This window comes from Martes martes (genome assembly GCF_963455335.1).
Source record: "Martes martes genome assembly, chromosome: 1".
NCBI lineage: Eukaryota > Metazoa > Chordata > Mammalia > Carnivora > Mustelidae > Martes > Martes martes.
Genome location: NC_137888.1, coordinates 210,549,077 through 210,608,344, shown reverse-complemented (window position 1 = coordinate 210,608,344; position 59,268 = coordinate 210,549,077). Strand labels below are relative to the sequence as shown.

The following is a 59,268-nucleotide window of genomic DNA, read 5'->3' as shown; positions in this document are numbered from 1 at the left end:
GAGAAGAAAGCATGGTGACAAAGTGGAATCCTAATGAGGTGGTTACTAGTGAAAGGAAAGATCTCTCCTTTGCTGAGGACATGGTCCTTCACTATTCTTGAGTAATGGAAATGAAGATAAGAGTTAAATTTATCCATAAAGACTTAGGTGACTTAATCTACAGGCGCAATTAGAACCACACAGCCACGGGAACTATCACCACTACTTGAAACCTCAACTGTGTACCCTTGACCAAGAGATATCATTACAATCACCTTTTTATCCTGAGCTCACTCTGCAATCTCCCCATTGCATCTCACTCACAATGTAGATTTATTCCCAATGTTATGGTCTGTCAGTCAGAGTTCAATCAAGAAAGGAGAAACCACACTTGTTTTTTTTATTATTATTAATTTCTTTTCAGCGTAACAGAATTCATTGTTTATGCACCACACCCAGTGCTCCATGCTATACATGCCCTCCATAATACCTAATGAAGGTAATTTTAGTATAGATATGATTAAATGTCTTTGTGAAAGGCACAAAAGAAAAAATATGGAAACAGAGCCATAACTCTCCAATATAGTGACAACATCACAGGCAAAGAGGCATGGGGAAAAGATTGGGCATTAGCGCATGTGACCTTTGTTACCATTATTAGAATAATTTTAAGCAGAAGTCAGATGGAAAATCAGAGCAGTGGTTTAAAGATTCCCAGCCCCTACCACAGCATCACAACTTAAATTATAGAAGGGAAAGTTTGGGACAGAAAACAATAGCTCTACTATCCAGCCCAATGAACCAGTTGCAGAGTGTGGCACATAAAGATAGGTTAAAAAATATTACCAAGAATATGAGGGGGGGGGGCGCCTGGGTGGCTCAGTGGGTTAGGGCCTCTGCCTTCAGCTCAGTCATGGTCCCGGGGTCCTGGGATCGAGCCCTGTGTCGGGCTCTTTGCTCCGTGGAGAGCGTGCTTTCTCCTCTCTCTCTGCCTGCCTCTCTGCCTGCTTGTGATCTCTGTCTGTCAAATAAATAAATAAAAATCTTTTTAAAAAAAAAGAATATGAAGGGAAAAGCCACATTGGCTATTGCTATAAAAAACTCTTTCATATCTCCTCCTTTCTGATCTTTGATCACTTTGAGATGGTCAAGTTTGACCATGAAGAACAAACATGTGCAAGTTATTTTCGAATGAAATGTCTGATGAAATTCAAGTGTCCTCCCCTTTGGCTGCACATTAGACTGACTTGGGGTGCTGTTAAAAAACTGATCAAGTTCTTTTTACTCTCCAGTCCAATTAAATCTTAATTGGTGGCGGTGGGACTCAGGCATGAGGATTTTTAAAGTGTATCAGATATTTCAAACAAGAAGCCAAGATTGAGAACCAGTGACATACATTCTCTCATACAACCTGCATCAATAGATTTGATCAAAGCCAAAGTTTTACAGGAAATAGGACAGAAAGGGAAAGATCACAACTAACACCAAGGAAGTAGAAACAATCATCAGAAGTTATTATCAACAGCTATATGCCAATAAGCTAAGCAACCTAGATGAAATGGATGCATTCCTGGAAAACTATAAACTCCCAAAATTGAACCAGGAAGAAATTGACAACCTAAATAGACCGATATCTAGTAACGAGATTGAAGCAGTGATCAAAAACCTCCCAAAAAACAAGAGCCCAGGACATGACCAATTCCCTGGGGAATTCTACCAAACTTTCAAAGAAGAAATAACACCTATTCTCCTGAAGCTGTTTCAAAAAATTGAAGCAGAAGGAAAACTTCCAGACTCTTTTTATGAAGCCAGCATTACCCTGATCCCCAAACCAGGCAAAGACCCCACCAAAAAGGAGAATTTCAGACCAATACCCCTGATGAATATGGATGCTAAGATTCTTAACAAGATCCTAGCAAACAGGATCCAACAGCACATTAAAAAGATTATCCACCATGACCAGGTGGGATTCATCCCTGGGTTACAAGGATGGTTCAACATTTGCAAATCAATCAATGTGATAGAACAAATCAATAAGAGAAGAGAGAAGAACCACACGGTCCTCTCAATTGATGCAGAAAAAGCATTTGACAAAATCCAGCATCCGTTCCTGATTAAAATATTTCAAAGTATAGGGATAGAGGGAAATTTCCTGGGCTTCATAAAATCTATCTATGAAAGACCCACAGCAAATATCATCCTCAATGGGAAAAAGCTTGCAGCCTTCCCATTGAGATCAGGAACACGACAAGGATGCCCACTCTCACCACTCTTGTTCAACATAGTATTAGAAGTCCTAGCAACAGCAATCAGACAACAAAGAGAAATAAAAGGTATCCAGATTGGCAAGGAAGAAGTCAAACTCTCTCTCTTCGCAGATGACATGATTCTTTATATGGAAAACCCGAAAGACTCCACCCCCAAACTACTAGAACTCATACAGCAATTCAGTAACGTGGCAGGATACAAAGTCAATGTACAGAAATCAGTGGCTTTTTTATACACTAACAATGAAAATACAGAAAGGCAAATTAGAGAATCGATTCCATTTACTATAGCACCAAGAACCATAAGATACCTGGGAATAAACCTAACCAAAGAGGTAAAGGATCTGTACTCGAGGAACTACAGAACACTCATGAAAGAAATTGAAGAAGACACAAAAAGATGGAAGACCATTCCATGCTCTATGATCAGAAGAATAAACATTGTCAAAATGTCTATACTGCCTAGAGCAATCTATACTTTTAATGCCATTCTGATCCAAATTCCACCGGTATTTTTCAAAGAGCTGGAGCAAATAATCCTAAAATTTGTATGGAATCAGAAAAGACACCGAATCACTAAGGAAATATTGAAAAACAAAAATAAAACTGGTGGCATCACATTACCTGATTTCAAGCTTTACTACAAAGCTGTGATCACCAAGACAGCATGGTACTGGCATAAAAACAGACACATAGACGAGTGGAACAGAGTAGAGAGCCCAGATATGGACCCTCAACTCTATGGTCAAATAATCTTTGACAAAACAGGAAAAAATATCCAGTGGAAAAAAGACAGTCTCTTCAATAAATGGCGCTGGGAAAACTGGACAGCTATATGTAGAAGAATGAAACTCGACCATTCTCTTACACCGTACACAAAGATAAACTCGAAATGGATTAAAGACCTCAACGTGAGACAGGAATCCATCAGAATCCTAGAGGAGAACATAGGCAATAACCTCTTTGATATCAGCCACAGCAACTTCTTTCAAGAAATGTCTCTAAAGGCAAGGAAACAAAAGTGAAAATGAACTTTTGGGACTTCATCAAGATCAAAAGCTTCTGCACAGCAAAGGAAACAGTCAACAAAACAAAGAGGCAACCCACGGAATGGGAGAAGATATTTGCAAATGACAGTACAGACAAAAAGTTGATATCCAGGATCTATAAAAAACTCCTCAAACTCGACACACACAAAACAGACAATCACATTAAAAAATGGGCAGAAGACATGAACAGACACTTCTCCAATGAAGACATACAAATGGCTATCAGACACATAAAAAATGTTCATCATCATTAGCCATCAGGGAGATTCAAATCAAAACCACATTGAGATACCACCTTACACCAGTTAGAATGGCCAAAATTAGCAAGACAGGAAACAACGTGTGTTGGAGAGGATGTGGAGAAAGGGGAACCCTCTTCCACTGTTGGTGGGAATGCAAGTTGATGCAGCCACTTTGGAGAACGGTGTGGAGATTCCTTAAGAAATTAAAAATAGAGCTTCCCTATGACCCTGCAATTGCACTCCTGGGTATTTACCCCAAAGATACAGATGTAGTGAAAAGAAGGGCCATCTGTACCCCAATGTTTATAGCAGCAATGGCCACGGTCGCCAAACTGTGGCAAGAACCAAGATGCCCTTCAATGGACGAATGGATAAGGAAGATGTGGTCCATATACACTATGGAGTATTATGCCTCCATCAGAAAGGATGAATACCCAACTTTTGTAGCAACATGGACAGGACTGGAAGAGATTATGCTGAGTGAAATAAGTCAAGCAGAGAGAGTCAAGTATCATATGGTTTCACGTATTTGTGGAGCATAACAAATAACATGGAGGACAAAGGTAGATGGAGAGGAGAAGGGAGTTGAGGGAAATTGGAAGGGGAGGTGAACCATGAGAGACTGTGGACTCTTAAAAACAACCTGAGGGTTTTGAAGGGACGGGGAGTGGGAGGTCGGAGGAACCAGATGGTAGATATTAGGGAGGGCACGGATTGCATGGAGCACTGGGTGTGGTGCAAAAACAATGAATACTGTTACGCTGAAAAGAAATAAAAAATTTAAAAAAATAGACGTGACAGTGAGAATGGGTGAGAATATATTTTATTTTTTATTTAAATTCAATTAATTAACATTTAATGTTTAATTGATTTTGGAAAAGAGATCAGTGAGTTATCAGCCTTATATAATTCTCAGAGCTCATTACATCATGTGCCATCCTGAATGTCCATCACCCAGTTACCCTATACCCCAATCCCTCCCCTCTAGCAATCCTCAGGTTGTTTCTTTTTTTTTAAGATTTTATTTATTTGACAGATAGAGATCAAAAGTAGGCAGAGAAGCAGACATGTTGAGAGAGAGGAGGAAGCAGGCTACCTGCTGCGCAGAGCACCTGATGTGGCGCTCCATCCCAGGAACTTGGGATCATGACCTGAGCCGAAGGCAGAGGCTTTTTAACCCACTGAGCCACCCAGGCGCCCCAACCCTCAGTTTGTTTCTTATCATTAAGAGTCTCTTATGGTTTGTCTCCCTCTTTGATTTCATCTGGTTTGATTTTTTTCCCCTCTTCTATGATTTTGTGTTTTGTTTCTTAAATTCCACATATCAGTGAGATCATATGATAATTGTCTTTCTCTGACTGACTTATTTCACTTACCATAACACCCTCTAGATCCACCCATATATTTTCAAGTGACAAGATTTCATTTTTTTGATGGCTGAGGAGTACGCCAGAGAATATATTTTAAAAGACAGTTTGAATTTCTACAGGACAACTGCATCATAGGTTACGAATACAGAAGATTCCACAGGTTTAGTAAGATTCAATTGTGCAGTGATTTTGCCATACATAGAGTCCCAGAATATTCCCTTAATTCCATCAAAGATGTGCCAAGATAAGCAATACTCAGATATGACAAATCAGGAGGAATAGGAACCCTGAGCTACCAAAATTATATGACCAAAGAGGCAGATTGACAATTTCATGTTTGGTTCTGCAATCATTTACAATTGACAGACAAAAAAAAAGTCAAAGACTAAACTGTTCTGTTGGGGAGCCTCTGCAAAGCCCTCTTGACATCCCCATTCCGCAGGCTGTAGATGAAGGGGTTCAGCATAGGGGTGACAACAGTGTACATCACCGAGGCCACTGCACCCTTTCTGAGGGAGGAGGAGATGGATGAACTGAGGTACACTCCAATGGCTGTTCCATAAAATAAGCAAACAACCAAAAGGTGGGAGCTACAGGTAGAAAATGCTTTGTACTTCCCACCTGTGGATGGGACTCTCAGAATGGAGGAAACAATTCGTGTATAGGAACAAAGAATCCCTGAGAGGGGAACACCACCAAAGATGGCACCAATAAAATACATTATTATGGTGTTGATGGAGGTATCAGAGCAGGCAAGGTGGAAGAGTTGAGGTGCATCACAGAAGAAATGATGAATTTCCACATTTGTGCAGAAGGTAAGTTGGGACACCATCAAACAATGAAGCTGAGATTCCAAAAGGCTGCCAAAAAATGACATCAGGACCAACAAGCTACAGAGGCGTGGGTTCATGATGACTGAATAGTTCAGAGGGTGACAAATGGCCACAAACCGGTCATAGGCCATGACAGCCAGGAGCAGATCGTCCAAACACCCAAACAGGAAAAAAAAGGACACCTGAGTTAGGCAGCCTGCATAGGTGATAGACTTGCTGTGTGTTTGAATGTTCACCAGCATCTTGGGGATGGTCGTGGTGCTGAAACCAATATCAGCCAAGGACAGGCTGGAGAGGAAGAAATACATGGGTGTGTGGAGGTGGGAGTCAGAGCTGACAGCCAGGATGATGAGCAGGTTCCCAAGCAAGGTGACCAGGTACATGGACAGGAACAGCCCAAAGAGAATGGGCTCCAGTTCTGGATCATCTGAGAAGCCCAGGAGAAGGAATTCTGAGACAGCTGTTAGATTCTGTGGTTCCAGGCAGGTGGGACACCTCTCAAAAGAGAAGAGAGTATTGATAAAACAAAACAAGTGTAGAGACACCCAGCTACATGCGCCTATTTTGAGTCAAGCAATTCGCACTTGCCCAGCGTACATCCCATTACCTTCAGCAACATTTCTCAATTGTAAACTCTTCTTAGAACTCTTTCCTTACTGGTGTCTGAGCTATTCACCTGTTTCTATATATACCCACTATGAAGGCATCGAGCCAAAGAATGTTAGAGAAACATACAAATATACAAACATAGAAATACCTAGTCATACTTGGCTTCAGAACTCATATTTATTACCAGAAAAAATTGAGTTTTCTTGCTTTCCCTACATGATCCCATTCCCCTGCATTTCAGCTGCCCAAAGACAAACACTGTCGTGAATGTGGTAGATATATTTTCCTTTCAATGTTTCCATAATATTAGTACTGACTTATGCATCCATAAACAGTTTTCTTAAAAACTTACTTAATACTATAATAATACACATATTGTTTCTGGAGATCTCACTTACCACAATAATGTGTTTTAAGTGTCTGTGAAGTATATCCATCTATTTCAAGCACTTCAAAAGTGGCATAGTATTACGTGAAAGATGAATTTATTATCTCTTAATTTCTTATTACAATATTCCCTTTTTAAAAAAAATTATTTATTTATTCTGAGAGACACACAGAGAGAGTACAAGCAGGAGGAGGTAGAGGGAGAGAGAGAACCTGAAGCTGGCTTCACACTCAGCACAGAGCCCAATGTGGGGCTCCATCTCAGGACTCTGAGATCATGATCTGAGCTGAAATCAAGAGTTGGACACTTAACTGACTGAGCCACCTGGGTGTCCCTTATTAGAATATTCCTAATAAAATTCTTGTTCCCACCTCCGTATTACACAAATGAGAATTTCTGTAATATATAGGCATAAAAGATGATAACATTGTGAAAAATCAATGTATGTACAATTTCACTATTAATTATCCTTTTGTTTTCCTAATAGAAAGTATAGACAAAATCAACTTCATGCTTTTATTATCAAGGTATAGAATCAGAAAGATCCCCGAAGTCTGTGTTCCAATGGTCTTTCCATGATAAATACACAGGAAAGTGCCTACCTTGGATAAGGAATAATATTTTTATATCACAGATTTCCAAAATAGGCTGCAAAACCCATTATTATTCATAGAAAATCTTATGATCTGTAATATTCATATAGTAAAGGGCCCTGCAAACCACTTATCCCAATGCCATAATTCACAGATGAACTCACAGAATTCCAAGACAAGGAATTGTTGGTCCTGTTTCTGTTTGCTCATCTGGAACTAAAGCATGTTTGAAAAGAAAGCAACCATTCTACACTGGTGGAGTGCACATAGCCCTGGGATGGGAATCAGACTAAACATGGGGTATATGTCAGCATCCCAACCTCTCTGTGCTGTTACCCTTCACCTAGAAGTGGGGAGAACATCATCCATATCAAGATACATGTGGCATCTAAAAGAAGTTTGCACCCAATAAGTACTCACTCATGGTTTGTAAATCAGAATTGCATTGTTACTGGAATGGTGGGTTTATTGGTGAAACCCAATCCTGAGAAATGCTTAATGACTTTTATTTTATATCAGAAAGGTAGAATCCTATTATATCCCAGGAAACTCATTCAAGAATGCATGGAAATTGGGGTGCCTGGGTGACTCCATTAGTTAAGTGTCCAGCTCTTGATTTTGGCTCTGGTTATGATCTCAGGTTTGAGGGATCAAGTCTGGCCCCCACCACCTCTCCCTCTCTAAAAGAGTATAAAGAAAAAGGAAGAAAGAAAGAAAGAAAGAAAGAGAGAAAGAAGAAAAAGAGAGGGTGGAATTGGTAAAATGTGTCTCAGTTAAGTGCAGTAAGATTTGTCTCCCTTTCTCTTTTTCTCTCTTTTAATTTTCATCTTTATGGAAATCTCCAGTAATGCTTAAATGTAGATTCTATTAAATGGAAAATGATAGGTCTCTTAGAAAATCTGTGGCATAGATACAGAAAAGCACTGTTTTATTTTTCATCCAGATCTATGAAACATCATTGAAAGGAAGCAAACCACCCAATGCATGGAATCCACACTGTCTATGCACCGTTTCTGAGAACCAAAGAAGGGTCCATTCGATATTTCACAGAGATCGCTGGTGTTCTTGTAGCCTACACTGTGCCAAGCAAAGTATAAGCTCTGGGAAATCAGATATGACAGTGATTCAGTTGCTTCCCTCCAAACACTCAGTATCTACCTGCATAAGGACCAAAAAAAAAGTTCTCTCAGGATCTAGGGAAAACTGAACCTTCTGATCACAGGATATTTTAGTTGGATAGATGGTGCTTAGCCTTGATAATGACAATAACAACCACAACAACACCTAAAATTTACCTTATCCTTACTCTATGCATCTAACATATTTAGTCACAAGTCCAGTGCTCATCTTAATTCTTGCTCAGTACAGTTGTATAAACTGGCTCAAAGACATTAAGAACTCACCCGGTGTCATATAGATGAAAGTAGAGCAGATAAGATTCCAAATTAAGTGGTGGGTCTCTGAGGTGCACGAACTGACTCGTTTGTTCTGTTCCCCTGCACTTCAGAGAGTTTCAGCAGAAGTCCAGAGGTCTTCTCCAAAATTGCTAAGATAATCTTGCAACAGTTTTTTATCTCCTGACTAAGAATGGAATCTAACATCCTGACCCCATATCTCCCTTAGAGATCAAGAGGGCCTAAATTATAGGAATCGGGGAGGACGTGGAATATGAAGCAAAATCTGAGAGCTGAGGCAAGAAAGAGAGCTACCCTGAATTGTCATGAGCTGACTCTTTATGATCTCTACCTTCATCTCAGCCATCTTTTCTACAGTTGATGCAGCAGGTGACACTAACGGCTCTCTGGTGTCTTCTAGCATGAACAGCCAAACGGGAAGAGCACAGCGAGGGGAGGTCGTTGCCTGGAGTAACAGGAAAGAGAGGTGTGAATTGGATAGGCAGGAGAGAATACTGTCTGGGTAGCCTGTGAACAGTCTCACTGTCTGCATTCAAACCTGAATTCATCCCCTGTCTACCCCAGGATCTGGAAAAACTTAAAAAGCTTCTGCAGAGCAAAGGAAGCAATCAACAACACTAAAAGCAACTATGGAATGGGAGACGATATTTGCAAATGCCATATCTGATAAAGGGTTAGTATCCAAAATATATAAAGAACTTATGACACTCAACAGCCCAAAAACAAATAATCCAATTAAAACATGATCAGAAGACATGAATAGATAATTTTCCAAAGAAGACATACAGATGGCCAACATTGCTCATCGTCAGGGAAATGCAAATCAAAACCACAATTAAGATATTACTTCACACCTGTCAGAGTGGCTAAAATCAACAGTACAAGAAACAAGAGTTGGTGAGGATGTGGAGAAAAAGGAACACTCGTGTTCTGTTGGTGGGAATGCAAACTGGTGCAGCCACTCTGGAAAACAGTATGGAGGTTCCTCAGAAAGTTAAAAATAGAACTACCCTATGATCCAGTAACTGCACTACTGGGTATTTACAAGACACAAAAATATTGATCCATGGGGCAACTGGGTAGTTCAATAATTAAGCATTTGCCTTCTGCTCAGGTCATGATCTCTGAGTCCTAGATCAAGTTCTGATCTCTCTCTCCCATTCCCCCTGCTTGTGTTCCCTCTCTTGCTGTCTCTCTCTCTCTCTCTCTCTCTCTCTGTCAAATAAATAAATAAAATCTAAAAAAATATATATTGATTCAAAGGGAAACATGCACCCTGATGTTCATAGCAGCATTATCAACTACAGTGTTTTTGGGAAACAGCCCAAGTGTCCATCGATTGATGAATGCAAAAGGAAGATGTGCTGTATGTATACAATAGAATACTACTCAGCCACCAAAGGAATGAGATTTGCAATGGAGCTAGAGAGTATTATACTAAGCAAAATAAGTCAGTCAGAAAAAGACTACTACCATATGATTTCACTCATATGTGGAATTTAAGAAACAAAACAAACTAGCAAAGGAGGGGAAAAAAGAGAGAGAGAGAGGAAAACCAAGAAACAGACTCCTAATAAACTGTTGGTTACCAGAGGGGAGGTGGGTGGAGAGATGGGTGAAATGGGTGAAGGGATTAAGGAGGGACTTATCCTGATGAGCGCTGGGTGATATATGGAAGTGTTGACTCAATATATGGTACAACTGAAACTAATAGTACCCTGTATGTTAACTACCTGGAATTACTTTTTTTTATTATGTTGGTCACCATGCAGTACATCACTAGTTTTTGATGTAGTGTTCCATGATTCATAGTTTGAATATAACACCCAGTGCTCCATGCCATACATCCCTTCCTTAATACCCATCACCAGGCTATCCCATTCCCTCATCCCCCTCCCCTCTAAAACTCTCTGGTTGTTTCCTGGAGTCCACAGTCTCTCATGGTTTGTCTCCCCTTCTGATTCCCACCCCCCCTTCATTTTTCTCTTCCTTCTCCTAACTGGAATTTAAATAAAAACTTTTTTAAAAGTTTAAATAAATAAAAATTTAAATAAATAAAATCAGGAAGTGGAAAAAAATATTATGCTTCTATCCTTAACTCTGAAATGATGATAATACATGTTGCTGTCTTTCCAGGGGGTAATGCAGATAAAAGTTTGCAAACTATGTTGAAAATTCATCTCAGTGTCTGGCACATGGAGTCCCAAGCTAAAAGTTTGCAACATTCTGTTTACTGACATCATTTCATCCTCACCATCATCATCAACTTCATGATCATTTGGAGGACTTAGGGAACAGTTAAAAAGGACCTCTTTCCTGTTCTGATGGGAAGATGCCCAGGAGAAATAGAACTAGCATGAGAAAAAAATATAAATCTAAATAGGAGTGCTAGGGTCCCTGCCAGAACCAACACCACTAGGTCTTCATAGGGCTTTGCGCTGAATCTTTGCATTTTGGTCCCCTCCTGTCTGGCTATCCCAACTGCCCCAGTGGTCTGCTGAGGAGGGAACAATGCTCTCCCTGTCGCTGCTGCATTCAGTCACTCCCACTGTACTTCCTACTCACTGGTCTGTACTGTGCCTCTGCTGGAGGAGGATGGAGGATCGCAGAGCTGGCTGCCTCTCCCCTGTCTGGAGCTGGGTGAGGACTGAGGCTTTGTTTCCAGGACTGGCAGGAAGACAGATGCCGGTATGGGTGTCCTCAAGCAGACGGCCCCGGGAGGAGGAGACACATGTATGGAGCCCACTGACCTGGGACTGACAACTAAAAGGCTGGGAAGCACAGGCTGATTGTTTACAGTTGAGGGCTCAAAGCGCTTGGCACATAATTAGCCAGATTGGCCCATGTTCTCCCAATCTCTAAGGACCTGCTATTATTAACTGATGGAGAAAAGTGAATGTACTGGGTTGGCGGTAGTATCTAGACCCCCTCCTCTTCTCAGGAAGAAGCTGACTTCTATTCCTCATTTCTGAATTCCAAGTTACTTATCTCATCATAAAATTCAGATGCATTCTTTTCAACTACAGAGAGCAACATATGACTTTTATATCTGAACAGCCACTGATTTAATCAAGTATTTCAGAGATAATTAGGTCTTCTATACCAAGAATCTTATTGAGGGTGCCTGGGTGGCTCAGTGAGCTAAGCCTCTGCCTTTGGCTCGGGTCATGATCCCAGGGTCCTGGGAACGAGCCCCACAGGGGTTCTCTGCTCAGTGGGGAGCCTGCTTCCTCCTCTCTCTCTGCCGGCCTCTCTGCCTACTTGTGATCTCTGTTTGTCAAATAAATAAATTAAATCTTTTTAAAAAATCTTATGGAATTTCAATTTTCTCAGTTAAAATTTATGTCTCTAAGGAGAACTTTCTATTTTTCTTTCTACAGTCCTGGTTTGGGGTTTGGAATTTATACATTGGAAATGTATGGTTTTTGCTGTTTTGAGAGGCAGCTCAGGTTTTAATTTTTCTGTTCAGTGATATATGTTATTATATTAGACAATTGTTTATTTTTACATACTTCTCTGGTGATTTGATCCCTTGCTTAAATACTTCAGGGGTTCTCAGAGATCTCTACATTCAAAATGTGGATGATCTCAAGGCTTGGCTGGAAGACAAACTCAGAGTTTGATTTCTCATTAACTGATGTGAAGAAAACTTCAGTATTTACCCAATTAAATTGGGTGTGTAAGAAACTGTGCTTATGTATGTGTGCATCAATGGCAGAGGAAATTTTTAGAGAGCCCAAATGACCAAATGACAGGAGTATAGAGGATTGGAGAAGGAGGTGTGAGTGTTGAGATGTCTTAGAATTCTTGAACAGGAGGAAAATCATATTCAACTGAAGTCACTTGATAGCAGGAAGAGCCCATCCAATACTGTCATCGTCAGTGAGGTTGGCAGCCTATTTGCTTAGTGTAAAGACAGAGCAAATTAAACCAGTTATTAGACAGCATTTCAAAAAGCCCAGATTGCTACCTCAGAAACTATGTGCAGCATCTGTAAAGGAAAGACTGGTATGTACATGGGTTCCTGGATGTGTAGCAGAAGACGGAAGGACCCAAAGATGACTGATCAGGAGAGAAGAAAGCATGGTGACAAAGTGGAATCCTAATGAGGTGGTTACTAGTGAAAGGAAAGATCTCTCCTTTGCTGAGGACATGGTCCTTCACTATTCTTGAGTAATGGAAATGAAGATAAGAGTTAAATTTATCCATAAAGACTTAGGTGACTTAATCTACAGGCGCAATTAGAACCACACAGCCACGGGAACTATCACCACTACTTGAAACCTCAACTGTGTACCCTTGACCAAGAGATATCATTACAATCACCTTTTTATCCTGAGCTCACTCTGCAATCTCCCCATTGCATCTCACTCACAATGTAGATTTATTCCCGATGTTATGGTTTGTCAGTCAGAGTTCAATCAAGAAAAGAGAAACCACACTTGTTTATTTTTTTTAATTTCTTTTCAGCGTAACAGAATTCATTGTTTATGCACCACACCCAGTGCTCCATGCCATACGTGCCCTCTGTAACACCTAATGAAGGTAATTTTAGTATAGATATGATTAAATGTCTTTGTGAAAGGCACAAAAGAAAAAATATGGTAACAGAGCCATAACTCTCCAATATAGTGACAACATCACAGGCAAAGAGGCATGGGGAAAAGATTGGGCATTAGCGCTTGTGATCTTTATTACCATTATTAGAAGAATTTAAGGAGAAGCCAGATGGAAAATCAGAGCAGTGGTTTAAAGATTCCCAGCCCCTACCACAGCATCACAACTTAAAGTATAGAAAGGAAAGTTTGAGGCAGAAAGCAATAGCTTAATTATCCAGCCCAATGAACCAGTTGTAGAGTGTGGCCAGTAAAGATAAGTAAAAAAATATTATCAAGAATATGAGGGGGAAAACCACATTGGCTATTGCTATAGAAAACTCTTTCATATCTCCTCCTTTCTGATCTTTGATCACTTTGAGATGTTCAGGGTTTGACCATGAAGAACAAACACATGTAAGTTATTTTTGGATGAAAGTTCTGACAAAATTCAAGACTCCCCCACCTTGACTGCACATTAGATTGGCCTGGGGTGCTGTTAAAAAATCGATCAAGTGCGGAGAAAAGGGAACCCTCCTGCATTGTTGATGGGAATGCAAGCTGGTGCAACCACTCTGGAAAACAGCATGGAGGTTCCTCAAAAAGTTGAAAATAGAGCTACCTTATGACCCAGCATTTGCACTACTGGGTATTTAACCTAAAGATACATAGTGATCTGAAGGGGCACGTGCACCCGAATGTTTATAGAAGCAATGTCCACAATAGCCAAGCTATGGAAAGAACCTAGATGTCCATCAACAGATGAATGGATAAAGAAGAAGTGGTATATATATATACAATGGAATACTATGCAGCCATCAAAAGAAATGAAATCTTGCCATTTGCGATGACGTGGATGGAACTAGAGGGTATTATGCTTAGCAAATAAGTCAATCGGAGAAAGACAACTATCATATGATCTCCCTGATATGAGGAAGTGAAGATGCAATGGTGGGGGGGTGGGTGTTGGGGGGTAGGAAAAGAAAAAATGAAAGAAGATGGGATCAGGAGGGAGACAAACCATAAGAGAATCTTAATCTCGCAAAACAAACTGAGGGTTGCTGGTGGGAGGGGGGTAGGGAGAGGGTGGTGGGGATATGGACATTGGGGAGGGTATGTGCTATGGTGAGTGCTGTGAAGTGTGTAAATGTGGCGATTCACAGACCTGTACCCCTGGGGCTAATAATACATTATATGTTTATAAAAAAATAAAGAAAAATTTTTTTAGAAACCGATCAAGTTCTTTTTACTCTCCAGTCCAATTAAATCTTAATTGGTTGTGGTGGGACTCAGGCATGAGGATTTTTAAAGTGTACCAGATGTTTCAAACATGAAGCCAAGATTGAGAACCAGTGACATACATTCTCTCATACAACCTGCATCAATAGATTTGATCAAAGCCAAAGTTTTATGGGAAATAGACATGACGGGTGAGAGAATATTTTATTTTTTATTTAAATTCAATTAGTTAACATATAATGTATAATTGATTTCAGAGACAGAGGTCAGTGAGTTATCAGTCTTATGTAATTCTCAGTGCTCATTACATCACATACCCTCCTGAATGTCCATCACCCAGTTACCCCATATCCCAACCCCTCCCCTCCAACAACCCTCAGTTTGTTTATTATCATTAAGAGTCTCTTATGGTTTGTCTCCTTCCCTGATTTCATCTTGTTTAATTTTTTCCTCTTTTCTATGATACTGTTTTGTTTCTTAAATTCCACATATTAATGAGATCATATGATAATTCTTTCTCTGAATGAATTATTTTGCTTAACATAATACGCTCTAGTTTCACCCATATTGTTGCAAGTGGCAAGATTTCATTTTTTTGATGGCTGAGTAGTATTCCAGAGAATATATTTTAAAAGGCAGTTTGAATTTCTACAGGATACCTGGGTCATAGGTTACAAATACAGAAGATTCCACAGGTTAATAAGATTCAATTGTGCAGTGATTTTGCCATACATAGAGTCCCAGAATATTCCCTTAATTCCATCAAAGATGTGCCAAGATAAGCAATATTTAGATATGACAAATCAGGAGGAATGGGAACCATGAGCTACCAAAATTATATGACCAAAGAGGCATGCTTGCCAATTCCATATGTTTGGTTTTGCAATCATTTATAATTAACAGACAAAAAAAAAAGTCAAAGACTAGACTGTTCTGTTGAGGAGCCTCTGCAAAGCCCTCTTGACATCCCCATTCCGCAGGCTGTAGATGAAGGGATTCAGCATGGGAACAACCAAAGCATACATTACTGAGGCCACTGCATCCTTCCTGGAAGAATGTGAGACAGCTGAACTGAGGTACACCCCAAGACCTGTTCCATAAAATAAGCAAACAACTGACAGGTGAGAGCCACAGGTGGAGAAGGCTTTGTACTTCCCACCTGGGGATGGGACTCTCAGAATGGAAGAAACAATTCGTGTATAAGAGAAAAGGATTCCTGAGACTGGGATACCACCAAAGATGGCACCAATAAAATACAGGAATAATTTATTGTTGGAAGTACCATTACAGGAAAGTCTGAGGAGCTGAGGAATGTCGCAGAAGAAATGAGGAATTTCCACATTTATGCAAAAGGTAAGTTGTGACATCATGAGGCAGTGAAGCTGAGAGTCCAGAAGGCTGATCAAAAAAGACACCAGAATGAGCAGGCTACAGAGGCGGGAGTTCATGATGACTGGGTAGTGTAAAGGATAACAAATAGCTACAAACCGATCATAGGCCATCATGGTTAAGAGTGCACTGTCCAAACATCCAAAAAGAATAAAAAAAGACAACTGAATCAGGCAGCCCATATGAGAGATGACTCCGTTATGAGTTTTAATGTCCAAAATCACCTTTGGGACCGTGGTAGAAGTGAAACCGATGTCAGCCAGGGACAGGATGGAGAGGAACAAGTACATGGGGGTGTGAAGACGGGAGTCAGAGCTGACAGCCAGGATGATCAGTAGATTCCCTAGCATGGTGACCAGATACATGGACAGGAACAGGCTGAAGATTACAGGCTGCAGTTCTGGGTCATCTGAGAACCCCAGGAGGAGGAATTCCAAGACACCTGTTAGATTCTGGGGTTCCACGGAGCAGAGACAGCTTTTGGGAAATAAATGAGAGTTTATTTTTGTTTAAGATTTTATTTATTTATTCGAGAGAAGAGAGAGAAAGCACAAGAGGCAGGAGGGTCAGAGGGAGAAGTAGAGTCCACCCTGAGCAGGGAATCCAAAGAGGGACTCGATCCTGGGACTCCAGGATCATGACCTGAGCCAAAGGTAGTCGCTTAAACAGCTGAGCCACCCAGGCACCCAAAATGAGAATTTAAGTAAAGGAAACAAGTATACAGATACCCATCAGTGTGTCTATACTTTGGATTCAAGCAATTCATAAATAAAGTATCCACACTTGAGGAAGATCTAGCAAAATTTCTCAGTGGTGGCAACACATTCTTCCTAGAACTCTTTTCTCATTGTCTTTGCTCCATTCACCTGTTTCAATGTGCATCCACCATGGAAAGACTGGGCTAAAGAAATAAGAAGGGCAAAGATACTTAGAGATCTAAAAATCCATAAACACATTAACATGTGAGTCCCCTCCTTTAAAGGAAATAAAAGTAATAAAAAATATATTTCTCATGATCTCCCTGATGTGAGGAAGTGGAGATGCAACATGGGGGGCTTGGGGGGTAGGAAAAGAATAAGTGAAACAAGATGGGACCAGAAGGGAGACAAACCATAAGAGACTCTTAATCTCACAAAACAAACTGAGGGTTGCGGGGGGTGGGGATAGGGAGAGGGTGGTGGGGTGATGGACATTGGGAAGGGTATGTGCTATGGTGAGTGCTGTGAAGTGTGTAAACCTGGTGATTCACAGACCTGCACCACTGGGGCTAGTAATACATTATATGTTAATTTAAAAATTAAAAAATTAAAAAAAGAAATATATTTCTTCCTTAAAAGGTGTTCTATTAAAGGACATTATTAAGCAGCCAAAGGTATTTTATTTTATTTAAATGCAGAGAAATTAATTATCTTGATTTGAACAATTTAAAATCCTATAAGATCTATGTAATAAAGTGTTTGACCCACTTTTTGTGTGTGATATTTGATTGCTAACAGAGTTTAAGGCATAATGCTCTCTTAACCCCATCTGCTCAACATCTGGGCTAGATGATAAGAAAGCCTGGGTCCTCCAGCTGTAAGACAAGCAAGTTCTGGGGATGTGATGTACAGCATGGTAACTATAGTTAATAATGCTGTCTTTCATATTTGAAAGCTGCTAAGAGTAGATCTTAAAAGATCTCATTACAAGAAAAAAAATTTTGCAGCTATGTACGGTGATGGGTGTTAACTGGATTTGTGATGATCATTTTGCCATATGTATAAATTTTGAATCATTATGTTGTACACTGAAACTAATATAATTATATGTCGATTATATCTCAATTCAAAGAAAATAGCAAGGAAGCAAACAAGTCTGGATTCTTCCTCCTTCGGTGACATTGAGACATTAAACCTCACAAGTATTTCAGACCAGTGTAGAAGGCCTGCAATGCTCTCTCTAGACAGGGGGGGGGTCTTCATACAAGGAATAAAACTTTTTATACCCTCTAGTATGTGTGGCATTATCAGCCCCAGTATCCAAGCCAAATTTTGAATAGAAACCCATCATATTTCTGCAGAGTGTTCTATTTGATGCAGTGAGTGGGGCATGAGACAATGACCACCACCACATGAGGTGTTTCTTCTCTTGCTCTGGCTTACTCACTGGCTCTCCCGCCTGATGGCAAGCATGAAGCCTGCACTCTCGACTGGGCTGCACTGTGATGAATTCTTAAGCCCTTCCAATCCTTTCTTATAGATCTAAATGACCTAATTTGGGAATTTCAATAATTACTTGGCTGTTAAGAGACAAGAAATGGGATTGGGTCTTTTCTTAAGGTGGCCCTGGGTCTTGTGTCTTGGCCCAAACCTATCCATATGTCTTCAAATGAAGCTGTTACGGACACTGGAGTCAGGGAAAGGCTTTTACCCTAATTGGTTGTGTGTTTCAACCAAGCACTGTCCTCTAAGGGTGTTCAGGGGAAACACTGTGCAAGATCTAGGTCCATTAGGTGGTTGTTCATGAAACAATGTCATTGGAAGGGAAAGAGAGGGAAAAGTGGAGTGAGAAAAAGAGGGAGGAAAGGAGGAGGAGAAAAGCAGTCATTGTGGGTCTTGCTGAGGTCTGCATTCCTAAAAATAGGCTGGGACCTTTCAATACCTCTGCTGCTCCTGTCGCCCACAGTTTTGCTGCAACAAAGATCCAGATCCCCAGGCTTATAGGGAGAAACATACATAGTACCTCAGTATTACAGTAAAGGGGTTAATTCAAACCTGATTTAAGCACAGGGTATATAAACCCTAAAAAACAATCACCATCATGGAAGACGTCCCTCACCCTGAAGATCTGGCTTGAGGCTCTCTGGAGAAAGAAATTCACAAATATGAGCAGGATAGAGAGGACCTCCCTTGAAATATATCCAGTGGTAAAAAATAAAGAAATGGGAAAAAATTTAAGAGAAAGAACGACATTTGCATATGAGTAAGGAAACAAAAACTGAAACAGAGGTAGACAATTTGACCCAGCTGAAAGTCTGAAATGTATTAGAATTTAAAGAACAAAAAATATAAAGTGCTTTCACATCTCTTCAACATCGGTTCTGAATTAACTTTAATATCTACTGAAATGCACCAATTGGCAAACCTCCATGTTCTCAACCACTACTGGGGGCTGAATTGCAGTAATAGGTGGGGATCCCACTAAACTTAAACAAGATGTCCTGTAGAATCTTGGGGAGGTTCTTGAACATAAAAACAGAGAACAAATATGTCCTCATCTTCACCACTGAAACTATTACCTTGCCCTCAAAGACCATACACAGTGGGCATGAATACTGACCTAATGAGTAATAAATTAAAATTGAATTAAGTCTTTGGCACTGTATATGTAAAACCCACCCAGTTTTTCACCTCTTGTGTTTCTCCTTTACTTTTACACAGAATACTTCATTTCTGAAACTCCTGGTCAGCAAATGTGTGGGGCTTTCCCCCACACTAAGCACTTGTCTACATTAGCTGAATGTCCCACAATTTAACTCAATTCTGACACTACCTGCCTGAAGCAACAAATCCCACAGGATATCTCACAAGACTGCTCCCACCCCACTCAGATGCCAATCACAAGTATTAGGTCCTTCGTGCTCTAGCCAACTTCTGTCCAATTTGGCTACAAAACTGAGGGTTCCTGTGGCCCCTTCTTCAGGGTTTGATTAATTTGATTTGTCAATCTGGAAGAGTGCCTGGAGGGAAGCCACTGAATCTCATTCATCAGTCAAACTGGACATCCTTGGAAGAAACAAAAACTCAGACGGGAAAGCCCCTAGTGTATAGAAGCCATATGGACTACACTGGGTTCCTGTGAACTAACAAAGGGTAATCAATGTGGGGTGTGTGTGTATGTGTGTGTGTGCGTGTGTGTGTATACATAAAGATGTATATATATGCATGCATATATATGCAAAGCTGAAACTTGATATATATTTATATATAATTTATATATAAGTATGTAAAGTTTTAGCTCAGAATATATAATATATAATTAATATATATAAACAGATACATATTAGTTGCTTACACTGTGCCAACCACAGTGCAGGTACTGAGAAATCAGAAATGAATGAGGCTCAGTTATTTCCCTGCTGACATTCTGTCTGGAGTGACCTAGAAAGATAAAGGAAATGTAGGTTGCATGTTGGTTGCTTTTGGGGTTTTTTTTGTTTTAATATTTTATTTAAATAAATAAAATATTTTTTATTTAAAATAAAAAATTTTACTATACCAAATTTTACTACACTACCCCCCAAACATTATAATTTCACTAATACACAAATTTGAGATATTTTACATTTTTTTCTCTACATCTTCAAAATCTGGCATTTTCTACTGACAGAACATCAATTTGGACCTCCCACATTTCAGGGGCTCATTAGCTGCATGAAACTAAATTGTATGGAAAGACAGTGCCTGCACCCTGTGCCTTGTGAATAGAGTCTTGCTACTCAAATCCAAACCTGACTTCACCTCTTTTTACTCCCGGACCTGGTAAAAATTAAATAAGGATGCTGTCATCTTTTCCTCAACAGTGCACCTCTATCTTGGGGGTGATTATGCAAATGAAAATTAAAAAGCTACATAGCACAAAGCTCAGAGCCCAGCTGAGGAAACCCTTAATAAAGTCATATATTATGGTTTACTCTCCTCATCACCATCATGATCACCATTTCCTCATATTCACCATCATTTTGGAGTGCTTAGGGCACAGTTTAGAGAGGTCCATCTCCTGCTCTCATGTGAGTGATGCATATGGAAACTAGAAATGGTGTTGTTGAAGGAGAGCAGGATTCTGAATTAGAGTTCTGAAATCCCCAGCAGGAAAAAGAACGTAAACCTCATGGTCTCTGAGCTGAAACTTTGCATATTGCTGCCCTCCATCTGGCCAGCCCCAACTTGTCTAGCTGATGAGGAAGCAGTTCCCGGCTGTCCCTCTTCCATCCACCATCTCCCTGAGAACTCACTGGTCTGTGCTGTACCTCTGCTGAGTCATGACTAGGAATTCGGATCCACCCCCCTTTCCTGCCTGGTGAATGATGATGGCTGAAGCTTTGTCTTCAGGAGTGGCAAGAAGACAGGCTCAGGCATGAATCCTGTTATGCAGATGATGACTCTGGGAAGAGAAGACAGTATGCAGCCTAACAGTGCTTATAACCAGGAAGGCTGGAGGCACTGTTATTTATTTATTCCTGTATGACCTTGAGAGCTCAATGCACAGAGCTCATAATTAGCAAAATCGGTGCATGTTATCCCAATCTCTAAGGACTTCCTAATAACAGAAGAAAAGAGAAAAGTGAATGTATTTAAAGGGGTCTGGGCCCTTTCTCTTCTCAGGAGAAAGCTCATCTGTACACTTGCTTCTGACTTCCAACTTCGAGGATCTTAACACAAAGTACAGAGTCCCTTTTTGTTTTCAGTTTAATATGAGACTTTTTGACTTTGACATCTGCAAATCCATATAAATAAGGGAGAATTCAGTCTTCTATAACAAGAATCAGAAACTATTTCCATCTTCTGAGTTAAGATTTAAGTTTCTAGAAGGAACTTCCTATTTCCTTTTTTAAATTTTTTCCCCTTATAAATGACAGCCCAAGTCCTAGTTTTTCTTTCATTGATATATGTATGTATTTAGAATATTATTAATTTTTATATGTTTATTTATAACTTGCTACTTCTCTTTTTTTGTAATTTTGGTTTTTTTTTTCAGTGTTCCAAGAGTCATTGTTTATGCACCACACCCAGTGCTCCCTGAAATACATGCCCTCCTTAATATCCACTACCAGACTTATCTATCTCCCCACCCCCCTCCCCTCGAAAACCCTCAGTTTGTTTCTCAGAGTCCGCAGTCTCTCATGGTTCATCTCCCACTCCAATTTCCCCCAACTCACTCCTCTCCATCTCCCAATGTCCTCCGTGTTATTCCTTATGCTCCACAAATAAGTGAAACCATATGATAACTGACTCTGCTTGACTTATTTCACTCAGCATAATCTCTTCCAGTCCTGTCCATGTTGATACAAAACTTGGGTATTTATCCTTTCAGATGGAGGCATAATACTCCATTGTATGTATGGACCATATCTTTTTTATCTATTCTTCGGTTGAAGGGCACCTTGGTTCTTTCCACAGTTTGGCGACTGTGGCCATTGCTGCTATGAACACTGTGATACAGATGGCCCTTCTTTTCATTGCATCTGTATCTTTGGGGTAAATATCCAGTAGTGCAATTGCAGGGTCATAGAGTAGTTCTATTTTTAATTTCTTAAGGAATCTCCACACTGTTCTCCAAAGTGGCTGCACCAACTTGCATTCCCACCAACAGTGTAAGAGGGTTGCCCTTTCTCTACATCCTCTCCAACACGTGTTGTTTACTGTCTTGTTAGTTTTGGCCATTCTAACTGTATCTCAATGTGATTTTGATTTGAATCTCCCTGATGGCTAATGATGGTGAACATTTTTTCGTGTGTCTGTTAGTCATTTGTATGTCTTCATTGGAGAAGTGTCTGTTCATGTCTTCTGCCCATTTTTTAATATGATTATCAGTTTTTTGAGTGTTGAGTTTGAGGAGTTCTTTATAGATCTTGGATATCAGCCCTTTGTCTGTAGTGTCATTTGCGAATATCTTCTCCCATTCCGTGGGTTGCCTCTTTGTTTTGTTGACTGTTTCCTTTGCTGTGCAGAAGCTTTTGATCTTGATGATGTCCCAAAAGTTCATTTTTGCTTTTGTTACCTTTGCCTTCAGAGACATGTCCCGAAAGAAGTTGCTGTGGCCAGTGTTGAAGAGGTTATTGCCTACGTTCTCCTCTAGGACTTTGATGGATTCCTGCCTCACATTGAGATCTTTTATCCCTTTTGAGCTTATCTTTGTGTATGGTGTAAGAGAATGGCCAAGTTTCATTCTTCTATACATACCTGCCCAATTTTCCCAGCATGATTTATTGACGAGACTGTCTATTTTTCCTGCTTTGTCGAAGATTATTTGACTACACAGTTGCTACTTCTCTTAAATAAACAAGAGTATCTAACAAGATTGCAATCAATGTGTCAGCCAGAACTACAGTCCTCTCAAAGTTTGACTGAGAGAAGACCTGTTTCCGAGCCCACTCACATAGCTGTTGGAAGGATGGAGCCCCTTGAGGGCTGTTGGCCAGAGGCATTCCTTAATTCTCAGCCACATGGGTCTTTCATGGGAAGCTCTCACATCGCAGTTGGCTTCCATCAGAATAAGTAGATAGGTGACAGAGAAACAACAGACAGAAAGATAAAAGCCAGAGTCTTTTTGTACCCTAATCTCAGAAGTAACATCCCATCAGTTTTGCCATGCTGTGTTAGTTGGAAGCAAGTGACTAGCCCAGAACACACTTAAGGGGATGAGTCTCCACAATGGCATAAATATAGGAAGTGGAAGTCATTGGGAGCATTAAAATTTGCCCACCATGCCGCCTTCGCCCTTTATCAGGACATTGATCTCTAAATAGCACAAGACTCTGGAGGTGTCTCTCTGCTTCCCAACATGGTCTACAACGCATCATACTAAAAGGCTCTCAACAAAATTCCCCTACAGAAGATCTGACATGTAGGCAGAAATTGCCTCTGAATTGGCATTTCTACAGATCCCACGATGTTGATTTAGGACATGTAGTCGGAAGAAGCATATGCAATGTCTCTTTTACCACCAAGGTCTCTCCCTTGACATTACACCAAGTTATAGCCATTCTATGCTGAAATTCAACAAATGTCCCTAGTGGTTTATGATTTCTGTAAATTGAGAAGAATTCATTTTCCCCAGAATGTGTTTTCTTTATATTACTTTGTGTTCACAAATCCTAATGTTTAGATAAATGTGATTTGGGCCTGTGAATTTTTTTCTGGTTGACAAAATAAATTGTATGCAAATGATGTTCCCTTGCAACCTGCCACATCCTACCTATGTGGTTCTCCTGGCTCAGAGGACTCTTTTTTTTTTTTAATTTTTAAAATTAACATATAATGTATTATTTGCCCCAGGGGTACAGGTCTGTGAATCATCAGGCTTACACACTTCACAGCACTCACCATAGCACATACCCTTCCCAATGTCCATCACCCAATCACCCTCTCCCTACCTCCCTCCCCCTGGCAACCCTCAGTTTGTTTTGTGAGATTAAGAGTCTCTTATGGTTTGTTTCCCTCCCGATCCCATCTTGTGTCATTTTTTCCTTCCCTACCCCCCAAATCCCCCACTTTGCCTTTCAAATTCCACATATCAGGATCAGAAGACTCTTAATGAGTAATTCAGGATCGATCTGTCATTGATGCAAAGAAAGATCAATTAAACCAAGAAGGTGAAGAAGGCAACCCCAGCTTCTGTCCCCTCTACAGAAATCAAAAATTAACTATCCATACACAAAAACAGTTCTGGAAGAGCTCAAAAGTCTACTTAAGAAACTTTCAGCAAATAAAATACCTGAAAATAACCACATAAAAGGGAAGGAAGAACAGCTTCATTTTGCCTGCCTCATTCCATCCCCCCAGTGACCACTGCTCAGCACCAAGAGGGAACTCCCCAGCTAGAAGAATTCCCCCTCAACAGGAAAGGGAGAGTGGGGCGAATGACCAGCTTGTCCAACCTTTCGGTGCACTGCACAGGGGAATTGTGTGCACATATAATCACAGCTAGAAGCAAGGAAGAAGTGTAAGGACTACCAATATCAGCCACAAGTGGGTATAGTACCAACATAAAAATAGAGAAACCAATGGTACAGAGTCAAGGGCCCAGAAATAAACCCTTGCATATACAGTCAACTAATATCTGACAAGAGAGCCAAGAATACTCAATGGGGAAAGGATATTCTTTTCAAAAAATAGTGTTGGGAAAACTAGATTACCACATGTAGAAGAATGAAATTAGACCCTTATCTTACACAAAAATGAACTTGAAATGGGTTAAAGACTTAAACATAAAACCTGAAAACATAAAACTCCTAGAAGAAAACATAGGGGGGAACTCCTTCACATTGGTCTGGCAGCAATTTCCTGGATAGGACACTAAAAGCAAAAGCAACAGAAGCAAAAATAAAGAAGTGAGATTACATCAAACTAAAAATCTTCTGTATAGCAAAAGAAACAACAGAATGAAGAAGCAACCACAGAATGGGAGAACGGGAGGACATATTTGGAAATAATATACCTGATAAGAACTTAATATGCAAAATATATAAAGAGCACACTACTCAATGGCAAAAAAAAAAAAAAGAAAAATTAAAAATGGGCGGAGGAGCTAAGTAAGCAGTATATTTCCCAACGTGGACTAACAAATGACCGATAGATACCTGAAATGTGTTTGACATCATTCATCATCAGGGAAATGCAAAACAAAATCACAATGAGATATCAATTCATACATTCATACTTGTTAAAATTACTATCTTCAAAGACACGTATAACAAATGTTGACAAGGATGTGGAGAAAAGGGAACCCTTGTGCACTGTTGTGGGAATGTACATCAGTATGAACATGATGGAAAACAGCATATAGCTGTCTCAAAATATTAAAAATAGAACTACAATATGATCCAGCAATCTCACTTCTTGGCATATATCCAAAGGAAAGAAAACAGGATGTCCAAGAGTTATCTGTGCTCCCTTGTTCATTGCAGCATTATTCACATTATCCAAAATATAAAAATAACCTTTGTTCGTCAACAAAGGAATGAATGAAGATGTGACATATATACCTACACACACAATGGAATATTATTCAGCTATAAGAAAGAAGCAAATTCTGCCATTTGCAACAGAGATGGATGTTAAGGGCATTGTGCTAAGTGAAATAAGTCAGAGAAAGACAAATATTGCATGATGACTCTTATATGTGGAATCTGAAGCAGCCAAACTCATAGAAACAAAAAGTTAAAAAGTGGTTCCCTTGGCAGGGGGAGGGGAGTAGGGATATGTTGGTTAAAGGGTACAAACTTCCAGATATAAGATAGATAAGTTCTGGGGATCTAATGTACAGCATGATGATTGTAGTTAACAATACTGTGTTATATATTTAAAAGTTGCTAAGAAAGTAGATCTTTGGGGTGCCTGGGTGGCTCAGTGGGTTAAAGCCTCTGCCTTCGGCTCAGGTCATGACCCCAGGGTCCTGGGATCGAGCCCTGTGTCAGGGTCTCTGCTCGGCAGGGAGCCTGCTTCCTCCCTCTCTCTCTGCCTGCCTCTCTGCCTACTTGTGATCTCTGTCTGTCAAATAAATAAATAAAATATTTTTAAAAATGAAAGAAAGAAACTAGATCTTTAATGTTCTCACCACAAAAAAGAAATGGTAATTATGTGGCATAATGGAAGTGTTAGCTAACTCTATGGTAGTAATCACCTTGCAATATATTAGGGTACCAAATTGACACATTGTACATCTTAAGCTTACAGAATGTTGCCTATCAAATATTCTCAATAAAGTTGAAATATAAATATATCAACCACAGGGTATATGATGATGATGATGGTATTTATATTTACTTGGTTCTTACCATGTGCACATTGTCTCCTTTTTAAGATGTTATTTACTTATTTGACAGAGAGAGAGATCACAAGTAGGTAGAGAGGCAGGCAGAGAGAGAGGAGGAAGCAGGCTCCCCACTGAGGGGCTCCATCCAGGACCCTGAGATCACGACCTGAGCCGAAGGCAGAGGCTTTAACCCACTGAACCACCCAGGCGCCCCTGCACATTGTCTTTTTAATCTTAGAATGCTTTCAGCTAAATATCATTTAAAATGAAGGATTAGAGGCCAAAAAATTATTAAAAATATATCCCAGAACACTCAGGTAATGAGTTAGAAGAGCTGATTTTGCAAATCAAATTTTGGCCTACAAAGCCTGTATGTTCAAACCATACACTGGCCTGTTAATATATTGATTATGACAGTTTTCCCTTATTGATCTGCTACTACATGCTAAATCATGTTATGTTCAGCACATTTAATATATCTTCTCAACCAGCCTTTCATTTAAGAGCTCTTGTTGTTATAACTCTATAGATGAGAAATCTAAATAGAAAAATGTTATGTATCTTACTCAAAGCCACACGTCAGGTTACTTATAAACTACTGGAATGCTTATTTAAATTAACTTCCTTAATGTTATAATTAGATTTAATTTTAGAGTAGAAAGACATTTGCTGGCCATTTGATGGGAAATTACCATCTGATTGAACCATGGCACAATTATTTACAATTACTGCATTGCCTTGGAAGATAAGCTCTATTGCACCTAATTTGCTGCTGAGAATTCTGAGGCTCAGAAATGAACTTTGAGTTGCTAAAATTTTCAAATTTTTGAGCCCATATTTGGCAGTGGAGTGTTTTCCTATCTCACATTTTTTTCTACTATCTCTGTTTCCTATTCTAAACAAGAATTCTGACACCACATCCAGGGGGCTGTGTGAATCTTCCAGTCTTTTCCTAGGCACTCTCCCAAATCTAAATCTGGAAACAAACAAATAAAAACCAAAGTGCTATCTCTGGATAGAGTCTACCATTTGACATCAAATGGCAACATTACTTTCCCACTTAACAAGGTTCTTTGGCTATCACTTAGGTTTGCATAAATGGATACACAAATATAGAAATGTAGTAATTTTTTATTGGATGGTAACTTCCCCTAAATGTTTGGCTTCATCATCTGTCAATTTCATGCTTTTCTCCAATATTGAAGCTCCATACCAATGTAGTTGGTAGGTGATTTACCTCAGAAGTAAAAGGCAGGGTAAATTAAACTAGTTGTTGAACAGGTTTTCAGAGAACCAAGATTACAACCAAAAACTATATATGACATTTCTTTTTTTTTTATGTTTTTTTTATTAAATTTTTTATTTATTTTCAGCGTAACAGTATTCATTGTTTTTTCACCACACCCAGTGCTCCATGCAATCTGTGCCCTCCCTAATACCCACCACCTGGTTCCCCCACCCTCCCACCCCACCCCTTCAAAACCCTCAGGTTGTTTTTCAGAGTCCATAGTCTCTCATGGTTCACCTCCCCTTCCAATTTCCCTCAACTCCCTTCTCCTCTCCATCTACCCTTGTCCTCTATATTATTTGTTATGCTCCACCAATAAGTGAAACCATATGATACTTGACTTTCTCTGTTTGACTTATTTCACTCAGCATAATCTCTTCCAGTCCTGTCCATGTTGCTACAAAAGTTGGGTATTCGTCCTTTCTGATGGAGGCATAATACTCCATAGTGTATATGGACCACATCTTCCTTATCCATTCATCCGTTGAAGGGCATCTTGGTTCTTTCCACAGTTTGGCGACCGTGGCCATTGCTGCTATAAACATTGGGGTACAGATGGCCCTTCTTTTCACTACATCTGTATCTTTGGGGTAAATACCCAGCAGTGCAATTGCAGGGTCATAGGGAAGATCTATTTTTAATTTCCTGAGGAATCTCCACACTGTTCTCCAAAGTGGCTACACCAGTTTGCATTCCCACCAACAGTGGAAGAGGGTTCCCCTTTCTCCACATCCTCTCCAACACACGTTGTTTCCTGTCTTGCTAATTTTGGCCATTCTAACTGGTGTAAGGTGGTATCTCAATGTGGTTTTGATTTGAATCTCCCTGATGGCTAGTGATGATGAACATTTTTTCATGTGTCTGGTAGCCATTTGTATGTCTTCCTTGGAGAAGTGTCTGTTCATATCTTCTGCCCATTTTTTAATATGATTATCTGTTTTGTGTGTGTTGAGTTTGAGGAGTTCTTTATAGATCCTGGATATCAACCTTTTATCTGTACTGTCATTTGCAAATATCTTCTCCCATTCCGTGGGTTGCCTCTTTGTTTTGATGACTGTTTCTTTTGCTGTGCAGAAGCTTTTTATCTTGATGAAGTCCCAGAAGTTCATCTTTGCCTTTGTTTCCTTCGCCTTTGGAGACATATCTTGAAAGAAGTTGCTGTGGCTGATATCAAAGAGGTTACTCCCTATGTTCTCCTCGAGGATTCTGATGGATTCCTGTCTCACGTTGAGGTCTTTTATCCATTTCGAGTTTATCTTTGTGTACGGTGTAAGAGAATGGTCAAGTTTCATTCTTCTACATATAGCTGTCCAGTTTTCCCAGCACCATTTATTGAAGAGACTGTCTAAAGAACGATGGATACTCTTATTGAAGAACCAAATGGAGGTGCCTGGGTGCCTCAGTCAGTTAAGCAACTGTCTTCAGTTCAGGCCATGGGATCGAGCCCCATGTCAGGATCCCTCCCTGAGTGGGGAGCCTGCTTCTCCCTCTCCCTCTGTCTAACCCCTTGCTTATGCTCTCTCTCTCTCTCAAATAAATAAAATTGAAGAAGGAGGAGGAGGAGGAGGAAGAGGAAAAGGAGGAAGAGGAGGTGGAAGAAGGGGAGGAGGAGTTGGAGGGGGAGGAAGAAGAAGAAGAACCAAATGGAGCCCAAAGACTGGTTTATCAATGACAGAAGACAAGGAAGCATGGTAACAAAGTGAAGTCCTAAACAGGCCATTACTACAGAAAGAAAAGAACTCATCTTTGTTGACAATATAAAACTTTGTTGCTGAGGATTTTTTTTAAATGAAGACAAAGCACTATTTATTTATGATGAAATTTGTGACTTAGTAATCCTCAGATATCATTGGAGTCACCCACTTACTGGAAATACATACTTAGATCTAGTACTTAGATCTCAGTTGTACACTCCTAACAAAGATATATCTTTAAAACCACCTTTATTTTATGAGCTTATTTTGTAATGTTCCAACTGCACACAACTCATAACACACCTTTCTCCTCATGTTATAATTTAACATTCAGGGCTAGGTCAAGAAAAAAGATATGAGGGGCACCTGGATGGCTCTGTTGTTTAAATGTCTGACTCTTGTTTTCAGCTCAGGTCATGATCTCAAGATCATGGGATCGAGCCCCCATTTGGGCTCCATTCTCGACATGGAGTCTGCTTAAGATTCTCTCCCTCTCCCTCTACCCCTTCCCCCACTCACATTCTTCCTCTTTCTCTCTCAAATAAATAAATAGAAAAAAGAATTCAAGCTAATTATTTTAATAAAGAGAATTGAGTGTAGGTAGTTGGTTAAATAGCTTCTGTAGGACAAAGCAAAAAGTGGAACAATGTGGTGAAAAACAAGAAGCCAGGAAATACCAAGGGCCTAGGGGTTCAAAGGGAGTAGTGACCTTTACTTAATTTTAGAGTAGAAAGACATTTGCTGGTCATTATTAAAAATATGTAACATCTCTTAACTACAGAAAATGAACTGAGGGTTACTGGAGGGGAGGTGAGCAGGGGGATGGGTTAAATGGGTATTGGGTATTAAGAAGGGTACTTATGGGGGTACCTGGATGGCTCAGTGGGTTAAGCCTCTGCCTTCTGCTCAGGTCATGATCTCAGGGTCCTGGGATTGAGCCCCGCATTGGGCTCTCTGCTCAGTGGGGAGCCTGCCTCTCCCTCTCTCTCTCTGTCTGCCTCTCTGACTATTTGTGATCTCTGTCTGTCAAATAAATAAATTTAAAAAAATCTTTAAAAAAAAAAAAGAAGGGTACTTATGATGAGCATGGGGTGTTGTATGTAAGTGATGAATCACTAAATTCTACACATGAAACTAATGTTATACTGTAGGTTAACTAACTGGGATTTAAGTAAAAAATTGAAGAAAGAAAAAATGTACATATATATATACATGTATATATATATGTACATTTTTTTCTTCAATTATATATATACATATATGTATATATATTATATATAATACATATATTTTATATATAATATATATTATATATTTATATATAATGTAACAAGAAAGCCAAAGGGAAAATAAAGCAGTGATTTCAAGAGACTCACCTTAGTATTACAAGATAAGTATAGAAAGATGAGTTTGAAGCAGAGAGACTTAACCAGCACAAAAAAAAAGTTTATAGTATTGGAGGTCAATTATTTGAAGAAAACATTTGGAGAAAAAAAAAAAACATTGCCTGGAACTACAGTAATTTTTTTCACAACTTACCCTTTTGAGCTTGATCTCTTTAGGAACTCACATCTAAACCATCTTGGGTGTTTTTTTTTAAATCCTCATACCTAGACACACACCTGTCCAACTAAGTCAGAATCTCTGGTGATAAGACTCAGTCATCATTATTTATAAGACTCCTCAGGAGAGTCTAACAAAATCCATGGTTGAGGACCAGTAAACAGCATCCTTAGACATTACCCACATAAACAGCTTTGAGAGATGCAAGATTGGTATGGAAAATACACAGGAACCATGGAAAAGAATATAAATTTTAAGTATATGAAGAGACTTGTAGGGGCACCTAGGTGGCTCAGTTGGTTGAGCATCCAGTTCTTGGTTTTGGCTCAGGTCATGGTCTCAGGATCATGGGACAGAGCCCTGTGACAGGCTCCAAACTCCAAACTCCAAAGTGGGGAGTCCGCTTGATGTTCTCTCTCTCTCCCTCTACCTAAGCCCCTCCTCCCCCTCTCAAATGAACAAATAAATCTTTTAAAAGAGAGAGAGAGTTCTACATTTCACCTGGATACCAGGGTCATGGAGAAGAACCTCTCATGCATTTGTTCTGCTGTACAAGGCATCCCAGAATACTCCTGAAACCCAATTAAAAACAAATTTTAAAAAGTAATGTTCATATATGAAACATGAAGAGGAATGGGAACTATAAGACAAAAAATAGCGTGACCAAGAAAGCAGTATTTGCTGGTCTACATGTTTGGTTTTGCTGATTTTTTTTCAATCCACACTTCAACAAGGATTGTGCACATACTGAGATTAGCCTGTTCTTCTGAGGAACCTCCATAGGGCACTCTTGATATCCCTGTTCCTCAGGCTGTAAATGAAGGGGTTCAGCATGGGAGTGACTACGGTGTACACAACAGAGGCCACCATATCCTTCCTGGGGGAAGGGAACAATGCTGATCCAAGGTACACTCCAATAGCAGTTCCATAAAATAAGCAAACAACTGACAGGTGAGAGCCACAGGTGGAGAAGGCTTTGTACTTCCCACCTATGGATGGGACTCTCAGAATGGAGGAAACAATTTTATAGTAAGAGAAAAAGATCCCTGAAATAGGGAGAAAACCAGAGATGGCACCAACAAAATACATGATTATGTTATTGGTGAAAGTGTCAGAACAGGCAAGGTTCAGGAGTTGAGAAGGGTCACAGAAAAAATTAGAAATTTTCATATCCTTGAAGCAGGTAAGTTGTAACACAATCAAATTGTGCAACTGGGAGTCCAAAAGGCTAACAAAAAAAGACAACAAAACTAAAAAGCCACAGAGGCGGGGGTTCATTATGACTGAGTAGTGTAGAGGGTGACAGATGGCCACAAACCGGTCATATGCCATCGCAGTCAGAAGCATACCATCCATACATCCAAATAGGATCAAAAAAGACATCTGAGTCAGGCAACCCATATAGGAGATGGCTGTGCTCTGAGTTTGGATGTCCACGATCATCTTGGGGATTGTGGTAGAAGTGAAGCCAATGTCAGCCAAGGACAGGTTGGAGAGGAAGAAGTACATGGGGGTGTGGAGGTGGGGGTCAGAGTGGACGGCCAGGATGATAAGCAGGTTCCCAAGTATGGTGACCAGGTACATGGACAGAAACAGCCCAAAGAGAAGGGGCTGCAGTTCTGGATCGTCTGAGAGTCCCATGAGGAAGAACTCTGAGACACGTGTTAGATTTTGTGGTTCTATGTAGCTTGAACACCTTCTGAAAAAGAAAAGAGGGTTGGAAAAATGAAACAAATGCGCATCCAGCACTGTGTCCCTATTGTGTATTCAAGCAATTCACAAATAAATTATTATACTTGTGGTCATACACCCTAGTGCCTTCAGCATTATTTCTCAGTGTGACATATCCTATTTCTTAGAACCCATTTCCTCATTGGTTTCTTCATTATTCACCTCTCTCCATACACATTTACCCTAGAGAAACTCTCCTGAAGGGTATCAGAGAACCAAGAACTGAGATTTTTAAAATTTTGATGCCTCTTCTGTGCCAAAGTATAGGCTCTGGGGATTCAGAAATAAATGAGACTCAGTTGTTTCCCTCCATATGCTAGAGATGTACTTGTATAAACAAAGGTGAAAAGTCCTGCTAACACTGTAGGGAAATCATAATTTCGGGTCACCAGATATTTATGTCTAATGACATGAGAATTGGTTTTATCATTCTTAGTAATAAAATATCTAAAATTTAATTTGCCCTTGGGGGCACCTGAGTGGCTCAGTTGATTAAGTATCTGCCTTTGGCTCAGGTCATGATCTCAAGATCCAGCCCCGCCTGGGTCTCCCTGCTCAGCAGGGAGTTTGCTTCTCCATCTCCCTCTGCCCCTCCCCCTGCTTGTGCTCTCTCTCTCTCTCTCTCTCTCTGTCTCAAATAAATAAAATCTTTAAAATTTTTAATATGCTCTACTTTATTCATTCATCACATATTTATTGCATGGAAGGCATCCATTTTAATCCTTATTCAGTTGAGGTGTGCCTGAGTGGCTCCATGGGTTAAAGCCTCTGTCTTCAGCTCAGGTCATGATCCCAGGGTCCTGGGATGCAGCCCAGAGTCCTGGCATTGAGCGTTGCATCGGACTCTCTGCTCAGCTCAGGGAGCCTACTTCCCTCTCTCTCTCCCTGCCTGCCCCTCTGCCTACTTGTGATCTATGCCTGTCAAGTAAATAAAATCTTTTTTAAAAAATCTTTATTCAGTTGAGCTGAATCAACTAGGAACCAACTTAGATGATAGCCCTAATTCTCAGAGATACCAGGAACTTGCCCCATAGCACACTAATAATAAGTGGAGCAGACAAGTTTCAAAATTAAATTGTCATTCTCTGAGTCCCATGAACTTCCTTGCTTCCAGAATTTCTGAAAGTTTTAAGCAAAGGTACAGAGGTTTTAACTACAGGCACATTTGAGATACATTTTTAACCCTATTTGGTTTCCTGAGTAAAAATGGACCTTTTGTGTCTCCTTTTGTGATTGAGTAGGCTGATTATAAGAATGGAGGAGGGGGGCACCTGGGTGGCTCAGTCAGTTTAGCATCTGCCTTCAGCTGAGGATAATCCTGAGTCCTGGGACAGAGCCCCACGTTGGGCTCCCTATTCAATGAGGAGCCTGCTTCTCCCTCTCCCTTTGCTCCCCTGATTCTGCTCTCTTTCTCTTACTAGCTCTCTATCTCAAATAAATAAACAAAATATTTTAAAGAAATGATAGAGGAGGAGGTGAATAGTTGAAGCAAAAATCCAGGAACAGGGATGAGAGAGAGAGAGAGAGATCTCCCTAAATAATCATGTGCCTGTATGATCACTGCCTATGATTTCAGCCATTCTTCCTATAGTTGATGCAGGAAGTACTATCTACTGCTCTCCAACAGTGGTCTTCCAGAAACCCCTAGAGGGAGTGACATAACCATTTTGGGTTGGCAGGGGAGAAGACTAGTCTGACGCCGAGATTCAAACATGGCAGATTCAAACATTCAACCCTTTCTAAGTCATGACCTGGCACAAGTTACATAAAATGCTACACTCTTTTCATTTTATGTAAAATAATAATAATGTGTGCACTTACAATTTGGGATAGATTATGCAGATGAAATCAAACAAGATAAGTAAAACACATACCTCAGAGCCTGACATCTAGGAAACCCTCAATAAAAGTACATTGTGTTGTAGGTAATGGTTAATGTCATCCTCCTCCTTCCAGTTATCATGATCTTGCTTCACGATCATTTTGGAGTAGCTTAGGGAAAAGGTTAAAGAGATCCATGTGTGGTTGTGGTCGGGGAGATGCCAACCAGACCAGAAGCAGTGAGAGTGGAAGCATAACCCTTCATGAGAGTTCTCACAACCCCACCAGAACCGAGAAAACAAATTTCACAGGGTTCTCATCTGGAAATTTGAAACTGATGCCCTCCCCTCTGTCTACCTGGTATCAACATGTTTGTGTTGTTGAAGAGGAAAAAAATGCTCCTGACAGTCCCTCTTCCAATCACTGTCTCCTTCGGAACTTACCGGGCCGGGATGCATCTCTGTTGGAACATGACCAAGGAGTACTGATCGCCTGTCTGATATATGATGAAGGCTCAGAATCCCTCCTCAGGACTGGCAGGAAGGCTAGACGTGGCTGAGACCTTCCGATGCAGATGCCCACAAAGGGAGGAGACACAGGTATGGAGCTACTGTATTAGAACCTTCAAACTAAAACCTGGAGGCAACTGCCAATTATTTACAATTGTATGACTTGGGAGGCTCAATGCACAAAGCACATAATTAGCCAGTTGGTCCATGTTGTCCCAACTGCTGAGAACTTGATAATGGTTGTGTGTGTGTGTGTGTGTGTGTGTGCGTTTTTAAGGATTTTATCTGTTTATTGAGAGAGAGAGCGCGGTGGGAGGGGCTGAGGGAGGGAGAATCCCAAGCAGACTCCACACTGAGCATGGAGCCTGACATGGGGCTCCATCCCATGACCCTGAGATCACAACCTGAGCCGAAGGCAGGAATCAGACACCCAATCGACTCAGCCACCCGGATGCCCAGGACTTACTAATGTTAATAAAAGAGGAAAGGGAAACAAGTGAATGTTTTGGGAAGGGTCTGGGTTCTTCCTCTCCTCAGGAAGAAATTCAGCCATATTCCTTGCTTCTTTCTTCCAAGTTGTTGAATCGTAACATAAAATGCAAACTTTCTTTTTTCTTTTTTCTTTTTCTTTTCTTTTTATGTGTTTTTTTAAGATTTTATTTACTTTATTTGACACACAGAGGGAGAAATTACAAGTAGGCAGAGAGGCAGGCAGAGAGAGAGGGGGAAGCAGGCTCTCCGCTGAGCAGAGAGCCTGATGCGGGACTCGATCTGAGGACCCTGAGATCATAACCTGAGCCAAAGGCAGAGGCTTAACCCACTGAGCCACCCAGGCACCCTTTTTTGGGTGCTTAGTAGAAATTTATTAATTGCTTTATATAAGCACTAATGCTATATACAATCATACAGTTTTAAAAATAGTTAGCAAGAAATGTTACATCATACATTTATGACATCATTGGGAAGCAAGGATTAATTGTTCATATTTTTTAATGAAAGTCTCATTCTCAAACCTTTCATTAAAAAAGTTTGTTAAATTTATCATTTAAAAAGTATCAAATATTTGACATACTTGATATGTCAAATGTCAACTTTCTCCTTTTTCCCCCCCTGTACTCCCATGATTAAACTCCACTATTTAAAGTCTACAAGTATATATATCAAAACTAAGAAATTTATTTAGTTATTTCACACATTTATGTCAAGAAGGTCTACCTTTAGTTTGCCTTGTATGTGTTTTATAAAGCCTAGATAATAAACAGTCTGAAATATTTTTTTTCAGCTAATATAAATGAGTGTACTTCGGGTTCCAATTTTATATTATGAACTGCACATGAGAGGGAGGAAGATGATCTGTAAAGACAATTCTCATCCAAAAGTTTATTATTCTAGAGAGAGTTATCACTATATTGGGTTGCCATTTATAGAGAATATTAAAGAAATAGAGAATATTAAATAGAGAAATAGAGAATATTAAAGAACAAATTATTTAGAAATAGAGTATTTTAGAACAAATTATTGCTCTAATAAAATAATGCTTGTATATTTCAGACTTCTTTTTTCATTTGAATCATTTGGTGTGTGATTTTGATCTGTAAAACGATTGTATGAATCATGAAGTTGGACAGACTTGGTCTTCTATACAAAGGATGTAATACTGTTTCCATTTTCTCAGTTAAAATTTGCTCTAAGGATAACTTTCTATTTTCATTTCTTTAGTTCTTGCTTGGGTTGGCATTTTATATGTGGGATATTCACAGGTTATTTTTATTTTCAAGATTTTATTTAAATTCAAGTTAGTTAATTTATAGTATAGTATTAGTTGCAGAGATAGAGTTTAGTGATTCATCAACTGCATCTAACACCCAGTGCTCATTACAAGTGTCCTTCTTGTAATCCACCACTCAATTACCCCATTCCCCACCACCCCTCCAGCAACCCTCCAGTTTGTTCCCTATAGTTAAGAGTCTCTTATGGCTTGCCCCACTCTCTGTTTTTATCTTATTTTATCTTTCCTTCCCTTCCCTTATGTTCATCTGTTTTATTTTTTGGCTAATTTGAATCAGACTTCAGTTCTGTTTTTTCTCTAATTGAATTACACTGGTATAGGAAAACTATTGATTTTCCCATATTTTTGGTAACTTTGATACTTTACTTAAATACTTCAGAGAGCCTCTCAGAACAATACAATCAAGTGTTGGCCAGGGCTGTAATCATCCCAAGGCTCAACTGGCAGAAGTCCACTTACAATCTCACTCATGGGGCTGTTGGTAGAATTCACATGTTTGCAGGTTATTAGCCAGAGAATTTCCTCAGTTTCTTGATATGTGGACCCTTAATGGGGAAGCTTATAACATGGCAATTGAGTTCCATCAACCTGAGCAATGAAGAGAGCAAGAGAGAGGCGGCAGCAGGAAAAAGCTGCCTCCCCCCCGCCCCACTCTATTTCTGGAAGTGATTTCGCAGCATTTCTTCTGCATGCTCATTGCTGGAAACAAGTCACTGTGTCTATTTCACTTTCAATTAGAGGGACATACACAAGAGCAAGAAAACCAGGAGTTGGGGAACACTGGGAGCCTCTCAGGTACTGCCCACCACACAAGTCTCATCCTCTGTGAGAACTTTGTGCTCCAAGCACTTCAAGACTCATGTCATATCTGTCTGCTTTCCAACATAGTCCCGAATTTGTCACACAGCAAAAATTCCTAGACAAATTGGAAAATGGGTAGAACTTTCTCTCCATTGGGTATTTCAGCAGATCCCAATTTTCTGCTTCTGGTGACACAGGCTCAAGTAGACTCCCTGGTTTCTGTTATACCAGGAGAGCCCCTCCACCACTGGTAAGCCAATTCATAGCCATTCCATTCCCAAATTTAACAAATGTCCCCAGTGGTTGTGATTTCTGCCAACTAGAAAGGAATCAACTCGCTCCAGAGTATATTTTCTTAGATTTCTGTGGGGTTCTCAGCCCTTGAAAACAAACAAACGATGGTTTTGGTTTATCTGTTTTTTCTAGTAGATAAACAGAGATGTGGCTAGTTGTACATCGTAACTTTCTAAGTCCTATCTATGCATCTTTCCTGGACCTATGGGCTGTGACGTTAAGTGAAATGTGTCAGTCAGAAAAAAACAAATACATATGATTTCACGCATATGTCGAATTTAAGAAACAAAACAGATGAACAAAGAAAAGAAGAGACAAACAAAAAAACAGACTTTTAAAAACAGAGAACAAATTGGTGATTGCCAGAGCAGAGAGATGGGTGGAGGGATAGGTGAAATAGTTAAAGGGGATTAAGAGTACACTTCTCTTGGGGTGCCTGGGTGGCTCAGTCAGTTAAGTGTCTGCCTTTGGCTCAGGTCATAATCTTGGGGTCCTGGGATCACCTCAAGTTGGGCTCCCCACTGAATGGGTAGTCTGATTCTCCCTCTACCTCTGCCCCTCCCCTCTCCATGTGTGTTTCTCTCTCTCTCTCTCTCTCTCTCTCTCTCTCTCAAATAAATAAATAAATAAATAAAATATTTTAAAAGAGTACACCTATCTTGATGAGCACTGAGAAATGGATAGAACTGTTGAATCATATTGTACCCCCGAAACTAATAAAACACTATATTTAATTGTACTTGAAATAAACAAATACATAAATACCAAGTTTGAGAACCAGTGACATACCTCCATCCACATAACCTGCACAAACCAATTGGATAAATAAGTGATTTGTATGGAAAATACACAAGGACTGTGGGAAATATGTGAAATTTGAAATATATAGAAGGAAAATTGCTCATCTTTCTGGGATGCTTGGGTAGCCAATGATAAAGCACAGTCTCTGTGGATACAATAAGATTTAGTCATGCAGTGATTATGATATGCAAGGAACCCCAGAATACTCCCTCAGTCCCATTTAAGACATAGGGAAGAAAGCAATTCTCAGATGTTAAGCGAGGAGAGAGATGAAAGCCATGACAACTACAAAAATGATGTGGTGAGAGAGGTAGGATTTCCAGGTCTAGGTGCTTAGTTTTGCTGCACTTTCCAACCTACACTCCAAATGGATGGCACGGGTGCTGCAATCAGATGGTTTTGCTGAAGAGCCTCCACATGGCCCTTTTGATGTCCCTGTTCCTCAGGCTGTAGATGAAAGGGTTCAGCATGGGGGTCACCACAGTATACACCACTGAGGCCACTGCACCCTTCCTGGGAGAACGTGAGACAGCTGAACTGAGGTACACCCCAAGGCCTGTTCCATAAAACAAGCAAACAACTGACAGGTGGGAGCCACAGGTGGAGAAGGCTTTGTGCTGCCCACCTGTGGATGGAACTCTCAGAATGGAGGAGACAATTTTATAGTAAGAAAAAAGGATCCCTGAGATAGGGAGAAAGCCAGAGATGGCACCAACGAAATACATGACTATGTTGTTGGTAAACGTGTCAGAACAGGCAAGGTTCAGGAGCTGAGAAGGGTCACAGAAGAAATGAGAAATTTCCACATCCTTGAAATAGGTGAGTTGTAACACAACTGAATTGTGCATCTGAGAGACCAACAGGCTGATGAAAAAAGATGTCAAAACCAGCAGGCCACAGAGGCGGGGGTTCATGGTGACCAAGTAGTGCAGGGGGTGACAGATGGCCACGAACCGGTCATACGCCATCACAGCCAGGAGGAGACTATCCAAACATCCAAAAAGCATAAAAAAAGACATCTGAGTCAGGCAACCCATATAGGAGATGGCTGTGCTCTGAGTTTTGTTGTCCACGATCATCTTAGGGATTGTGGTAGAAGTGAAACCAATGTCAGCCAAGGACAGATTGGAGAGGAAGAAGTACATGGGGGTGTGGAGGTGGGAGTCAGAGCGGACGGCCAGGATGATGAGCAGGTTCCCAAGTATGGTGACCAGGTACATGGACAGAAACAGCCCAAAGAGAAGGGGCTGCAGTTCTGGATCGTCTGAGAGTCCCATGAGGAAGAATTCTGAGACACGTGTTAGATTTCGTGGTTCTATGTAGCTTGGACACCTTCTGAAAAAGAAAAGAGGGTTGGAAAAGTGGATCAAGTGAATGGGCATCCAGTACCGTGTCCCCATTGTGTATGCGAGCAATTCACAAGTAAAATATTCACACATGGGGCCATACATTCCAGTGTCTTCAGCAATCTTTCTGTGTCTCAGATCTAATTTTCTTAGAACTGTTTCCTCATTGATTTCTGTGTTATTCACAACTCTCTATACATGCTTTAAAAACACCCAACTGAAGAACGTTAGAGGAACATGAACATTCAGAGATAATTGATAAATCCATCATTACCATAAAATACTCTTAAAGAAGCATACCGAATAGGAAACATTCTTCTCCCTTTAAGGAAAAAAAAAATCATTCTAATTAAAGGACACTTAGAAACAGCCTTATTTTATTCAAATAAGTGGAAAAATTCCCTTTAGAATATTGATAAGCTGTATAATTGCTAGAACTACATTATTGACACTCTAAATTAAAATCAAATGTTTATAATCAGAAATTTTTTTTAGGGATGCCTGGGTGGCTCAGTTGGTTAAGAGGCTGCCTTCGGCTCAGGTCATTATCCCAGCGTCCTGGGATCGAGGCCCGCATCAGGCTCCTTGCTCCACAGGGAGCCTGCTTCTCCCTCTGCCACTGTGTCTGCCTGTGCTCGCTCGCTCTCTCTCTCTCTCTCTCTCTCTGACAAATAAATAAATAAAATCTTTTTTAAAAAAAAAAGAAATATTTTTTTGATGTGTTCATTTTCTTCAGGGGTTTTCCTCAGTCTCTGGTTTTTGCCATCTCTCCATGGAAATACATGCTCACTCAAATATGTGGGTTGTCTTTTTAAAGTCTTTTTAAATATAACTCTTAACCGTGGCCTGATAGACTTCAAATTTTGATGAGTATGTTTGGGTTAAATGCACAAAATCATGCGGTATCACTGACCCCATAGATGACATTAGTGTACAATGAAGCTCTGAGTCATTAAACAATAATTAATTTGTAAAAAATACTTTCTTCCTATCTCTCATCTTATGCAGGATTAAATATCAACCTTACACAATCTCAAGGAAATTGACACTGGTGTTTGACACCGCTCCTTGGGGGTTTTTTTGGTCTCTATTTTGCAGTAGTTTGGTATTGGTAAAAGGGCTTATATGTATTTCTAAACCCAAACATTTGGAAGTGCTCTGCCCTCATGAAATCCAACTCTCTTATTTATAATCAAGGAATTTAGGACCATACAAGGCCCCCAGAACCAGGTCTGAAATCTAGCCTTCTTATGCTTCCTTAACTTCAATCTTTACTGAAACAAGGAGAATTCTCCTTAATTCATTCTTTTAAAAATTAATTCCACTTAAGAGTCTGGGATTTTTTTTTTGTTTGTCTTTTTTTGTTTGTTCATTTCTTAAATTCTACATATGAGTGAAATCATATGGTATTTGTCTTTCTCTGACTTATTTCACTTAGCATGATACCCTCTAGGTCCATCCATGTTGATGAACATAAAAAAATAAGTAAATACAGAAATAAACAATAAAATTAAGTCTCCTTAAATACAATAATTTTTTTTAATATTTTCTTTTGAAGCTATCTCCACACCCAACCAAACCTACGACCCTGAGATCAAGAGTCGCACACTCCACTGACTAAACCAGCCAGCCAACCCTAAATACAATTATTTTTAAATAAATTCCCTGAAGGCAACTCTGATATTCATTTCTCTTGACAGGTTACACTATGGTTTAATTTAGAGAAAAAATCCAAAGAGAAAAGTACAAAGACTAATATAACAAACACCTGGGGAGTTTCCACATTGGTAAAATGGTAACAACAACTGAACTTACCTTGTTGGGTTGTTTGAAGAAATTAAATAAAACATAAAGTGCTCAGACCTGTGGTTCTCAATCCTAGTTGATTATTATGCTTACCCATTCATATTGTAAACTGTACTGATGTCCTGTCCACTGCCTAGAGCCAATTAAATAATAATCTCTACATGCACGATTCTTGGTGGTGCTAATGTACAGCAGGGTCAAGAACAATGCTTTAAGATATTGCCGAGCACCTAGAATATGGTCAGTGAATATTACCTATTATTACTATAATGAATACCCAATAGCTATATTAAAATATAAGCATTTACTAATATTTGCTTCCAAACTCGTATTTTATAGAGATTTGAAGTATTACTGATAAAATTTTAGCTTTCTTTAAATCCCTGCATGATCTCATTGCCCTGCACATCTGTCCCCCAAAGCAATCACTGTCGTTAATTAGGTGGGTATATTTTCTTTGGGTGTTTCCATGATGTTATTATTTATGTATTTACAAAGGGTTTTCTTGAAAATTTACCTAAATAGTATGTTACCAGGTACACTGCATATAAAGTGTCCTTATTTACTACAACATTGTGTTTAAATCTAGATAATAACACTTTAAGTGATACACAGTATTAACTGAGGAATTAACTTCATTTTTTTATTGATTCCTTATTTCAACAACCCTATGAAAATCCTTTTGCCTTTCTGCATATCATGCAAGTAAGAATTTCTATGACAGCTGCATGGAGGATATTGTGTTATAAAAATCAATGCAAGTTCAATTTCACTACTTATTGCCTATATTTGTTTTCCCAGAAAAATTAGTTGCTATCAACTACATGCTATTATTAAAGTATACAATCAGAAATATTTCTCAAGTATTTAGTTACAGTCATTCTGTGATAGCTCCATATAAAAATTCACATCTTACATAGGGAATAATATTTCCATATCTCGGATTTTCAAACTCAGCTGTAAAGTGCATTACTGTTGCTAAGAAATCCTATAATCCACCATTTCACTGCCATAAGTGCTCCTGAAAATCACTGGTCCAGTATCCTAATTCACAGGAAGATGTGTAAATCCCTCGACCTGGGTGTGCTAGCCTCGAGTCTCTAGAAATCAAAAGATAAGTCATCTCCAGAGATGCGTGGCATCTAAGGGAAGTGGAACTTAATAAATATTTGGTCATTGTTTTGTAACCAGAATTAATTTTTTTTTTGCTTTTTTTAAGATTTTATTTATTTATTTGAGGGAGAGAGCGCACGTGCAAACACTCACACGCAAGGAGGAGAAGGGGCAGAGGAGAAGGGGAAAAGCAGACTCATCCATCCCTGGACGCTGGGATCAGGACCTGAGCCCAAGGCAGATGCTTAACCGACTGAGCCCCCCACACACCCATGTAACCAGAATTTGAATCATTATTGTAACTATGGGCTTACTGATGAAATGCAATTCTAAGAAGTCTTAATAACCTTTTATTGTGTTATATGGCAGAGAATCTGGAGGCTCTCTTGTCTCAGGTCACTAGAAATCCTAAAAAGTGTTTAAACCTACACAGTTAACTTTATCTTCCCTTCTCATTCTGCCTTTTCTTTTTCATACTTAACGAAAAGCACTGTGATGATTTTTGAACAACTGAATGTTGCAGATGCTATTAAATAGAAAATAATAGAGAGGTGCCTGGTGGCTCAATTGGTTAAGCATCCAATTTTTGATCCCAGGCTCAGATCTTGATTTCAGGGTCATGAGTTCAAGCCCGTGTTGGGTAACATGCTGGGCGTGGAGACTGCTTAAAAAAAAAAAAAAAGAAAAAAGATCCTAATGAATGTTTATGACATAGATACAAACAAGCCCTATTTTATCTTTTTTTTAAGATTTTATTTATTTATTTTACAGAGACAGACAGCAAGAGAGGGAACACAAGCAGGGGGTGGGAGCAGTGGGAGAGGAGAAAGCTGGCTTCCCACTGAGCAGGGAGCCAGAAGCTGGCCTCGATCCCAGGGCCCTGGGATCATGACCTGAGCCAAAGGCAGCTGCTTCATGACTGAGCCACCCAGGTTCCCCCAAGTGCTATTTTATCTTATCTCTTAACCCTAAAATGAATGAAGGCACAGGCAGGATAAGACCAGTGTGTGCAAGCCATATTGACTATCCTTTGTTCCTGTGAATCAGATAAAGTCCTACTCAATATTTAATATATTTGGGTATTTTGTTGTTGTTGTTGTCTACTCTGTACCAAAGATGATACAAGATCTGGGGAAACAGAAATGAATGTGATTCAGTCATTTCCTTCCAAGCACTCAATACTTAACTTGTATGGGGGTAAAAATTAAATTTTTTGTCAGGAAGCCATTGAAAACCAAGCAGAACACAGGATATTTTGGTTGAAGGACGTAGAGGTTGGTATTAACAATATTAATCAATATTATCAATAATAATATCTAAAATTTTTGCCCTTACTGTATGCATCCATCCTGCTTTTAACCACATAGGTAGTATTCATATCTACTCAGTCCTTACTTAGTGGAGTGGTGTCAACTAGGAATCAAGTTAGATGACAGTTTTGAGGCTCAGAGATACTAAGAACTTGCTCCAGCTTATTCCATAATAAGAAGATAGGACTTAAAATTATATCATGGATCTGAGGCACATGCAGTTAACTTCTTTACTCTGTTAAAATTCAGAAATTTTAAAGCAGAGATCTATCAGTCTTTTTTTTTTTTTTTTTTTTTTTTTTTTAGATTTTATTTGACAGAGAGAGATCAGAAGTAGGCAGAGCAGCAGGGAGAGAGAGAAGGGGGGAAGCAGGCTCCCCGCGGAGCAGAGAGCCCAATGCGGGACTTGATCTCAGGACCCTGAGATCATGACCTGAGCCGAAGGCAGAGGCTTTAACCCACTGAGCCACCCAGGCGCCCCCAGAGATCTATCAGTCTTAACCCATAGCACATCTATTGTACATCTTTTAATAGTTTCTGGTTTCCTGAGTGTGGGTGGAACCGGAGACACTGACGTTGTGTCTCCCTTTGAAATGGAGAAGCACTAACTTGTAAGAATGGAGGAGGAAGCGGACAGCTGAGGCAAAATCCAGGAGCAGGGGCACTCATCAGAAATCTACCCTAAACTGTCATGAGCCAGGTCTTTCTATGACCCTGTGCCAGCAATCTTCAGCCATCCTTCCTATAGTTGATGCACCAACAGCTCACCACTGTGGTTTACCAGTAACCTCCACAGAGAAGAGCACAGTGAGCAGAGAGTGCATGGATGGAATGACCAGAGAAGTGAAATGGTTGTTTGCATTGGAAAGGGAGAATACTGGTCAGGTGCATTGTGCCTGGAGTCAGACTCTTTGATTCAAACCTGGCTTCATCCCATTCTATCCCATAACCTGGGACAAGTTATATTAAAAGGCTACAATCCTCTCCTCCTCTGTAAAAGAACAATAATGTGTTCCTGTGTATTTTAGGGGTGACTAGGCAGATGAAAAGAAACAGTCTACTATATAAAGCACTTATTTCAGAGCTTAGGATTGGAATCCTTAGTAAAGGTTCATGATGTCATATATCTGGTCATCTGGTATCATTCCCCTGCTCGTCTTCATCATCACTTCCATGGTCATTTTGGAATGCTTGAGGGACAGTTTAGAGGGAGTTATTTTATGCTCTGGTGAGGGATATTCCTACAGGAGCTAGAACCAGTGTGGGAGGAAAGCTGAACTCTGAATGACAAATCTCAGATTCCCACCAGAACCAAGAATACAAACTTCACAGGCCTCTGAGCTCAACCTGCATATCGGTGCCCTTCCATACAGCTACACCAACTCTCCTGCTTATCCTGATGATGAAGAGACAACGCTCCCCCAGTTTTTTCTGTATCCAGTATCTCCAACATCACTCACTGGACTGTGGGTCCTCTACGATGGGGCATGACAAAGGAATGACGGTCCATCACTCTTCTTATGCCTGTGAGTAGTGAAGACTTGGGCTCTGTTCTCAGGATGGGTAGGAAGACAGAGTCAGGTATGGAACCCTTGGTGTATAAGCGACTCAGGGAAGAGAAGACACACATACAGAGCCAACTGTGCTCACACTGGCCACTGAAAGTTTGCAGGGCATAAGCCGATTATTTATAGTTGTGTGGGCTTGAAAGCTCAATGCACAGAGCTCATAATTAACCAAATTGATCTGTGGTCTCTCCCAATCTCTGAGGGCTTGTTAATATTAATGGACTAGGATCAGAAGAAAAGTAAATGTCCTTTGTAGGGTCTGAGGCCTTCCACTTCTCAGGAAGAGTAGCACCTGTGCTTCTTCTGACTTTCAAGCTTCATATATCTTAATAAAAAAACCCAGACTTAAATTTTAAGTTAACGTATATAAACACGTGAGTTTATCAGTCATCAAATGACTAAGCAATTTAGGGAGAATTAGGACTTCTATATCAAGAATCTGGTAGTATTTTCAAGTATTTTGGGGCTGAGATTAACATTTAGATCAATGGATTTGGAGTAAAGCACATTACCCTCTATAATGTAGGTGGGCCTTAACCAATCAGTTGAAGGTCTTAATAGAACAAAGACTGACCTCCCAAAGAAAGCAGGAATCTTGACATCAGACTGTCTTTGGACGTGAATTGCAATTCTTCCTGTGTTTCCTGCCTGCTTAGCCTACCTTGCAACATTTGGACTTAGCAAGCCACCATAATCATGTGAACCAATTTCTTAAATCTCTATATAAATATACACATATCCTGTTAGGTCTGTTTCTCTAGAGAACCCTAATACATTAATATTGCTATTGCTATCTCATTTAACATTCTTTGACCAGATGTCACTTTCGTTTTCCTCATCAAACTCCAAAATTTAGAATGAGTGCTACTAATTGAGGGGAAAGCCTCAATGGAAATATGCCAGGAAAGTCCACAGTAGCTAAGAGTGGTGCTAATGTCCTTGATATAAGAGTGGCATCACAGATAATAGAAAGGGTATGGGATTTAAAGACACAATTCCGGGGCGCCTTGGTGGCTCAGTGGGTTAAGCCTCTGCTTTCAGCTCAGGTCATGATTCCAGGATCCTGGGATCGAGCCCCACATCGGGCTCTCTGCTCAGCGGGGAGCCTGCTTCCTCCTCTCTCTGTGCCTGCCTCTCTGCCTACTTGTGATCTCTCTGTGTCCAATAAATAAAATCTTAAAAAAAAAAAGAAAGAAAGAAAGACACAATTCCACCTGATCTCAGCAACAAGTGAAGAGCTGTGGCACATCAGGGCACTTCAGTTCCTCATCAGCGAAAAAACAACCTGTGGAATGGGAGAAAACATTTGCAAACCACATGTCCAATAATTGGCTAAATCTCAAAAATGTGAAAGAAACTCCAATAACCCAATGGTAAACAAACAAACAGCTAATAACCTGATTTTTTAAAATGGGTTAAGGACTTAGACATTTTTGCAAAGGAGATACACAAATAACTAACAAGTATATGAAAAGGCACTCAGTATCACTATTCATCATAGAAATGTAAATCATATATATACAAAAGTGTATGTATACTATTATTGTGTATATATACTACACTTGCATAGTATATTCTATGTATCTAGTATATGACATATCTATTCAGCCTGAAAAGAGAAGAAAATTCTGTCATTTGAAACAACATATGGTTTGCAAATGTTTTCTCCCATTTCATAACCTTAAGGATATTATGCTAAGTGAAATAAGCCAATCACAGAATGACAAATAATGCATGATTCCAGTTATGTTCAGAGTCAGAGTAGAATGGTGGCAGGAGGGGGATATGGAGAGTTCCTAATCAAAGGGCATGAAGTTTCAGTCAAGCAAAACGAGTAAGTTCTAGAGATGTACAACATTATACCTAAAGTCAATGGTAATATATGAACACTTCAAAACTTGTTAGAAGAGGGGCGCCTGGGTGGCTCAGTGGGTAAAGGCCTCTGCCTTCGGCTCGGGTCATGATCCCAGGGTCCTGGGATCAAGCCCCACATCAAGCTCTCTGCTCAGTGGGTAGCCTGCTTCCTCCTCCCACCCTCTGCCTGCCTCTCTTCCTTCTTGTGATCTGTCTGTTGGATAAATAAATTTTTAAAAAAAGAAGAAGAGTAGAGCTCATGTTAAATGTTCTGAGACCCACAATATTAACTGAGAAAGTGGGAATACTCCCAGATTCTTGATATAGAAGTCCTGATTCTCCCTAAAATGCTCAATCATTTGAATGCATTTGATGACTGATTAAACTCACATGTTTGTTAAATTAAAAATTAAGGGACTATTTAACGTTTAACAAAGATGTTTTTATTTTTGTTTGTGTTGCCTGTTCTGTGCCAAAGATAGTGTAGGCTCTAGGAAATCAGAAATGAGTGAGATTCAGTATTTCCCTCCACTCAGTATTCATGTAAGGACAAAATAAAATGTCCTGTTCAAAGATCTAGGGAAATTGTGTCTTCAGATCACAGGATAGTTTAATCAAATAGTATGAGACAAGCCTATTAATAATACATGAAATCTATTTTGTACTTTCTATGTACATTCATCACATATACAGTTTCCACTATACTGTTTAATCTTTGCAATTAGAATGAAGGAGAAGGAAGACAGTGTGAGGAAAATGTAGGAGCAGGGACAAGAGAGACCTATAACTGGCTGAGCCTTCTATGATCCGTATTTTGATCTCATCTGTCGTCCTATTAGTCTATTACTATAGTCTAGCTGGTGCAAGGGGTACCCATTACTCCTCACTGAGGGCTACTGGAAACCTCTAAAGTGACCTGGCAGGTAAAATGACAGACTGGATTGGTAGGAGGTAGATGGCTAGATGACCTGTGTCTGGAGTCTGGATGTGAGGATTCAAATCCATTTTACCCCATGACTTAATACAAGTTATATTTAAATGCTGTGCTTCCTTATTCATCTGTAAAATGATGATCATGTACAGTCCTCTTCCTAGGGGGTGGGGGGGTATGCAGATGAAATGAAGTAAGCTACACAGAACGCTTAGCTCTGAGCCTGTCATGAAGGAAGCCAATGAAATTTAATGATCTCATGCTTATTGTCTTCATCGGTAACTCTGGGACAGTTCAGAGACTGGTCTTCCGCCATTGTAGAACCAGAACCAGTGTGGGAGGAAAGCAGAGCTCTCAATGAGTCCTTAGACTCTCACTAGAATCAAGAACGTAAACTTCACAGTGCCTGGAGTGAAAACTTTGCGCACCCTACCATGTGTGTAACCCGAAGGTCCTGCTTGCCTGACAATAAGGAAACAATGCGGGGTGCCTGGGTGGCTCAGTGGGTTAAGCCTCTGCCTTCGGCTCAGGTCATGATCTCAGGGTCCTGGGATCAAGTCCCGCATCGGGCTCTCTGCTTGGCAGGCAGCCTGCTTCCTCCTCTCTCTCTCTCCCTCTGCCTTCTCCCTGCCTCTCTGCCTACTTGTGATCTCTCTCTCTGTCAAATAAATAAATAAATAAATAATAAAAATAAAGTAAAAATTAAAAAAAGAAAATAAGGAAACAATGCCCCCCCAGACCCTCCTCCTTCCACTGTCTCCCATGGCCCTCACTGGTTGCCCTTGCGTGAGCAAGGAGGAAGGGGGCTGCCCCTCCCCTGCTTGGTGAGCAACAATGGCTGAGGCTCTGTCCCCAGGACCGGCAGAAAGACAGACTCAGGCCAGGCTTCCTGGTGGAGATCACTACTCTGGGGGGAGAGACAGGTATGAAACCCACTTGACAGGGACTGGCAGCCTGAAAGGCTGGAGACGTAGGCTGATTATGGAATTGTGGCCTGGAGACATGAAAGCAGAGTTGGTAATTAGCTGAACTGGCCCATGAACTCCACTCCCTGAAGACTTCACCATCTTGGAGAACCATAGGAGGAAAAAGTGTCCTTGGTCTTAGCTCAATGACTTCTGAGTGTCCCCTCCTCCCAAAAGGAAGTTCATTTGGCCTCCTCTAGGCACATACCCACAAGAGAGGCTCTTTCTGTAAAGATCATTTCCACTTATAAATTCTATTGCAATTCTGACTTATTGAAATAACATTGATGATGAAATAATATCAGGAATATTGGCATCCTTATCATTCCCCATGCTAGAACCTGAAAATGCCTCCGTATTTGTACATTTATATGTCTACAAGGAGAGCTTCATACTTTTTTTTTTTTTTTGGTAAGATTTTATTATTTGAGAGAGACAGCACAAGTAGGGTGAGGGGCAAGGGGAGAAGCAGTCTCTCTGCTGAGCAGGGAACCTGGATACAGAGCTCAATCCCAGGACTCCGGGATCATGACCCAAGCTGAAGGCAGACATTTAACTCACTGAGCCAACCAGGCACCCCATACTTTTCTTAATACAAATATTCCTAATTCCTTACAGAGTTTATTCCTTGGTAACTTTTTTCTTTGCTAATTTGAGTGACATCATTGGTATCATTTGTTAATTTATATTGTCATATTAGAAAACAAGGAAATTGTGTATTTCCATTATCTAGCACTCCTCTTTATTGTTTCTAGTTGTTTTTCTTGAGTAGAATTATTTTATCTGAAATTGCATGTCATTGTGAAAAGGAAACACACTGTAGCTATAAAGTGTTTCAAATAGTGCCTGACATAATCACTCAATAAATCTTTTTGTCAAATCAAGCTGTCAATATTTATATAATTCTAACAATGTGCCCTATGTTTGCAAAGATAAAGCAATCTCGATCTTTCATACTTTATCGGCTGGATTCTCTTCTTCTCTTGCAACCACACTCCCTCCATGACATAGGGAGCCATAGGATAAGGATGGTTGAGAAGATGCTTGGTGCTTGCCTAAAAGATGCCAAGTGGGGATTACACCAGAATGCTGCCCACAGCCCCAGCATTTCCCCCATTCAACCGCACCCAATCCTGCCTGTCCTGACCCTTCAGGATTCTTGGACCCCTGAAGGCAGTAGAATGTAGTATTTTCGGGGGGCACCTGGTTGGCTCAGTTGGTTAAATGCCTAGCTTTGGCTCAGGTCATGATCCCAGGGTCCTGGGATCAAGTCCCACATCAGGCTCCCTGCTCAGTGGGGAGCCTGCATTTCCCTCTGCCTGCCTGCCCCTCTCTCTCTCACAAATAAGTAACATCTTAAAAAAAAAAAAAAAAAAAAAAAAAAGCCTGGGTTCTGGATTCAGACATAGTTCCACCACATACTATATAATTCTGGACAATTACTTGAGCTCATTTGTGAATCTATTTTACCATGTGTGTTATGTTGATAATAAGTATCTGCCTTATAAAATTTTTGTGGTGATCAAATAATACACGGAAGTTGAAACAGTGAATGACACAGAGTAAAAGCTCATTAAATGTTATTTTTTTAAACCTCTTCTCTTCACATAAAACTAAGCCAGCCCTCTTCTCTTCAAATCATCTCTGAATCAAATCTTCGTCCTCTAAACTTTTCCACAGTCTAAAAACTTGGGGCAGTATAGGAAGTGTTTCTGATCCTGCAGAAAGGATGTGATCCCTGGCCCCAGCCCGGCCCCTCCAGTAGCACCTCCTATATCCACCCGATGGTACTGACTTTGATTTATGGCCAATGTTGATAATACTAAACACAAAAACTTGTTTCTTATTCCTTGCCTATTTTATGTATGTCCCAATATATTAGCCTTAAAATATATTTAAAATTAAGGGCACCTGGGTGGCTCAGTTAGTTAAGCAGCTGCCTTCGGCTCAGGTCATGATCCTGGTGTTCTGGGATCAAGCCCCACACTGGGCTCCCTGCTCGGCAGAGAGGCTGCTTCTCCCTCTCCCTGCTGCTCTCCTTACTTGTGCTCTCTCTCTCTCTCTCTGGCAAATAAATAAAATTTTAAAAATAAATTTAAAATTGAGGAAAGTAACAGAAAAGCAACTATTAGTAAATTGAATCCGGCAATGTGTAAAAGGAATTACACATACCATGGCTGGAGATGCATTCCAGATGTGCAAGGCGGGTCCATTATCCGAAAATCAGGGGGATCCACCATATCAACAGGCTGTGATCATATCAATTGATGCACAGAAGCCATTTGACAAAATCCAAAATCTATATTCATGATTTTAACTCTGCAAACGAGGAAGAGGGGGACTTAACTTGATGGAAAGCACCTCCAGAAAATCCACTGTTCACAGCTTTGCAATAAAAAGGACACAGCTTGGGCCGCCTGGGTGGCTCAGTGGGTTAAAGCCTCTGCCCTCGGCTCAGGTCATGATCCCAGGGTCCTGGGATCGAGCCCCGCATTGGGCTCTCTGCTCAGCGGGGAGCCTGCTTCCCTTCCTCTCTCTCTGGCTGCCTCTCCGCCTACCTGTGATCTCTGTCAAATAAATAAATAAAATCTTGAAAAAAAAAAAAAAAGGACACAGCTTCACACAACGACTTGAATGTATCTCAAGGGGATTGTGCTGAGTGAAAAAGTGTCTCCAGAAGGTTACATACTGTATGGTCTCATTTATATAACATTCTTGAAAAAAACAAAATTATAGGGGTGCCTGGGTGGCTCAGGCGGTTGAGCATCTGCCTTCAGCTCAGGTCGTGATCCCAGGGTCCTGGGATCGAGTCCTGTGTTGGGTTCCCTCCTCAGCAGGGAGCCTGCTTCTCCCTCTCCTGCTCTCCCCTACTTGTGCTATCAGGTGAATGAATAAAATCTTTAAAAAAACAAACAAAAAAAACAAAAAGAAATTATACAGATGGAGAACATACTGGTAGTTGTTAGGGCTAGTGATGGAGAGGCTTGGGTCTGAATACCAAGCAGCTAAAGAGGTTTTTTTAAGATTTTATTTTTTATTTATTTGAGAGAGAGAGAAAGAGAGTGAGCACCAGCAGGGGAAGGGGCAGAGGGAGAGGCAGACTCCCCGCTGAGCAAAGAGCGTGACTCGGGGCTCCATCCCAGGACCGTGGGATCATGACCTGAGCTGAAGGCAGAGGCTTAATCAACTGAGCCATCCAGGTGCCCAAGAGTTCTTTTGTGTGATGGAACAGTTCTGTATCCTGATTATGGTAGTAGACCCATTCATCTACACGGTTCAAACTGCAAAGAAATACTCACACACACACCTCAAACTGGCAAAATTTGAATAAGCTCTTGGATTTCCACTAGGGAAAACCGAGTAATGGATACATGGAATTTCCCCATACATATTTTTTCACAGGTTATTGTGAATGTATAATTATTTCATAAAAAATAATTTAAACACACATACACACCAAACTCAGGATCAGAATTAAGTGACTTTTCTGAAGTCACAGAGGTAGAGTTGGAAAGTGGATACCATCAGGTGTCTTTACTCCCAGGCCAGTTTTCTTTCCATCCACCATGGAAACCCCGTGACCTTAAGGTAACAGGCACATAAACGGTATTTTTCTGCATATATCTCGGACATATTGCCATTGATAATGTTAATGGGAGAAAATTCTGACTGGATAGGTCTATAAGCAGACTGGCCATGGCAGGAGATGGGCAGTGATACAAGCATCTACCTCAAATAGGTAGAATTAAATTAAACCCAAGTAGAAGGGAATAAAACCAGAAATGAAAGAATCAGAAAGCAGAATAAAGTTGACTCTTTGAAAAAATTAATATATCTAAATCTCTAACAGGATGAAGAAAAAGAAGAGCACACACATATCACCAATATCAGAAATGAAAAGGGGATATAATGACAGTTTTCAGCCATTAAAAATAATTATAGGATATTATCAACAAAATTTATGCCAACACGTTTGAAAAGTTATGGAATGGGCAGATACAATTTAGCAAAACTAACACAAGAACAAATTAAAAAACTGACTTATCTTCTGTCTCTTTATATTTGGTGTAACTCACCAACGAACCTATCTTACAAAAGATTTCTGTGAAGAAAACCCAGAAGTCAGATTCGCTGGTGAACTGTTCCAAACAGATAAGCACTAACTGGTTTAAATTTTATAGAAAGTCTTCCAGAACAGTTTCCAACTCCTTTTATGCTTTTATGGGGCCACATAAATTTGACATAAAACACAGAAAAGCACTTTAAAGGAAATTACAAGACAAACCTCTAATTAACAGACACAAAATAATTTTGTTTAAGTCGTATACTGAATCTAGCAAAATGAGAAGGCTAATAAGCCAATATATACCATGTCCAAGTGTAGTTTATTCCAGGAGGACACATTTTACCATCTAAAAATCAAGGAATGTAGTTATTCACATTAACAAACTGAAGGATTTTTTAAGACAATGACACACACAGAGAAGGCACTGCATAAAATATTCACTCACAATAAAAAAAAAAAAAACTTGGCAAATTGGGAATAAAACAATTCATTATTAAAAGTACTCTATGAAAAACTTGCAGCTATTATTATATTTATGAAATATGGAACATTTTCCCCTAAGATCAGGAACAGGGCAAAGATGTTCATATTCATCATTTCTATTCATCACTGTTAAGGAGTGAGCAAAAAAAGTAAAAGATAAAATTTAGAAATCAAGTAAGACCTTCTTTTGTTATCGACAGAATTGTACACAGAAAATCCAAAATAATCCACAAACTATTTGAATATAATTCAAGTAATAATAATTTAATTTATAAATGTCACTGGGTAAAAAGATCAATGTACAAAAAGAAATTGTAATTCATGCTAGCTGAAAAATCAAAAACGAAATAAATAAAAATATTTACAAAACAAAACATACCACATACCTAGAAATAAATTAAAGAGATTCAAGACCTCTACAATTAAGCTAAAAAACACTGTTAAGACAAATTAAAGACAACCCAGGTAAATGGATGATTACATTACATTTAATTGGAAGACTCATTATTGTAAAGATGTCAATTTCATTCAGGTTATGGTATCAAGTCAATGCAATTCCCAGCATACTCTTGGCATATCTGTGAAAACTGATAAGGAAATTCTAAAAATAATATAGAAACAAATGAGGAATAGAGAAGGCAAGACAATCTTAAAGAATAAAAATGCTAGCGGTGCCTGGGTGGCTCAGTGGGTTAAAGCCTCTCCTTTGGCTCAGGTCATGATCCCAGGGTCCTGGGATCAAGCCCCGCATTGGGCTCTCTGCTCGGCAGGGAGCCTGCTTGCCTGTCTCTCTGCCTACTTGTGATCTCTGTCAAATAAATAAATAAAATCTTTTTTTTTTTTTAAATGCTGTTAAGTCTCTCACAACCAGATTTCTAAATGTACCGCAAAGCAACATAAAGGATGAGAAGCCATCTTTAGCATTCTAAAGATACATTAACAGATGGCATCTGACCTTTCTCAGGGCCTGCTGAGTTACCAGACTTCAGTTCCCTCCTGTTGCTAAGACCCCAGTAAGCACAACAAGCTAGCTGACAGTATTACCCCACTTGCCCACTGCTGCCTCCTCCCCTCTCCATACATCACAATGGTCAGGACTCTGATTGGGTAGGTGCAAACTCTACTCTGGTTTGGGGATGAGCACGCGAGCCAGACCTGAACAAATGAGAGTATTACATTCCTCTGGCCACAGTGATTCGATAACGAGTGAGCCAATCAGATTCTATTACAATGATCACATTGGAGTTGTCTTTTCACCCTGAGACTTCAACCTAGAGAAAAAGCAGCCTGGATCTTCTGGGACCCACAACAGAAAAGAGCCTGCCACGAAGAACAGCTAAATGCAAGAAGATGCACAGCCACGACACGGACACAGAATTTATCCAGGTAACAGCTTTTTAGCCCCAGGAGTCCAGCCATCCCTGAAGCTAGGTATACCCAAGGACTTCTCAAAACTCAAACCAATAAATTCCCTTTATAACTCACACCAATGAGAAGAGTGAAAAGACAAGCCAGAGACAGGGAAAAGTAATCTGCAGTGTATGTATATATAATATACATAAATTATGAATATATATGATATATAACACATGGTTTTATAAATGTACGTGTATGTAACTGGACACAGAAATACACATACATACAATAAAGGACAAGTAAGTAGAAGGAAACCCTTCACATAAAATAAGAACCAAAAATTAATGAAATGCTTCAACAGGGTGCCCTCATAAAAGATACCAAACAGGGGCACCTGGGTGGCTCAGTCTGTTAAGCCACTGCCTGTGGCTCAGGTCATGGGATGGAGCCCTGCATGGGGAATGGGGAATCCCCGCTCAGCGGGGAGCCTGCTACTCCTTCTCCCTCTGCCCCTCCCCCCTGCCTGTGCTTTCTCTCTCAAGTGAATAAATAAAATCTTAATAAAAACATTTTTTAAAGATATCTAAATAGCCCATAAAAAGTATTTACCATCACTACATGTCAGGTAACTGCAAACTAAAACCAAAGCAGGATATTACCACGTCCTCTGCTGGACGCCTAAAGGGCTGTCCAACTAGGTGGAACGACTGGAATTTGCATGCATTGCTTTTAGGATGATAGATGGAAGCCACCTTTTCGAAAAACAGGAATACCTATTGAAACTAAAGCTACAGTCTACCCTATGAGCCAGGGATCTCATTCCTACAAACAAAACATACACCAAGAGAAGTAAGTGTAAGCCAGCAAAAAGAGCGATTAAAAGGCAAACCAGACATCATGCTGAGAAAAGAAGCCAAACACATAATTGCACTCAGATAAAGACCAAGAGGATCAAGAAGAAACAAACCTAATAAACTGAATAAAAGTCAAACCCGTGGTTTCCTCTGTGGGACAATTATTGAGAAGGCAGATAAATAAGCTTTCTTGAATCCTGGGAATCTCTGTTTATCGGGGTGTGTACGTAAGTGAAATTTCATCAAGCTGTACGCTGAAGATTAGCACAGGTTGTGCATATTAGTGTATTTTTGCTTTACTGAAACAGCAGAAAATGGTAAGGGATAAAGGGGAAATATGACGGGAAGGGGAAAGTGCAGCTAGATGTACTGAAGAAGCATAAACCAATTAGCTTTCATCTTTCTCAAATAAAAGAGCAGAAAAATCTGTTGGAAGGTGTCAAATGTAAATCTTCCTCCACGAAAACAGGATGATGCCCTGGTACCTATTTTCCTTACTGTCCACAGCCCTTCTTGCCCGAGATGCCAGAGGACTTGCAGAGATATCTGTGCCCTGCAGCGAAGTGACGCGATGGGATTGCACGACACAGATTAACAATCCTGCTCTGAACTCGGGCCCCTCTGTAGAGCCAGCTGACGTCCCAGAGGGGCTGTCCTATCAGCAAAATGACAATGCCGGAACTTGCCAGAGAGCCTAAGAAGCTGTGTATGACCGTGACGGAGGAACTTACAGAGAGGTCTACGGAGCTGCTGCCTCTGACGTTACTGAGGTTACAGCATTTAATGTTGTTTCAAGCCAGTACTGACTGGTGAAAATGAGCTGGACGCAGAAGCCCACCAGGCCCCATGTGTGTCTCCATCTTGTGGCCCCACTAAATGAAGGATAAAAGCTTCTTCCCGCTGCCTTCCAATCCTCATGCAAGCTCTCTGTTTCAGACAACCCTAACCTGGGACTGGATAAGGAAATGATTCTGAGAAATGGAGTCCCAACCATGTCCAAACTAACATACACAAGCCAGCTCAACCAACTTTACTTCTAGCTTTCTTGTCACAAGGCCCGTTTTTAAACTCAAAACACTGGGTCCAATTCCCAGCCACTAACGAGGACAAAGAACAAAATACAAAAACAACGTATTAGATACGACTCTCTTTCGAGATCTTTGCACTTATTAATTTCTGTTGAAATGACTTATTAGACAGGAAAAGGTTTTAAAAGTAAAATCTGATAACCTCAAAAACTTTAGGTTTAGTTAAAAAAAAAAAAAAAAAGAGGAAAAAAAAATATTGGGTAGGCAATTTCCAGTATCTTCCATACTAGATCAAAATGAACTTACCAATTACAAGAAAAAAAAAATCACAAAACAAATTACAAATACCAAAGTGTTGATACCATTATGACTGCACACCTAGGGAACAATGAGCATTAATTAGGCATTAATTTTTTTTAAAAAGACCACTCCTCCCTGATGAAAAACACCTTAAACCCCCTGTGGGTCCAAAAGATTCTGTAACATAAAGAACATTTACATCTCGGCTGAAATAAAGGTACCTGTAATAAAATGTGGTTAGAGCTAAAAAGGTATTAGAGGAAAATTTATCACCTGAAGTAATTCATATCAGAAAACAGAAACTATCAATGAGCCAGCAGTCCACTTTACAAGTGAGATCCTGATCTGTGCTTCTCTTGTGAATTTTCTTATACACCGGAAGTGACATTCACAAAGGCATTCCCACAGGGCATACGCACACGGGTTTCTCTCAGCTGTGCGTTCTCAAGTCGTCAAACAGATAAGCAACACTTTTTTGCTTTCTTACATTCATGGTGCATCTCCACAACGTTCCAGCTATGCTACGAAGTGGAAACGCCTTGCAGACGTTCCCACATTTCTTACCATTTATTCATTTTCCCTAGTGTGAGTTTTCACATGTCTTCGAAAGTAGGCAGGACACACGAAGGCTTTCCCACATTCCTTACATTCATATGGTTTCTCTCCAGTGTGGCTTCTTACGTGTCTTCGAAAGGATGAGGGACAACTGAAGGCCTTCCCACATTCCAGACATTCGAAGGGTTTCTCTCCCGTGTGCATCCTTGCGTGGACAGTAAGGTATGAAGAATGGCGAAAGGCTTTCCCACATTCCTTACATTCATACGGTTTCTCCCCAGTATGTGTTCTCATGTGGATCCTCAGAGCTGAGGGGTAGATAAAGGCTTTGCCACATTTCTTACATTCATAAGGTTTCTCTCCAGTGTGAGTTCGTATATGTACCGTCAGGTGGGAGGAACTAATAAAGGCTTTCCCACACTCTTTACACTCGTAAGGCTTCTCTCCAGTGTGAGTTCTTAAGTGTTCGGTGAGGGACGAGGACCGGCTAAAGGCCTTCCCACATTCCTTACATTCATACTGTATCTTCCCAGTGTGGTCTCTCACGTGTGCTCGGAAGGATGAGGGACAACTGAAGGCTTTTCCACATTCCTTACACTCATAGGGTTTCTCCCTACTTTGATTTTTCACGTGCGTGTTAAGGGAAGTGGGAAGATAGAAGGCTTTTCCACATTCCAGACATTCATAGGGTTTCTCTCCAGTGTGTTTTCTCATATGGATGCTTAAGGAGGAGGGACAGTTGTAGGCTTTCCCACATTCCTTACATTTATAGGGTTTCTCGCCTGTGTGTGTTCTGACATGCACAGTGAGCTTTGAGGATTCACTGAAGGCCTTCCCACACTCTTTACACTCGTAAGGCTTCTCTCCAGTGTGAATTCGTATATGTATTATGAGGTGAGAGGAAGAACTAAATGCCTTCCCACATTCCTTACATTCATACGGCTTGTCTCCACTGTGAA

General features: G+C 40.2%; 3 protein-coding genes across 3 annotated transcripts; all 3 read right to left on the bottom strand.

Moving 5' to 3' along the window:
- Window positions 1-5,292: 5,292 nt before the first annotated feature.
- Window positions 5,293-32,705, bottom strand: LOC308349722 (olfactory receptor 7E178-like; the record flags this gene model as incomplete). The annotated part of the gene is made up of 2 exons (XM_080814526.1): window positions 32,648-32,705; window positions 5,293-6,158 (listed from the first exon to the last, which is right to left on the bottom strand). Exons 1-2 carry the CDS (start codon window positions 32,667-32,669, stop codon window positions 5,293-5,295), a joined length of 888 nt encoding a protein of 295 aa, XP_080670652.1. The 5' UTR covers window positions 32,670-32,705.
- On the bottom strand, window positions 15,503-16,423 carry LOC308349713 (olfactory receptor 7E178-like; the record flags this gene model as incomplete). The annotated part of the gene is made up of 1 exon (XM_080814514.1): window positions 15,503-16,423. The coding sequence occupies exon 1, from the start codon at window positions 16,331-16,333 to the stop codon at window positions 15,503-15,505; it is 831 nt and encodes a 276-aa protein (XP_080670640.1). The 5' UTR covers window positions 16,334-16,423.
- A 6,458-nt stretch (window positions 32,706-39,163) lies between the features above and the next one.
- LOC308349551 (olfactory receptor 7E178-like) lies at window positions 39,164-40,156 on the bottom strand (the record flags this gene model as incomplete). Its single annotated transcript, XM_080814289.1, has 1 exon — window positions 39,164-40,156. The coding sequence occupies one exon, from the start codon at window positions 40,154-40,156 to the stop codon at window positions 39,164-39,166; it is 993 nt and encodes a 330-aa protein (XP_080670415.1).
- Between the last annotated feature and the right edge of the window lie 19,112 nt (window positions 40,157-59,268).